Here is a 71,212-nt window from a genome sequence, read left to right on the forward strand (position 1 = left end):
GTTTGAACAAGAAATATTTGCCGCTTGTATGAACACCTTCTTTGGAATCCATGAAGGATCCATGAGGCATAGCATTTTGAAGTTTTTAGTTGTTATGGTACCTGATTTTACTAGGCACGATGTATTAAATTTTAAAGTCTTATTTTTTGTATGATGAACAGTTGTAACGACTTCTAAGAAGATTTAGCAATTCTCTATCATATCTCTTTCCTGGGAACATGAAAAAAGACTTTTGAGTGAGCAAAAGAGATTTATTGAATTCACTTTCTCGCTCTGACTTCAACAATTTTAAAGTTACGGCTATCCAGAAACATGATGTCATTATTTAAAGAATGGAATCAGTAAATTCACTATATAACTCCATCAAGCAAGATTCAACTATAATTTTTCAGTATGAGAATGGGAATTTGCATTTGAAATGGAAATAGCTTCTTCTGAAGTGATAATTTTGTTCATGAAAGTTCTAGGCTTTCCAGACAATTCTATTCTAATGGTAATATATATTTAATTTTATCATGTGGTTATCTATTATTCATATAAGTGTTGAGGAATTAGTTACCTGTTGAAATGATAATTAAAGTTTCAAAATTACTGAATACACTTATCAAGTCAGAAAATTGGACGGGCTTATTTTTTATTTCAAAGCTAATGTTCTTTAAGATACAAATATAAGACCATCAAGGATATTCTTTTACGTGTCTGATGCAAGTAATAGGATCACTAGAAACATTAAAAGCAACTGGAAATTCGTCAAGGTAAGTAGAGGCTGGTATTTGTGCAGATTGATTGATTGGTGGAAAACCTAGTAACAAATAAAGCCTCTCAATTGAAATATAAAATTAGTATTAATACATAAATTAGAGTCAATTTACACACAACCAAGGCCCCGAAAAAGTTCACATTTGTATCTTTTAAAAATATCATTGGGTGGGAAAATGACTTATTGCAAGTCACTCGCTAATTAGTCTTCCTTCTAAAGACATGCTAGGTTATAATCTCATCATTTTATTAGATTCAATATAACAATTATCATTGAGTTGTTGACCAGTAGAATTTTTTCATTTTATCGCCAGTTACATATCAATTGAATTAGGTTATCCTACTTCATGTCTTGTATTTTTATTGCGTAGTCAATTGATGGGTTTTAGATAGTGATCTTTTGATCTGTTTGATGAGTAATTTGGAAAAAAAATATGCATTGTGCCTGTATCACCAATATCCACAAACTTGTGCCATGACAATTTTGTTAAAAACCTCATTAACCATAATGAACATGGCTATTATCACTTCTATGTTTTTCCTTCTGATCTGCTCTTTTTCTTTAGATGTCAGTTGATGAACCATTTTGTGGATTCAAAATTTGACCAATTTGGTGGTTTTGGCTTCGTAAAGAGAAATATATATGAATAATATTTGGGTCTTCATAAATAATGTCTTCTTGGTTTCATAAAATTAGAGCAATAAAACATATATGAATAGTATTTGGGTCTTCATAAATAATGTCTTCTTGGTTTCATTTTTTAATTTTTCTAAGCAATTGCTGTGCTTACCTTTTGAAGGGATTATACTTGTTGTGCTTATTATATGTGCTTATTGCAACTGATGATTTACATAGGAAATTTGCTCTACCTCATCTATCCAATAAGTACTTTTCTCCACATATGAAATATGGTAGCTGTTGGTTTGAGTTTTCTCAAGTGAGCTAAATTCCCTATTTTGTGATCTATCCTTTTGAGCAAATCTGTAATCTATTCCTAAAAGGATATATAGATGGAAAAAGATCTCTCTGACAAAGGAAAAGCACAGGGAAAGGACTAGAGATGTGTATTTGAAGTGTTATGACTTCAATGGAGAAGTTAAAAAATCTCAGAGCATGGATATATTTGATCAACCTTATTGTGTGGAACGGAATGTTTTTCTGAGTATAAGGCCGTTAGGTATGAAGCGAGTTTACTATAATTGGAATCTGGGTGAATTCATGATAGAATAGGAAAGTTGAATTTGGTATATCAAAGGATGACAAAAGTCAAATCCATGAGAAGAAGAGGGGAAATTGATGCTTGGGATGAATACATTAAGTGAATGTTACGGGTGGTAGTGATGAGGGGAAAAGTATTTTGGAATTTAGATAATGTGGACTTGTGTAGATCCTTGCGTTGCCACAGCAAGTAGGATGATTGAATACATATTGAAGGTTTGTGCAAGTGAGAATTTAGAGGAGATTAAATATAGCACAATTTGGATCATGCATGAATATTGACTATTTTTTCCCTTCAGAATTTAAGAAAGAGACAAGAGAGTACTATAGATCTCTCCTTCAAGTGTTATGACTTCGGTAGAGAAGTTAAAAATCTTGATGGTTTGTAGACCTGTTTGAGCCAAGTAGCCTACCTGGCTTGCTTGAGCCCGAAGCTTTTTATGTAGTCTCGGGCCAAAGATTTTGGCCCAACGAGTTGGGCCGAGCTTCAAAAATATTTCTATTTAGCACCCAAACCTAGCTTAGGCTAGGGGATTAAAGCTCAGTCCGAGCTCGGTCCAACTCGAATTTTTTTTTGTTTTTCTTTTGTTATTTGCTTATGTTTGCTGTATTTGTAGACTTAATTGACAGTTGTTGTGATATATGAATTTAATGGGATAATAAACATGTTGTATGTAGTTAGCAACATTTAATTATTTACATTTGCATTTTAAAATATTTTAAGCATTTTTATTATTTAAAAAAAATAAAAATAACTATGACTCGGCCCAAAGCTCGAAGGGCCGAGCATAGGCCTAGAAGGTAGGCTCAAAGGCCAGGCTAGGCAGGGCATGCCGAAGTTTTTTTCTTTTCAACCTTTGGGTAAAGCCTGGTTTGAGCCCAACCAGGCTGAGCCTATGAACAAGTCTAGTGGTTGGTTTTGATCAACCATTTTTTTGGTATAGAATGTTTTTTATAAGATCATTGGACATGAAGTCCGTTTACAAAAATGGAAGCTGTGGTGAAGTTATGGTATAATAGGGGAGTTAAGTTTGGAATTAGTATATGAAAGGATTAATAGGAGTGCATCAATGACAAAAATCAAATCCATGATAAGAATTGTGGAAATTAATGCTTGGGATGAGTATATAAGTGAATGTTAGGGTTGTAGTGATGAGGGAAAAGGATTTTAGATAATGTGGACATGTTTAGATCCTTGTGATGCCATGGCAAGCAGGGTCATTGAATTCATATTCAAGGATTGTGCCAATGGATATTTAGAAAGGGAGATTAAAGATAATGTATCACAGTTTAGATCATGCATGAACACTATCTTTTTTTCTGTTTATATTTTAAGAAAGAGAAGGGACAGGAGAAAAAAGAGAGCTTGATCTAGTCTCTAATCAAGAATTTGATCTAATATTCTTAAATCAATAGGATTAAGTTGATTTTCTGAAAAGTAAATTAAAGATGACATTCGTCTGGAGAATTTGGTTTTAGATGGAACTAAGAGCGAATTATGTGTGCCTGGCTCCTTGCTCGCAAGTTGGTTTTTTTGTTATTGTTTATCTATTGTGTTATTTTTATTAGTATTACCTTCTCTACTTCTGTCGTTTCATGCTTAATTTAAACTTTAGTATAACCTTTTGAATCTTTAAGACAGCAATTTAGCAGAAAGTGCTGCATCTTTAATTACTTAATGTTGGATATCTTATTAAAGGTGAATTCCATATATGATTTACTTTCGCACTACTTGATCTCAGGTGTAGTTTTTTCTTTACATCTTTTACCAGGTCATTGGTGGAATACTCCTTTCTAGCCATAGATATCTTTTTTTTTACCCTGTATATCTTTTGATTGGTATTGTTAGTTGTGGCGATGGAAGGTGCATATTTGAGCCCTAGAGATATTGGTGTTTTTATGATATGGTTGGTTGTGCTTTATGTGGTGGTGTCTGTTGCATGTTTGAGATTTAGTGTTAAGTGCTCTCTTATGGAGGGCGGCCTTCTAGTTAGAACTATTGCCTACCATGTTATTGCTCGCTATGTAAATTTCTCACATGGTTTGTTGGTAGTGCTGAGGGGTGAATTGTTGTTTTCCTGTAGGACATCCTAGAGTTCTAAAATATCAGATTGTGATGTAGAAGATGATGGATATGACAGTGGTTAGCTTTGAGAGCTCTGCCTTTGTGGTATATATGACAATGTTAAGCCTGTTTGGTACTTTGTGCCTATACTTCTGTTGAATAATTAACATATATTTCCAAGTATCACTTTTTATATGTCTACTTGGAACAAATTCACTGTTCCTTTATTGTCTTATCTAAGGGCTGCAGACACCAGCAAGCATATTTTCTTTCTAGAAATTTAAGTATGAAACTGTGTTCATGTGCTCTCTTGGTGCATTTTGCTGGTATGTTTATATTAGAGGCATGTTATGGTGAATCATCGGTCTCAAGTTATTTAGCATAAATAGGTTGAGCGGTAGAGGTTACAGTTGTTTCTTGTCCAATACTTTGTCCGATATGAGTTCTTGATTAGCATAGATTGCATGGTACTAATCTTCTATTTCAATAAAAAAAAGCAGTTAAGTAAATAGTCGGAAGCCAAATAGGATTTCTGGACTAGCTGAAATGTCTATTAGTAGTTTTCCCTAAGATAAGAACAGCACTTATAAAAGTTAAATAACGTAGAATTCATGATTACAATTTTCTTCTTCCTACTCCAGTCCTCTGCCACCTCCTTTCTAACAATGTACAGCCTCTTTTTATTCTGAAATATTTTCTGCTATTTGTTCTAGACCCATGGTTTTTAACAGTCAATAGCAATCTTTATATATTTTCTTGTTTCTTTGATGTTTCAGTATATGCGAATATGAATAAAAGATTTAGAGCACCTGTAATTAGAATTTCTATATGCAGTATTGTTCCAAGATACTAGATATTTTTTGGTGCTCATACCTTTAGGATTTTAGATGAGGTGATTTTGTGTATCAGATGTTTACCAATAGCTCATAGAATCTCATAGAATCTTAATCTAGTTTCATGGTCCAAGTATTACAATCCTGAGCATTCCTAGACTGTAAACCTTATCAAATAAAGGACTTTGGGTAGAATACAGATTTGAAGATGCGTGTTTTCTTCTTCATATTTTTCTTGCGCAAGCAAGATGCATATTCCTTTTTTTTCTGATGCGTATTCCCATTTGTCTCAAAGATATTACTTACTTATCTGCATAAAGGCATAGAATTTGCAGCTTTTACATTGTTCTTTGATAATTAATCCGAGCAAAAGGAAATAATAATCTTATAAACCGAGTGTGCTCTAGTTACTTGCCAAATTGCAAATCTGCTTTAATTTTCCAACTCAAAGGGTCATAATGTCGTGCAAATTGGGTAGCTAAAGCCTGATATTCTATTCACAAAGCATGAAAAAAAATGTCGTTAGCCCGGCAATGTCTTTATCGCATCCTCTTTTGCCAATATTTGTTTTTCTATATTTACTTTTTTTAGATATTTTTTCTTAAGTTTATAACTTCTCATTTCTCACGTTTCTTTATGTATACTTTTAGTTATTTCTCGTAGCGATAGCAATGGTTATAATGTTGACCATAAAATTTCTTTTCTGAAATAATTTGTGCGGGCAGGGCAATATATTTCCTCGGCTGATGGATAAAATCTCTCCTGCCACCAAACCTATCGTCCCATTTGTTTCATCATTCTGAGAATCATTAGGAGCAGCGTGACAGGTGTAATAAATGCTTGTGCTAAAAATCTCAATGCATGCTCGTAGAAGATAATATTGCCAGCTTGGAAAATGACATTTGAGAGATGACCCCGAATTGCATTTATGTTGCAGGGCATATATTCTTGGCTGCCGCCGAACAAGGGGGATGTGTGAGAGAAGACAACGATAGCTGTCATCTTCATATGATGGATTATTTTCTATTATGCTTTATATAACTTGATAAGCTACTTATTTTTATATAGATATTTTTCTTATTTTTTCCTTCCTAGGTCTAAAGAGGGTGATAAAAGATAAAGATGTCGGCCTTTCATGTATACAATTAAGGACTCATTTATTTGGTTCGTGGAACAAAAAAATTTTGCTACAATATTTTTTTTGGAAACATAATTTTTGAAAATATAATATTTGAAAAAGTGGTTTTAGCATATGAAAAAGTGGCATTCTAAAGTGATTTATATTTTATGGAGCACCTATTTTTTTAAAAAAGTTGTATGAAATATCTATTATACATTTACAATCTTCATAGATTTTGATGGCTTAAAAGTATTTTTGGAAAAAAAAGGATTTCAGTTTTCAATTAGTAAAAAAGTAGCTTTTTCATGTCTTCTATAAATTTATGAAATATAAAAATTTTATTTGTATGAAAAATTTTTAACTAAATAAAAAGTATTTTTTGTTTTTCTGTCAATTACATTTTTTTTTTGTTTTTCTTTTTCTCGGGAACCAAATGAGTTCTAAACACTTTTGCATTTAAGTTAGGAACTTTTGAACCAGAACTAGTTCAAATTTCAAGATTTATATTATATTAGGTATAACATAGTTACATAGCAATATTAAGAACGTCCCAATAAATTTTGGCTCTTGCAAGGCCAAGTCGTGAAATGAAGATTTATACAATCACCACAGTTGGTGTGCCGAGACTAATTCAAAATTGATGCAGAGAGCTAAAGAATTGCACGTAAAATTCGTTCGATAAGGAGATTTTCATGTAAAACTTTTTATGTTAATCTTGAACTAGTCCCGGCATCCGGCCGGCCGAGAGGCCCGAGACTGGTTCAAAACTGACGTGAGAAGTTTTCATCTCCTCTCTCGCTCAAGCGGTACAACGCGGAGTACTGGCTGCGGGGGATTCTGAAGACAACCGAGGGGTCGAGGTGGCCCCATTCATTAGGAGGCAAGAGGGAGGTGGTATCCTGGAGCAGGGGCTCGGACGCCTGAAGGAAATCCTCTGAGCGAGATCATGTGGTAGTCTTGACTGAAATCAATCTGCTTCTCAAATAATTTGACGTTCGAATCTCGCAAAGCATGCAGCATTGAAGTACTTTCCTTCCAAGTACTAGTAGATTTATTTCGGTCAAGAAAATGTCTACTTGCCACCAAAGTCTATCAAACATAAAAGAACGGGAACCTTAGATTATGCCACAACATGCCTAGATCAGATACTACTGATAATCTGGGGTTTACGACATGAAGAAGTGACAGTAGCATTCATTTCTTCTGCCTGATTACCAATCAGATTATAGAAAATATCAGGTTGTTGCTTACATGGATTAAGGAATCATGCACATTATAGTATTGAGTTAGAGACTTTGCAGGGTAGGATATATTGAAGGAGATTACTGGTTGTCTCAGACAATGTTAAGAAAGTAAATGGAGGCCAAGAAAATGACCACTTCAGGATTATCCCTCACAAAAATAAGATGGCTCTGTTGAAGGATATTGACAAAACTAGAATCTGGATGTTACTTAGAAACATCTGCATTGGAACCATCAAAGTAATTCTGATAAGAGGTTTTCAGCTGCAACAATGGGAGGTAGTTTATCATATGCTTACAACAATTCAATTATCTGCGTCATAGGAAGAGCAACTGTTTCATAAGCAAGTTTCTGAACTTAATAAGTTCCTTCTTGACTGTCATCAAGCTCTAAAGTAATTATTTCAAATGCCTCTTAAAGAGGAGAAACATGTGCAGCCCAAAAAAAATGGGAACAAATGTAGATGAAGGGAGCGATGCCTGATTTGCTAAGATTTCAAGTTCTCTATATATCAATTTTTAAATGAAACATCTGCAAAAACCTTTCACATACTAAAATTTGAGGTACGAGAAGAGTTTGCTTATAATTGATCTTTGGTAGGAAATCAGCTATTTGGATAGCAGAGCCTCCTACTGTTGCATATTTAAGTTATCTCCTTCCTAAGAAATCTTATCAGGAGATGGCTTGCTATGAACTCTAATTATAACATCATACCCTTTCACTTGTTGAAGCAGGCAGAGATTGGCCTTCGCTATGCCCGGTGCGTTTTACGGACTAGGTCTATCATCCTTGAGGGTGATTCAGCCACCGTTATTAGTTGGATCCAAGAGGTTCAAGGGGTGGCGGGTGTGACCATCCCTTGCTCCGTGACATTTGGACCATGGCGAGGGATGGATGGGCCTTTCAGGCCACGCATATTTACCGTAAAGGTAACGGTGCTGCGGATTGGGTAGCTGCGTTTGTAGCTTGTCACTCCGGAGGTACCTTATGGTATGGTGTTGGGGAGCTGCCCTTGGCACTCCAAGGTATTCTATTTTTTGACTTTATTGGGTCTATCCGCTCACGCCGGGTATGATCGACCTGTACTAGCCAAAAAAAAAGAAAAAAAAAAGAAAAAAGCAGGCAGAGATTGCAGGGGTTAAGAAGCACTTAGAAAACAGAATATGCTTCAGCACATGAATCTGAAAAATTCTAGATAAATACTGATACTTTTATGGTAAAAATAAACTTAGGTAGCGTAAAAGTAAATTCAGTGGGAATCCTATCAGCTTCCAGAGGAGATGACACTTGATCCTCTTCCTGAAAGATTGAAATATCTTTTCTTCTTCACTGGCTTTTAATGGGGATGCAAGGGCTTTAGATCTACATGGATGCCGAACTAAAGTATCCAGTAAAAGTCATTCTTAACAGTAAACGAAGATAGTGCTTGAAATTGGAAGACTCCATAAATTCGAGATGTTGGAATTTTTCCAGTTTAACCTTCTAGTGATTCTTTCTGATGAACTTTATATTCCTCATCCAAGGTCTCAACCCTCTCTCCTCTCAGAACTAATTGAACTTGTGGAGAAAAAAGTCATCCTTGATAACAAGGAACAGCATGTTCAACGTTTGCTCCTTGATTGTCCCTTCTCCCAAATGTCGTGCTGCTTATAGATTTGTACTGTCCCCAGGGTAATTGTACTTTGTGAAGAAGATTTTCATCATTGCTGCTCATAACTGGAGCTTAAGAATATGAAATGAAAGGAGCAATCAAGCAGCTTCAAATCAACAGGAATTTGGATATATTGTATTGTTTTCAACACACTATAATATCTTCTTTAAACCACCTTGGTTTGTTACGGGTTTCATATGTTCTTGCTCTATAAAGCTTTTCTTTTCCCTCCAAATGATTTTGGCTTCTAGATCACTTGCCTTTTTCTTTAGCAAATGAAAATCTAGACACTGTTGCATACGTTTAAAACAAATATATGGTTGCCGCATCTTATGCATACTTATAATCGCTAGAATTGCAATCTCTTCATATATATGAAGAAAAATTCAAGAGCTTATATCCTATGAGCATGCAAGACCTGCAAATCATCATTGTTATCCAGCCACAAGAATATGTTCTTTCGCTATAATCAATAATTTCAACATGGGTGCTAATTGACATTGATCAAGTATGATGTCTACAAGATGCTATGAGACTTCTGAGTTACCTTTTCGCAATATAAATGTCCAGAATGTTTTGCTCTCTAACCCCACCATAAGATTAATCCTTCTCTGTTTGGTTAATGTATTGATAGTGCCAAAACAACAATTTTCTTTTCGATACTTTGAAAACTGGTATTAACAAATTTAAGAGCATGCTAAGTGAAGCTTGGTAAAAAGAAAATTATGTCTCCCTTTCTACAACAGCTGATGATCCTCACAGCGGATGCAATATTATTCAAGTAGTTCCAATATGAGACTGGAGTTGAAAAGGGCGAAGAATGTGCTTGAACAAGTGTGACCATGTAGAGAAATCAAGAAATTGAAGCAACAGCTCTGTTAGTACAGCTAATGATCCTCGCATCAGATGCGATATTATTCGTGTAGGTCCAAGATGAGATTGGAGTTGAAAAGGCATAGAATGTGCTCGGATCAAAGCGACCATGTAAAGAAATCAAGAAATTGAAGCAAGAGGTCTGCTAGTTTGATAAATCCAATTTGCTAAACATCATACATTTCATTCTTGCAAAGGAAAAACATGGTATGCACAAAATCAGACGCAAATTTGCAGCAAGTAAACCATAACTCCGGCGGGATTTCAATTCAAAAGAATCTAGAGTGACCACACAAGTTTTATCAAATTAACAAAAAGAAGCAACAAATAACTACAACAAAACTAGGCCTCTATCGGTGCTATTTTTTTTCTCTTTTTCATGTTGCTACTTCAGTTTTCTTTCCATCAGTATGGTGGTGGATAATATCCCGGGTAAGGTCCTGCAAAAGAGTCTCTCACACACAGTCAATATCATGCTCATGCATCCTCATATAATGATACAAAGCAAGGTACATTGCTTGTTCGAAGCTTACCTGGTGGATAGTAAGGCTGTGTTGGTGGTGGAGGGGGATACTGCTGCACGTATGGCTGCGGCGGATACATGGCAGGCGGGCACGGCTGCTGTGGGTAAGCCGAAGCCTGATACAGAGAAGGATCAGGAGGAGGATACGAACCGTAAGCGCCAGCTCCGGGATAAGTCCCAGCCGGTGGGTACGAAGGAGCATAGGGAGGAACATGTGGTGCTGCAGGGATGTTGTAATGTGGGGCAGATGGAGTGCTGCTTTCTGCAGTCTTCTTCTACTTGTTGCAATGTCAGTAGAAGATCAGAGGTTATGTTAGATCTCTCTCTCTTTTTCTCTCTCTCTAGATGTCATTATAATCACAGGCATCAATCAAGAAAGGTAGCACGGAGATATCGTAAACTTACTGATGCATTCGGGAAATGCATTATGAGTTTCACTTCTCCAGCATACCTGGATATCGGTCATGGAGAAATTTCACTGATGAATCTTAGACTGAAGATAATCTGTTGAATGAATGAGCGAGGGTGCACGCACCTGGGACTTCGCGTCTGGATTGGCCAAGAAGAGTCGTCGTAGCCTTGAGAGAGGACTTTCTGCAACTGAACCCTGAACAGGAATCGAAATAGATCAGCGGCAACATAGATAGCGTTAAAAATGGCAATTTCCTCAAGGTGAACTTCGCGTGGGTGGTTGGTGCGGTGTCGGCTTTATCATCAGAGATCAGCAGACCAAACTAGTGGCAGCTGGGAGTCGGCGCATCTTCAACCAGACTGTCGACAGTACTGAGTTGAGAGCAGCATGGGAGGGAGTATACTATGCAAGACGGGTGCTGAGGGTCGACCGCCTTATCATTGAGGGAGATTCTACCACAGTAATCCAGAAGATCTAGGGGACCAGAGGTGCTGATAGGGGACTGCGACTGCTCCACGACATTCACCGTCTGCTAGGTAAATACATCTTCCATCGGGCCTCTCATGTCTACAGAAAAGGCAATAGTACAGTAGATTGGATGGTCTCCTATGCAGCTTATCATCCAGACGACTTCATCAGGATGGATTAGACTTCTGTCCCGTTTTCCTTGCAGCCTATTTTACTTTTTGACTTTTTGGGCACTGCTCAGTGTGAGCAGTCGATGTACCAAAAAACAACAACAACAAAAAAAAAAAAGAGCATGAATGCCGAAAGGCGGACCTGCCGCTGCCAATGAAGTCATCGGCGGTGAAGGTGTTGCTGTTCCAGACGATGATGCTGATCTCGCGGAGGCCTTCGATGAGGGGAATCCGGAACTTGTCTTGGAAGGTGGGGTTTCTGCCTCCATCTGGCCATTAATTTTCCATGATCAGCGGAGCCAAGAGATAAAAAGATAGGAACTTTGGAGATAATGGGTACCGGTGCAGGTGCGGGTGCGGAACTTGGAATTGGCGTACTCGAGGCAGACGTAGGGATCCTGCCGGGAGAAGAGCTCGGTGTCCCTCAACTTGCTGCACCCTACCACTGCGGGCGCCCACAAGTTCATTAGCAGTAGAAATTTGAGAATTCTACAGGCACAAAAGAAAAGGGAAAACTTTGGTCATTGTTTGGTTGAGTTGAGTACCTGTGATCTCGAGGATCTGGCCTTGGATCCCAGAGACGGTAGACATGGGAGAGTGGGAAGGAAGGCGTTCGACGGTAGAGCCGAGACAAACAAACAAAAGAGAAAAGGCTATATGACAAGGGAGGGACGGAGAGACTGCGGCGTGGAGTCGACCTAGCCGGAGTCGAGGATTTTATTAATCCAGCAGGATTTTATTTTTCTTTATAACGAAACTTCCGCAGGAATCGTTAGACGGCCGTGTCGGAAGTGAATAAATATAGCAAACTGAGAGGAGCGGGCTCATATTTTATTAATTATTTTTAAAATTTATTAGAATTTTTTAATAAAATTAGATTAAAAAATTTATAAATTGAGTTGCTAATCGAATTAGGCCTCCATGCATAAAATATCCAAATATAGCTTTGAATATGGCCGCCCGAATTCCATGAGAAGCACACAAAAAAAAAAAAAAATCAGCTGAAAATTTATGGCGCTGCATCATATTTGTTATTTATTGTCACAATAGTAACTGTTGCTGGAAATTGGACCCGGGGGCCGCCGCGAAGCCGGAGAAGGAGGAGCTCCGCCGCGGGGAGGGCGGATGGCGGTGCGCCGGCCGGCTGCGTCCTCCTGTGCCCTCTTGTGGGGTGTGAGAGAGCGGAGAGGAGAGTGCGTCCTGTCCCGTCCTGCAAAAAAGCCGGTGGCCGGGCTCCCCGGCGCCGGCCCTCCGATGCTTAAGTCAGAGGGGGCAAATATGTGGAGAGAGCAAGCCAGAGGGTGAAGAAGATGAAGAGGATATTGTGCTTAATTGTGTCTGTGCTGTTTTCTTGTGTTCCGGTCCCCCTCTTCCTTCCTCCCAGGCTCCCTTTTATAGAGGGATTTTATGTTGCCCGGGAGGTGACAGGGAGTTTGTCCTCTTTTGTAATAATTGGGCACGATTTGGCCCATTAATGGCGTAGTGGAATATGAGGCCGAATCAGACCGGAACCAGGGAGTTGTCACGGTCGATCGGACCTGTTGGAGTGGTTGAACCGCCGGCCGTGGTAGGCCCGGGGTCCATGGATGGTAAGTGCATTTATTACCGAGTGAACCGGCGGTCAGGGAGAGCCATACGCTTTGATGGTTCAGTGATCCGGAGATCGTCTTGAGCCGTGTTCATTAAATGACTGAGTGCATCGGAGACTTGAGGGGGTCTCATGCATTAATGGCAGGTCGTGCCAAATACCTGCGGAGATCTTATGCCTTGATGGCTTGGAGATAGCGGCAGGTTGCAGTGGAGTTGTCAGGTCCCTCAGGGGGTTAGGCAGGAGTTGAACATTTGGTCAAGGCAATCGGCTCGGCAGGGGTGCCGAGCCGAGCTGGTCGCCCAATGGGGCGCCCTGTGGCGGGGTCGCTTCTAATGCTCCTGGTCGGCGCCCTTTGGTCGAGCGCCTTCTAGTTGAGCGCCTTTATTTCGCGCTCTTTCCTCTCTGGTCAGCGCCTTCTAATCAAGCGCTTTTCTGGTCGGCGTCCTCTGGTCGGCTCTCTTGGGCCGAGCATCTTTTCGGATCGGCGCTCTCTAGCCGAGCACCCCTCTGGTTGGTGCTCTCTGGTCGGCACTCTTTGGCCGAGCGCCTTTCCGGTCGGCGCTTTTTGGCCGAGCGCCTCCGTGGCGGTATGACTTGGGGTTTTTCCCCCAACACTACCCTCCGACTTCCGAGTTCCAGTTGGCTACCAGCTGGAGCGCGGGAAGTAGCTTTAGTTGGGCCGTTACGAATTCCGAAAATCTTAATTTATTGCGCATTTTGAATTATCGGACGCTTCGAGATGCCTTTAATAGGCGGCGTCTCTTCTTTCCCGAAAAGCCTTATTATTGGGACACCTTTTGCGAGGCGTCCTCGCGCCATGGGCTCATGATGGGGCCGCACGATCCGATGGGGCGCTTCGGCGTTCGAAGCGTTAGCCCTAATTAAATGCATCGTACTGTCTTTTGGACCGACACGTGTGGTCATCTCAACGGGGTGCGGCTTTTCTTTTGCCGATCGGGGCCGTTGGGGAGGTTTATATAAACTCTCCCCTGGCCCTCCGTCCCCTTCCTATTGCCTTCTGCTTCTAGCTTTTCTTCCCCCAGCTTTTCACAGTCCGAAGTTCTTTTCTCCGGCGTCTTCCCCAGGTCGTCCTTTTTTCTTTCTTGATCCCTTTCTTCCCTTACAATGGGTTCTCTCCCCAGTGAGGTCGAGTCTACCATGAGCGTCCTGGAGGTCGAAATGACCGAAGAGTGGTTTTTCCCTCTTCACGGGTTCCGCTTAGAACCCGCCAGGCGTGGGGATCGGGTAACCGATCCTCCGGTAGGCCAGATTGGAGTGTACCTAGAGTCACTCTGGGCCGGTCTCCGATTTCCTCTTTACGGCTTCGTGAATGAGTTGCTGATGGTATGCCGGCTGGTTCCGGCGCAACTCGCTCCGAATGCCTGGAGGACAGTGATCGGTTTCCTGTCACTATGCTTACTGCACGGGATTCCGACCTCTGTCAACGTTTTCCGGCGGCTTTTTATTTTTAAGTCGAATCCGGGAGACGGTGAGTGGCTCTACATCGCCCTTCGGGCGGGTCGGCCACTTTTTCATGGTGCCCCCTCGTCCATTCATGACTGGAAGAAGAAATTCTTCTTCCTAGGTTCTGAACGGTCCTGGGGGTTTGACCCCAGGTGGGGGCCGGCCCAGCTCAGGTCCATCAACAAACACCCCACTTTCTCCACGTGAGCAGGGGATCCTTGACGCCATCCGCAGCCTCGGGGACGGCATCTTACTGAACGGCCTCATATGTGAGGACGCTTTGGTGAACGTGGGCTTGAGCTCGGCACGTCCCCATGGTAAGGATAGTTACAGTGTCTCTTTTTATTTCCTTACTGTTCTAATGTTCTAATCCTGTTCGCCTTTGCAGATATCGCAAAGATGGTGACTAAAAGCGAAGTCCTCTATGTTCGCTTCCAGAAGAGGGCAGCCGAGCTCTCGGGCGAGCCCGCCGAGCCGAGGAAGAAGCAGAAGGTCTCGGCGACCTCAGCGACCCCGGCGACAGCAGTGGCCGAGGCGGGTCCTTCTCGCCCTGCGCACTCCGAGGTGGGGCCTTCTCGCCCCGCGCACCCCGATGCTGGTCAGAGGGAGGGTGCGGATTCCAGGGGCTCGGGCTCCCGGGGAGCTTCGGTGGTGCTCCCATGCCCGGTGCCCTTGGCACAAATCCCTGGTCGGCAGGATGCTTCAGTTGCCGACCAGGGGAGGAGTTCCGCGGGTCCCGCGCTTACGCGCCCCGCCTCAATCGTGCGGCAGTCAGATCGGCCGCTTGTCCGACCCCAGCCCCCTAGCTCCGAGCCGGGGAGCAGTCACGGAGCCTCGGGGTCGGCTCCGCCTAGGCCAGCCGATGCTGGCCTTCCGGGCCCATCCGGCTCGGGGGAGCGAGTGCCTCTTGCACTCACCTGGTCGGTATTCGAGGGCGATTCAGCCCTCGAAAACCCTCGAGTGGCGCGCGAAGTATCTCGGGTCGCGCTGCTCCCGGCCGACCGGGCCATGATGCAGTCCATGAGTTACAATGCCTTCATGGACGCTACCCGCTGCAACGCCGTCCGGGTAAGTAAAAATTTCCATCTGTGTAATTTGTAAAAAGTTTACTCGCAGCGCCTTATGTTTTTCTTTTCGTCTCTTTTACAGCACTTGCACGAGACGGAAATGCTGATGCACATAGTCCAAGACTACCGGGAGCGGGCCCGGAGGTGCCAGCGCGGTTACGAGGAGGCCGAGGCGAGGTACCTGGCCGCCGAGGCGAGGTACCAGGCCTCCGAGGCCGAACGTCAGGTGCTCCAAGAGAGAATTGGAGCATCCGAGGAAAGAATTCGAGCTCTGACCGCCGAGCTCGATGAAGAGAAGGGCACGCACACACTAACAAGGTCCGAAGTGCGCGCCGCCGAGGCTCGTTTGGCCGCGGCCGAGCTGGCGTCGGCCTCCCGCGAGCAGGAGATAGGGAATGCCCGCCTCCGACACTTAGAGCTCGAGCGGGAAATAAAAACCCTCGAGCGGAAGGCCGCGTACCACGAGGCTCGGGAGCTCGAGGCTCGGGAGCAAGCCCAGAACGCGGTGAGGCTCTTCCGCGAGTCGGAGGAATTTCACGACCTCCTAGCAGAGGAGGGCGTGAACGGGCTAATTCAGGGCTTCCGGGACTTCCGCAACCAACTGCGGCGGCTTCTCCCGGATTTCGATGTAAACCTGCTCCAACCGGGAGCAGGGGTCGAGAGGCCGGAGGCGGAGGCAGAAACTCCGGGGGCCGACCAGGGAGGTCCAGCCGAGGCGACCGAAGCCGCCCCCGAAGCCGCCCCTGAGGCTACTCCCATTGCTGCCGAGGCTACTGAAGCCCCGACTGCTGAGCCTACCGCTCCCGATACTGCCGAAACCGAAGTGGTCGAGCTCGAGCCTTAGTGTAATTTTTGTTATTTTGTAAAGTCGGGATGGCCCCCCATACTTGTAAGGGCCGAACCCGAATTTTTGTACTCAGCCTACGGGCTTTTTGAAATGAATATACTTTTTTGGAAACTCGTCTGTTATAGTCCAAGTTTCTCTGCTCGGATCCATTTTAGGTTCCGAGGACATGGGCTCTAGGGCCTCAGCTTTACCCGCCACAGGGTTTGGTTTTAGGTTTGGCTAGCCGAGCTCCATTGCTCGGTCCTTCGACTAGTGGTATAGCGACGCTTATGCTTATACCAAGGGGATTCGGGCTCGGAGAATTTTTCCGAGCCTAGTCCAGAATTCGACCAAGCCCTGGGGCGGCCGCTAGGACAGATTTTTTTAGCGTAGTGAACTTCGAATCCGAGCCTCGGGTTGCCGGGGCGAACCGGATTCTTTTCCAACGAATGGGTCGAATGCTCGTCAGCTCGTGACGGGGATTCAACAGACTGTTTATACCAAGTTTGTTGGTATCGTGAGTGTTTCACGCCGAGGCGACTAAAACATTCTGCTCGGAGTCCACTCTTTGAGGACGTCGGCAGAGAAATCCAAAACAGATAAGATAATGTAGAAACATTAAGTAAATGGGTACCTTGTACCGTGTGCGTCCTTGCACCGAGGCGACTGAAGACGCTCCTCTGCTCGGGGTCCGTTCTTTGAGGACGTCAGCAGAGATCCAAGAATAGATAAGATAATGTGAAAACATTAAATAAATGGGTACCTTGTACCGTGTGCGTCCTTGCGCCGAGGCGACTGAAGACGCTCCTCTGCTCGGGGTCCGTTCTTTGAGGACGTCGGCAGAGATCCAAGAATAGATAAGATAATGTGAAAACATTAAATAAATGGGTACCTTGTACCGTGTGCGTCCTTGCGCCGAGGCGACTGAAGACGCTTCCTCTGCTCGGGGTCCACTCTTTAAGGACGTCGGCAGAGATCCAAGAATAGATAAGATAATGTGAAAACATTAAATAAATGGGTACCTTGTACCGTGTGCGTCCTTGCGCCGAGGCGACTGAAGACGCTTCCTCTGCTCGGGGTCCGCTCTTTGAGGACGTCGGCAGAGATCCAAGAATAGATAAGATAATGTGAAAACATTAAATAAATGGGTACCTTGTACCGTGTGCGTCCTTGCGCCGAGGCGACTGAAGACGCTCCTCTGCTCGGGGTCCGTTCTTTGAGGACGTCGGCAGAGATCCAAGAATAGATAAGATAATGTGAAAACATTAAATAAATGGGTACCTTGTACCGTGTGCGTCCTTGCGCCGAGGCGACTGAAGACGATCCTTTGCTCGGGGTCCGTTCTTTGAGGACGTCGGCAGAGATCCAAGAATAGATAAGATAATGTGAAAACATTAAATAAATGGGTACCTTATACCGTGTGCGTCCTTGCGCCGAGGCGACTGAAGACGCTTCCTCTGCTCGGGGTCCGCTCTTTAAGGACGTCGGCAGAGATCCAAGAATAGATAAGATAATGTGAAAATATTAAATAAATGGGTACCTTGTACCGTGTGCGTCCTTGCGCCGAGGCGACTGAAGACGCTCCTCTTGTACCGTGTGCGTCCTTGCGCCGAGGCGACTGAAGACGCTTCCTCTGCTCGGGGTCCGCTCTTGTACCGTATGCGTCCTTGCGCCGAGGCAACTGAAGATGCTTCCTCCGCTCGGGGTCCGCTCTTTAAGGACGTCGGCAGAGAAGTCCGGTGATGGAGAACGAGCCGAGCTTGTTGGTTGAAGCCGGTGGAGAACGAGCCGAGCTCGTTTTGGTCAGTGAAGACCGCATCCCAACATATCGGGGCATCCCGAAGAATCGGGGCATCTCGAAGAATCGGGGCATCTCGACGTCTCGAGGCATCCCGGCCGAGGTCGGGGTAGGAGAACGAGCCGAGCTCATTGGCCGATGGAGCACGAGCCGAGCTCGTCGGTGGAAGTCGATGGAGGACGAGCCGAGCTCGTCGGTCACTTAAGACCGTATCTCGACGTCTCGAGCCATCCCGACGGATCGGGGCATCCCGACGTCTCGGGGCATCCTGACCGTGGTCAGGGTAGGAGAACGAGCCGAGCTCGTTGGCCGATGGAGCACGAGCCGAGCTCGTCGGTGGAAGTCGATGGAGGACGAGCCGAGCTCGTCGGTCACTTAAGACCGTATCTCGACATCTCAAGCCATCCCGACGGATCGGGGCATCCCGTTGTGGCAGGGCATCCCAATATATTGGGGCATCCTGACGTATCAGGGTATCCCGACGGATCGGGGCATCCCGACGTCTCGGGGCATCCTGACCGTGGTCAGGGTAGGAGAACGAGCCGAGCTCGTTGGCCGATGGAGCACGAGCCGAGCTCGTCGGTGGAAGTCGATGGAGGACGAGCCGAGCTCGTCGGTCACTTAAGACCGTATCTCGACGTCTCGAGCCATCCCGACGGATCGGGGCATCCCGTTGTGACAGGGCATCCTGACCGTGGTCAGGGTAGGAGAACGAGCCGAGCTCGTTGGCCGATGGAGAGCACATCACGAACTCACGAACCGTCTTCAGGGAGTCCACGTGGGTACTCTATCATCCCGAGATATCGGGGCATCCCAACCGTGGTCAGGGGAGGAGAAATAAACCTGGGATCATGAGATAACGAGGAAAATCGGTGAGCTTGAAATGAGTATGCAGATCATAAGTTTATTATGAAATGAAATCCACAGAATGAAATTCAATAGTGGAATAATGAGGGACCCCTTGGGGTTCTACTGGTGGTACACGCGGAGGTTTTCAGAGCTCCAGCTCCGCGGAATGGGAGTCCCATCTAGAGACTCCAATTTGTAAGTTCCGGGTCGGCGGATGCGCGTGACTCGGTATGGTCCTTCCCAGTTTGGGGCCAGCTTCCCTTGCTCAGTTGGTCGGGAGGCCTCAGCTCTTCTGAGGACAAGGTCCCCTGGTCTGAAAGATTTGACTTTGACCCTGGCGTTGTAGTACTGAGCTGTCTTTTGCTGGTACCTCGCCATACGAACTCGGGCGGCCTTCCTCGTTTCCTCGACTAGGTCAAGGTTGTTTCTGAGCTATAAAGAGTTGGAGCTGGCGTCGTGATGCTCGACTCTTGGAGAAGGAATTCCAATCTCCAGTGGGATGACAGCCTCCGTCCCGTATGTCAGGTTGAAGGGAGTCTCGCCGGTGGGGACGCGGAACGTGGTCCGGTAAGCCCATAGGACATTGTATAGGTATTCGACCCATTGTCCTTTGGATTTGTCGAGCCTGGCTTTGAGACCCTGCAAAATAGTACGGTTTGTTATCTCGGTTTCTCCGTTCGTCTGAGGGTGCGCGACCGAGGTGAAGCGGTGGTCAATGCCAAGCTCGGAGCAGAATTCTCTGAAGTGAATGTTGTCAAACTGGCGACCGTTGTCAGAGATGAGGATGCGGGGAAGCCCGAATCTGCAGATTATGGACTTCCAAATGAAATCCCGCATCTTCTGCTCGGTGATCCGGGCGAGGGGCTCAGCTTCCACCCACTTTGTGAAATAGTCGATGGAGACGACCAGGAACTTCTTTTGCCCGGTGGCCAGTGGAAGTGGCCCTAGAATGTCAATTCCCCACTGGGCAAAAGGCCAAGGGGAACTGATTGAAGTCAAGGGAGCCGAAGGTCGGCGTTGAATATTGGCGTTCCTCTGGCACCGGTCACATCTTTGGACGAAGTTCATAGCGTCCTTCTGGAGTGTCGGCCAATAATATCCTTGGCGTAAAATTTTGTGGGCCAATGCTCGCCCTCCCAGATGATTTCCACAGATTCCTTCATGGACTTCGCGCATGGCGTAATCAGCCTCCGTTGGGCGGAGGCATCTGAGGAGGGGAGATGTGAAAGATCTCCGATAGAGCCTTCCCTCATATAGTATGTATCGGGTGGCGGAGCGCTTGATTCGGCGAGCCTCTCGTTCATCGGTGGGGAGGACTTCGTCTTGCAGGTAGCTGGTGAGTTCATCCATCCAGCTTGGCTCGAACTCAGTGCAGAGGGTCTGCTCAGGCTCGTCAGTACTGGGCTTTTGGAGATACTCCAGTACTACCGTTTTGGGAAGCTCGCTCATGCGAGAGGACGCCAGCTTTGATAGCTGGTCGGCCCTGAGATTCTCCGACCTGGTAACATGTTGAATGTGAAAAGAATCCAGGGTCGAGGTGAGATCCCGTACCTTCTGAGATACTTCTGCATGGTCGGGTCTCTGGCTTCAAAGTCGCCCATAATTTGGTTGACAACGAGCTGAGAATCACTGAAGGCCTTTAAGTCCTTCACTCCTAGCTCTTTGGTTAGCTTGAGCCCGGCGACAAGCGCTTCGTACTCCGCCATATTATTGAAAGCGGGAAACTCGAGGCGCAAGGCTTGCTCGGCGACCACCCCCTCCGGGCTGGTGAGGATAAGTCCCACTCCACTACCCCCCGAGTTTGAAGAGCCATCGACATGCAGAGTCCATGTCAAACTCGGGGTCGGCTCCGTTGGTGGCTCAGGCACGGGCTCGGCCTCGTCCGGTATGATGCACTCGACTATAAAGTCTGCGAGCGCTTGTGCTTTGATCGCCGGTCTGGATCGGTACTCGAGGTCGAATTTTTCGAGCTCGATGGCCCATTTAGTGATTCGGCCCGCACGGTCTAATCTCTGCAAGATCTGCTTGACCGGCTGATCGGTCAGTACGGCCACTGTGTGGGCTTAGAAGTAGGGTCGGAGCCTTCGAGCTGAGATGACCAGAGCATAGACAGTCTTCTCCAGCTTGGAGTATCGGGTCTCGGCGTCCCTCAAGACCCGGCTGGTGTAATATACTAGCTTTTGGAGTTTACCCTCCTCTCGGACCAAGACCGAGCTTACTGCTACAGGGGAGACAGCTAGATATAGATAGAGAAGCTCTCCCTGTTGAGGCTTTGTGAGCAGGGGAGGGGAAGCCAGTAGATGCTTGAGCTCCTCAAAAGATTGCTGGCACTCGTCCGACCACAAAAAGTTCTTCGGCTTCTTGAGGGCTGCAAAGAATGGAAGGCAGCGCTCGGCCGAGCGGGAGATGAATCTCCCGAGGGCTGCGACTCGGCCTGTGAGCCGTTGTACCTCCTTGACCGTCCTGGGAGGCGCCATCTCTTGGAGGGCTCGGATCTTCTCTGGATTGGCCTCAATTCCTCGTTGTGTAATGATGAAGCCGAGGAATTTGCCGGAGGTGACCCCGAATGCACATTTAGCTGGATTGAGCTTCATCTGGTACTTTCGGAGTGTGGAGAATGCTTCATTGAGGTCGGCTATGTGGTCTTGCGCCACCTTGCTTTTCACCAGCATGTCATCCACGTAGACCTCCATGTTTCGGCCTATTTGGTCTTTGAAGATTCGGCTGACCAGCCTTTGATAAGTTGCCCCGGCATTTTTCAAGCCGAATGGCATTACCTTGTAGCAGTAAGTTCCCCCGTCGGTGATGAAGGCTGTCTTTTCCTCATCTTATAGTGCCATGCGGATCTGGTTGTATCCGAAAAAGGCGTCCATGAATGCCAGCAGCTCGTGGCCCGAGGTGGAGTCCACGAGCTGGTCGATGCTGGGGAGTGGAAAGCTGTCCTTTGGGCAGGCTTTATTCAGGTCGGTGTAGTCTACGCACATACGCCACTTCCCGCTGGCTTTCTTGACGAGGACCACGTTGGCGAGCCATTCCGGGTAGGATATCTCCCGGATAAAGCCGGCTTCAAGGAGCTTGCCGACCTCCTCGGCTGCTGCTCGTTGTCGTTCAGGGGCGGCGCCTCGCTTCTTTTGTCGCACGGGCTTGTAGGTCGGCTTCACCTGAAGCCGGTGGACCGTGACCTCCGGATCTATCCCCGGCATGTCTGCAGGCGACCATGCGAAGACATCCATATTGTCCCGTAGGAAGTTGACGAGGCGACTCCTCTCGTGTTCGCCAAGGCCAGAGCCGACCTGCACGGTTAGCTCGGGAAAGTTCTCTCGTAAGGGAATTTGAATTAACAACTCACCAGGCTCTACCCGCTCTTTCTGGGGGTTGACCCATGCCTCCATAACTTCAGTTGAGGGCTGGTCAGTTGTTGGGGCAGGTACCTCGGCTGGTCGTCTTGCCTCGTGGGTCGCTAGGTAGCATCGCCTTGCCACCATTTGGTCCCCTCGAACTTCACCGATTCCCTGGCTGGTGGGGAATCGCATCAGCAGGTGGTGAGTCGAGACCACTGCTCGGAGGGCGTTGAGTCCTGGCCTTCCGAGGATGGCGTTGTAAACCGAGGGCAGGCGTATTACAAGGAAGCTCATACCCACGGTACTTTCACGAGGGGGGAGCCCGGCTGTGACCAGAAGGTCGATCTCGCCCTCTACTGGGACTGAATCCCCAGTGAATCCAACCAACGGAGCATTCATCCTCCGTAGTTGCTCTTTTGTCATCCCCATTTTACAATAAGCACCAAAATACAAAACATTCGTCGAGCTTCCATTATCAACCAGGATGCGTTTTACATCGAATTTATTTATGATCATGGAGATGACCACGGCATCATCATGGGGAGTTTCGACTTCCTCTAGATCATCATCTGAAAAGGAGATGGCTTCAGAGGCGCGCAGGCGCTTCGAGGAGATTCCTTCCCCTGAAGTTTCTCCAACCGAGGCCCCGCCTCGGATGGTGTTGATGACGCCGGCGATGGGCCTGTTGGCATTTGAACCTTCAGGCCGTGTGGCTCCTTCGGCTGGCTTCTTCTCTTCATGCCGGCCTTGCACAAACCGATCGAGCACCCCTCGGCGGATGAGTGCTTCGATCTCGTTTCGGAGCTGATAACAATCCTCAGTATCATGGCCGTGATCCCGGTGGAAACGGCAATACTTCCGGGAATCACGACGGATTCTGGTTTCTTGTTTCGGAGGTGGGAGCCGGATGTGATCCCGACCCTCGATCTCCATGAGGATTTCAGCCCGAGGAGCATTGAGGGGAGTGTATTTTTCATACCTCTCCTCGGGTGCATGGGCCCGCAGTTGGAACCTTGAGCGGAGTGGTGACCTCTGCTGTGGCGGTCCCCTCAGTCGGGGTGGACTCTTCGGGCGGGGCGGATTCTTAGCTTGTCGCGGAGACGGGCTTCTGGGCTGGCCGCGCTCCTTGCGGCGTCGCTTCTTGGGGTTCTGCTCGGTCCCGCCCCGCCTAACTGCCACGGCCTCTTCCGCCTTGGCGTACTTCCGCGCCCGAGCGAACATTTCGGTGAGGTCCGAGGGGAAACTCTTCTCGATTGAGAAGAGGAACCTGTAAGACCGGGATCCAGTCTTTAGCGCTGACATAGCGATTGACTGGTCAAGCTCCCGGACCTCCCATGTTGCGGTGGTAAACCGGTCCAAATACTCCCTGAAGGACTCTCCCTCCTTTTGCTTAATGTCTAGGAGGGAGTCGGACGTCCGTCGCTGGGGCTGGCTGGCGGCAAAGTTGCCGGCAAACTGTCTGCCGAGCTGCTCAAAGGAGGAGACAGTACTCGGCTTCAGCCCGGTAAACCACAGCCGGGCTGGTCCTCGGAGTGTCGCCGGAAAAGCCTTGCACATCATGGCCTCCGAGGCTCCTTGTAGGGCCATTAAGACCCGGTAGCTTTCCAGGTGGTCAAGGGGATCAGCCTTGTCGTTGTAGGGCTCCACCTGGGGCATCTTGAACCGTAGCGGAACCGGTTCATCTTCGATCTCCGGGGAGAAGGGAGACTTCGTAGTGAACTCGAAATCGCCGTCACGTCCTGATTTTCTCCCGTGGAGTGCCTGGATTTGGCGCTCCAGCTTCTCGACCTTCTTGTCGAGTTCGTCATTCTGGAAGATCGCTGCAGCGGTTCGTTCGAGCGCAGGTTGCCCTGGAACCGACTCAGCTTCTGAAGGCTGTGGCCAGCCTCCGTAGCCTCTGGCTGGGTGCTCTCTCCAGAGGGAGGCCTGGACTTGGGAGTCCTGACCTTGAAGGGAAAGTCCGCTTGTAGGGGGCTCCGGTTGAACTGGAGCCGGAGGAGGCGGTGCCGTTGGGATGCCCCTGGGCTGCAGGCTTTGGACAGCGGTAGCCAGGGCCTGCACCTGTTGCACCAGGGCATCAAACTGCTCCGGCCGAACTTGATGAACTGGCTCAGCCGGAGGTGGTGATTTTCGGACGGAATGCTCAGGGCTGGGTGGAGGACGTCGAGAGGCATTGGAAGCCCCTTTGCTTCTTAGCTTCATGGCAGCGAACTCGGGCCCTTTCTCTAGCGCCAACTGTTGCTGGAAATTGGACCCGGGGGCCGCCGCGAAGCCGGGGAAGGAGGAGCTCCGCTGCGGGGAGGGCGGACGGCGGTGCGCCGGCCGGCTGCGTCCTCCTGTGCCCTCCTGGGGGGTGTGAGAGAGCGGAGAGGAGAGTGCGTCCTGTCCTGTCCCGTCCTGCAAAAAAGCCGGTGGCCGGGCTCCCCGGCGCCGGCCCTCCGATGCTTAAGTCAGAGGGGGCAAATATGTGGAGAGAGCAAGCCAGAGGGTGAAGAAGATGAAGAGGATATTGTGCTTAATTGTGTCTGTGCTGTTTTCTTGTGTTCCGGTCCCCCTCTTCCTTCCTCCCAGGCTCCCTTTTATAGAGGGATTTTATGTTGCCCGGGAGGTGACAGGGAGTTTGTCCTCTTTTGTAATAATTGGGCACGATTTGGCCCATTAATGGCGTAGTGGAATATGAGGCCGAATCAGACCGGAACCAGGGAGTTGTCACGGTCGATCGGACCTGTTGGAGTGGTTGAACCGCCGGCCGTGGTAGGCCCGAGGTCCATGGATGGTAAGTGCATTTATTACCGAGTGAACCGGCGGTCAGGGAGAGCCATACGCTTTGATGGTTCAGTGATCCGGAGATCGTCTTGAGCCGTGTTCATTAAATGACTGAGTGCATCGGAGACTTGAGGGGGTCTCATGCATTAATGGCAGGTCGTGCCAAATACCTGCGGAGATCTTATGCCTTGATGGCTTGGAGATAGCGGCAGGTTGCAGTGGAGTTGTCAGGTCCCTCAGGGGGTTAGGCAGGAGTTGAACATTTGGTCAAGGCAATCGGCTCGGCAGGGGTGCCGAGCCGAGCTGGTCGCCCAATGGGGCGCCCTGTGGCGGGGTCGCTTCTAATGCTCCTGGTCGGCGCCCTTTGGTCGAGCGCCTTCTAGCCGAGCGCCTTTATTTCGCGCTCTTTCCTCTCTGGTCAGCGCCTTCTAATCGAGCGCTTTTCTGGTCGGCGTCCTCTGGTCGGCTCTCTTGGGCCGAGCATCTTTTCGGATCGGCGCTCTCTAGCCGAGCACCCCTCTGGTTGGTGCTCTCTGGTCGGCACTCTTTGGCCAAGCGCCTTTCCGGTCGGCGCTTTTTGGCCGAGCGCCTCCGTGGCGGTATGACTTGGGATTTTTCCCCCAACAGTAACTTTCAGAACATTAATGTTCTTTTTAGAAAAATATTTTTTTAAATAACTATATATAGGAAGAGAACTTTCATAAGAAAAATAATCTTTCCAAAAAAAGCTTTAGGTGCCATTTGGCATCATTTTCTTTTTCCTATTCTCAAAAATAAAAAGATAATAAAATTCTACTCTATGTAATTTTTATGGAGATATCGTTCCATTTGGCATCTTCAAAGAAACAATCGAACTATTAAATGTCTATGAAAACATTCTGATAGCCGTACCATGGCGATGGCAATTTTATGGATGCTGAAATTTCTTTTGGACTGGGGCCAAGCGGGAGATGGTGACAAATCTTCCGCCTTTGAGCCGGATTCTTGTCGCTTAGCTCTCCATGGTGGATGACGCCCCATCGATGCTTTCGGCAGAAATGAAGCGACGCCGTCGTTTGAGACCAGGCCTATACACGGTTGCTTCTCCGGGGAAGCCGATATTTTGATGGATACATGACCTCAGCAATGCAATCCGATTTCGTGCTTGCATACGCAATTGATTGATCATTTAATTTGATGAAAGGTTCTCATAAACTGATGCGAATATTTACCACCACTTGATTTCCTTATGTTGAAACTGGGAATTCATATGTTGGATGCGAATTTTTCCAAAGACAGGACTTCCTTAGCGTACAATATTTGGCACTGCTTGATCTTCAAATCGCAAGATTCATAGTTATTTTTGCAATAAACTAAAGGGATGGGAATGCGGGATTTTTTTTCTTTTTTTTTTTTTGGAGGAATACAAGTTCAATTAATTGAAAGCAGGAAAACCATAAGATGTTGCGTTCCGTTAGAAACGGTCTCCTCTCTTTATCCAATATTCCATTCCCTTGGTTTATGCTGATCATATATACAAAAATCCTGTACTTATATTGAGATGAGACCCAATTGCCCTTAACAGTCATCAAGGATCATAACTTTTATTTCTTGCGTTCTCTCTTTCGAGAAGGCGCGAGGGATTCAGTAGGGAATTGTCCATTCCCGAAGGAAAAAGAATATGTCATCTTCTTTTTGAAGGACATTTGCTCCAGAGACCAGCCGGATCCGCGAGGATAGAGTTGTCGTTTTATCTTTACCACAACTGTACCGACCGCGTATTGTCGCCTTGAAGGGTAAAGAGTAGGTAACAATTCAAACTCTAACAACTTCGAGTTCTCTCTCTCTTCGCGTTTCCAGGTAGGGGGTTTTCAGTTGGGTGGTAGGTTCTCGCTAGTCACCACATGAGCCTGTGTCCTCACCAGAACTACTGCCAAAACCAAAGGCTTAACCCAGACGCCCATCAAATTGCCTGCCAATACGTGCATGCACGCAAGCAGGCACCTCTCAGGCCTGCAGCCGCATGCAACTGGCATTACGTAGCTGATTAAAGCACTGCATCCTATGTGCCAAATACATACTGAAATGCAATACTCACAAGAAAGATGGGGTCGCTCATCGAATCCAGAAGTAGCATCTCCCATTGAACGTTAAGCCTTTTTTTGGAGCAGAGATCATAATTTTCCAACCTTTTCTTCTTCTTGCTCACTTTTGCAACCAACTTTAGAAATTTAAAAATGACCTCATGTGCAAGAAGCTGCAGTTTTTGCCAATAGAGCATTACCAATTGCAAAATGCACTGCCCACGCACGAATGCAACTTATCTTGTAACTGAATAATAATTAAAACGAGGAGGCAGAAAACCACCTGTTTCACCAAGCATTGCCCTTCTGCCAGGGTCAAATCATTTCATAAATTTAACATCAGGATTCCTTCTGGTCTGCCAAAGGGAGACCAGGGAAATACAATAGGAAGAAATAATGCATCTTTTACCCCTGGGAATGCATTGATAGATTAATTCATTATCGTCAGCATCTGAAGATAAAGATGCATCAAGTTGTTCCACTGCTGGGAACGCTTTCGTCCTCCTCCGAAGAAGCTGCTCTCTTCCCATTGTAACGCTGAAATGAGCAACCAATGGTCAAGAATAGCATATCAGCACGAAGTAGATAGCCATTCAACACGTATGAAGCTCAAGTTACCTGTTTTCCCGACGAGAAGGGAACATATTTGTATTTTATCATGTGAAGTATCTGCCGCTTCATTGTCACTGTGAATAGGACCAACCAGTAGAAGAGTAGAATAGGCCAAAACACAGGAACATCGAACATACTGAAGAATGTCAATATGAAAGCAATACAGAATGCTTTTGTAATGGAATACCTGCACATGGAGAGAAAAGAGGGATTGAATGCTTATTACCACATCTGCCAACCACCGAGTGGCATTAGGAGAAACTAGAATGCAGACTGCATAAACAAAACAGACATATCTTTTCCACTGGTTTTCTTGGAAAGACAGTATCTCCAATGATCATACAATCCCAACATTTCTGCAATTAGTATTGAACCTCAACTCCAAATGGCTTGCAAATGATTTTTTTTTTTTTAAGGATAAAAGTGAAAATGGATCTCTCCGTTTGGGGACAATTTAGTGTCTTCTATCAGATGCATAGTATATTTATAACAAATAACTTTTGTTTTTACAATGATGATTTAGACAGGATGACAAGAATAGGCAACATTCACTCCCAACAAGGAAACAAAATGCAAAATAAACAATTCTGCAACCAAACTTTACCAATGAACATATCTTTCTGGCCGCAAGTTTGCACCATAATCAGTATACTACTCCTTTAACAAATAAGAAACTTGTAATACAAACTGAGATAATGAATCTCTCTGAGTTACCGTTCACAATCTAGGCTGAACCATCTCTTCAGCCACCAAAAAAGTTTAGGGGAAAAAATAGAAGCACAAAAGTCGATAATCTCCTATAAAGAAACAAAATGTGAGTCCAAAATTGTGGTCTTCTTATTAATGTTCGCATTCTAAAGAAAAACCAAACTTTAACAATGAATATTTGTCTATCTTACAAAATATGATTCCAGAGTTTTATATCGGTCTTATTAATGTTTGTGTTCAATAGAAAAACGAAACTTTAACAATGAATACAAATCAATCTTTAATGTCAAACTATGATCGGTGCACTATTACTCATGCATATATGCATGCATACATGAGACTAATAATTTAATCGAATTTTGGTTGGTTAACTTTTCTTTCAAAGAAATCCATGAAAGCTGAATGGCATGCAGAAGACAATCTTTTCAAATGACCATATACTTGCACAACACCACACAAGTTCGGTGCTCTGGGACTGCCCTAATCCAACAGAATGCACAAGGTAGTGGCACAAGGTTCAAGCGTGTTGCTCACAAACTTTTTCATCTTGAGCATGAAATTTGTCCATTTATTATCAACTGAGAGCATTATGGATGCACCTAAACCATACTTGCTGTAAACCTCCTATTTTGGTAATGGATCTGATATCATGTAGCTCCAGGAATCCAGGAATTACTATCTCTATTAACAGTGGCTGACCATTGCTGAAAGAGTGTGTGCACACTGTGTCACCACAAATAACACAGTATGGTCCAGTAATACTGATTGGCATGTTTAGCATAATACTAGGTACACCACCATCTAATTCTGCCACAGGATCTAAGCCTTTATCTAATAAATCTTGCTATGACAAAGAAAGTCATACACACTCTAAGAAATAGAGAACTCCACTTAGGATCCTATAGCAACTTTCATAAGGTGAATCTTGAATTGCCTACTCAGTCCTTAGCCACTTAGGCAGCATCTGTATGCAGCGTGCTGCCCAGCAAGCACCTAAGCAACATGCAAGGGCTTGGACAACACAGGTGGGTCAAGTTTGGACAATCTTTAGAGATTAGGAGGCAAAACTTAGAAAATTAGGCAAACCAAATGGACAGATCGTAACCAATTCGATCTCTTTAATTGGTGCTCTAATAACTTACCTTAGTTACAACACACAAGTTAAAATAATTTATCATAAGTAATTTATTTATTATCAATTATTCCTCATTTGTAGAGTTGTTTGCTGCAAAAACATGGCTCATTGGAAATGTCTTTCAGATGATTAACCACATCGCATGACCTGCAGTTGAAATATGTTACCTTACTAGTTAAAATGTATGTTTCACTGATAGGTTATAAATATTTTCCTTCCGTGCATCTTTCACAACATTTTGTTAAAAGAACAAACTGAAGTCTGTATAGGATCCAAATCTGCAATCAAAGGCAAACGGCTCCTACATGACAACACCCAAGAAAAGTGATGTTGAGGCGTGATGCTGCATGTTCTGGGAGGAACTATGAATGGAAAATCCACGACTAGATACTTCTATGCTCAGTGCCTAGAAGATATCATTTCCCTAACTAATTTATATTGACTATTGTTAGAATCTTGTGATCCACAATTTAGACCGATGAACAGGACCAAATGGCTTTACATCACCCAGATTTGATCCTTGGATCAATGTCAAATTGGATCTTGCAATTTCCATCATAGATTGTACGACCTCATGGATTATAAGATCAAACCAGTATATATTTTATACATTCTAAACTTGGGAAGTCTATCCATTTACGATCCACTAAACTTCCTTGACTTTCACAATGACTAACCAACCAAGACATACATCTGGGAATTTGTGGTTTTAAACTTTCAAGAGTAGAGGAAATGATAGGAAGCTAGAAAGTCCCAGAAGTAAAATTTCATGTCCTTGCAAGTATCATAATGGGCGGTCATTTGAGTACCTATACAACAGAATTGCCTCATGACATCTAGGTGACCTTCGGTTGATCATCATATATACATAAACACAAATATACATATATATAATTATATATATATGTAAGTATCTATAATATATAGTCCACACGTGTGCATGGATGCATGCACACACACATATATATACAGACATACATATGAGTGGATGCATGTATTTCCTCGTAATTTCTTTTCATGAATGACAAGTGGATGCTAATGAGTGAATGGATTAGATCATCAAGAAATATCACTTGCATTAAAAAAAGTTAAACAACTTAAGCGTTAAGACTTAACAAGTTCCCCCAAAAGTTCATTTGAATCCTTGTACTCTTAATGTTTATGTATAAGTAGCACAAAATTTACAAACTAGAACATGGAAGAATTTCTAGCTGTTTATATTCAGCATGTAATGTCTTATGGAGTGTTCAATATTCTTATTGTAACAATATTACAATCTCGTAACATAAATGTAGTAGTTGAATATATGAGTTATGCAAATTTGTATTAAGCCCATGCCTAGTTGATAGTCGAGGCACCAAGGTGATATGGTAGGCACATCGCTTGGGGCCACCTAGGCTATTTGACAACCACGGAGACTATATTATATTTTCCAAATTCTGGCTTCCCTTTTCCCTACGATCTTTGATTTAAAAGGAAAATTGACTTGATGCAATTGGAGGGATGAAACATGTTTTCTTGGAAGACATAGTAATAAGATAACTCTTATATGTAAAGAAAAGAAAACATACAGCTAGAATGTTGTATAAGACTTAACTAGTGGATGACAAAAACAAAGTTCTATTCCTAAAGAAACAAGCAGAAGCAAAGGAAGCAATTTTATATATCATATCCTACGATCATGATAGTGATGGTGATGACACATTTATCATTTTAATTTGCTCTGCATGCCTATATCAGCAAACATTTTTCAACACACTGAGATATCCTATAATATCATGGATATAATTTTTTTGGACCTGCCATATGTTGACTATATGGATGTTGGAAAGAAGACTCCTTATGTCCCTATATGATGGCATCATTCTCTGTCCATCCAAGTTACAAGTTATTCAAGTTTCTTAATTTTCACTTTTAATTTCCATTTTTCAATGTTTAAAAGAAATTAGAAAGAATTTTAAGCTTCGCAATCTGATCCATGGTCCAATCTATAATGACGCTATAAACTTTAGCATGTGATCTCAATATTGACAATATTGCTTACATTTAGGAAATACCAACTAGTAAGCCCATATATGGCAAAGCCAATACCAATTAGGTGGGGCCATTTTGTACTTGGAAGTTCTGGATGCTGGATGCTCCCCCAACAACATGATTACTGAGTGACACTATACAAAGTAAAGTTGTCTTCATTCACCACAAAGCATAAATTTCTTCATGGCAAGAAAGTTGAGATATGAAGGTGAAATCATAAGGTGAGGGAAGCAAACACTAAATCAAATATGACTTCATTTCCAACAATTCCTACTCAAAACTGCACAAAAGTCCCTCCCTTACCCTTACCAATTTGAGCTGCTTGTGGGCTCATAGCCCTACTTTAAAAAAACAAAAAGTTACAATTAGCAATTGACAAACCAAAACCCTTTTTGGAACCAAACTTATATTTTGGTAATGGCATAAGAGGACAATACCTCTGACACAGTCACCTACAAATTTGCACATTGGGATACACTTAAACAATAAACTAGATAAGCAAAAGAAGAGGTCAAAACCATTGCCTCAATTGGAAATTCATGGAGATGGAGGCTTACCAACCACCATAACACAATTTTGTGATGATTGATTTTCAAGATGTGGGTTAAGAACATTGAATTTCTTCCGATTCACTAACATGTCGAAGGTGGCATCTTCATAACTTGATTAGATCGATGCCATTTAATGCGAGCTCTATATAAGGACTCATTGGTTTAGGGCAAAGGGTGATGCAAGTTAAAGAGAATGGGGTTTTGATATCCAGAAATATAGGATATGAGAGGCATCCCAATGCATGAAACTCCCGCCATTGCAAGATTTCGGGAGGGTTAATTGTACACAGCCCTCCCCTCATGTACAGAGAGGCTATTTCCGCATTTCAAATCCATGACACTCCTATCACAATGAAGCAACATTACTATTGCGCTAAGGCCTGCCATTAGAAGTTACAGGATATAGCAAATCTAGAATTGAAACTTCAGGGTAAAAAAATCAAGACTAAAGATTTGGGCTTCTAGATTTGTTTTATAGAATAGGTTTTAAGGAATTGAAAGAATTTCAGTTCTAGACAGACAGGTTTTCATGAATGTTGCATGAACTCTCATGCCTATCTAAAGGAATTGGAATCTTTTCACAAGTCACAAGGTCAAGGCTGGTCAACTTCTTGATAACCACTATAACTAAGAAAGATGAAGCGAATTTTAGAAGTGATATTCATGAAAAAACAAACGTGATGTCTGGTATTCTGGTTACATCAGCATGATCTCTAATCTAATAAAGAATCAAAGAAAGACGAGTAGATGAAAAATTGGAATTTTAATATCAAAGCTAGTGATAGCTTTGAGTTTAAATAAGTACACATTTACAAGTTTAATTAGCAATTTACTGCAGGGAAAGTGAAATGTTCTCAAATCAGACCTGTCACAGATCTGGGCAATACTGAAAGCAAGTGCTTCATGGTGGAGGAAGAAAAAAGAAGAATGAAGAAGAAGAACTGGAAAGAGAAAAAGTGAAAGAGGAAGAAAAAACATGGTAGCAGACCTTCCTACCGATTCTTCTGCTAAATAATTGCATCTACATTGCAGAGAGCCCCTTCTTTTATCATAGATCCAATCAGTGCTCAAATATAGAGATGATATCCAACTAGAACTAAAAAAAGAAATAAAATTAATTACATCTTAGTCCTGGGTAAACCACGTGGATTCTCTTGGAAGTATAGGAAGCAGACAAACAATTGTAAATCTCTAGGATAGTCGGCAGGCCATTCTATCTCCACTTCAAATCCCAAGACATGCTAGAAAGGCTTATTTGTCATTTTAACATACATGAATTAGCAATTACCTTCCAAGATCCTAACAGGCCTCCTATTTTAGTTTTCAACTTATCAAGTGACTTAGAATTCAATTTTCTATCAAGCATTGCCTTCTCCATGATCATCTGAATTTTTTCCAAAACTAAAGGTACCATAGATAGTTGCTTCCCAATTGCACAGGCTAATTTAAGTAGCATGGCCTCTAATTTCCAACCGACCTTTAAGTTTTCATGGTAGGCCTCTCTCTCGCTTAAAATTACCTTGATTAGCAACTATTATTGGGAATGAATGTCAAATTGAGGACCAGCCATAAAACATTATCAAAACTTAATAAATTATAATGCCTATTCCAAAGAGCTGACTCCATATAAATGGAATAAAAGCTAGTTTCTAAATTATAAACCGACATGCCAATTGTCTTTTTTAGGATCCATTCTTTTTTGTGAAACTTATGTCACACTTTCTTGCCCACAAAATGTCCTTTAAAATTTCTTTAAAGACTATCCTTGATCTGTTAAACATCATTCCCAAACCCAAACCCATCTTCCACTCCATAATATGTTTTGCATGCTCTTATTTGCACGTTTAGACATAATGAGAACCAAAATATATCAATCAGTTCTTTCCATCTTCCAGTCCATTATTAAACAAACTTTTTTATCACAAAGCATCTACCATGCTTATATGTGATCCTCCCAAGTGGTAGACTTGTTGTGCCATCAACATCATATCACTGTCCTGCTAATCTTTCTTTGAACCCTATCATCATCTCCCTTCATGATTCTTCACTCCAACTTCATAAAATCTGATGCATTCCCATAAATTTTCAGTTTGTGATCTTATTACAAGCCCTCATGTTAAATGCAATGCATCCAAGTATACCCTTGACTAGCTGTAGGCCTTCTCTATCGTTTAGATTGATAATCCATTTTGATTTTGTGCTTTCCTACTCTCTTTATTCAAAACTCCGCTTGCTGATTGTCGATTATTATTTACTGGATTCATGCTTTAAACATGATCAAGATCCACTAATATGTTCTAGTAAATGAATTTGATAAGAGTTTCATCTTTGCTGCTGGATTTCATACGTCTCCAGCTAAGTTATCAGATTGGGGCTGACATGTTACTGATCTTAAAGTTAAGATATTAGTATTAGAGGTTTTCTAGTTTAACATCAGGATTCTAAGAAACCCTAGGATTCCTTGAACAATCAAATGTTCTGTAATCATACCATCCCCCCTGTTTGGCATGGGACGGGACTAGGTTAGAGTTAGAAAGCTAAATAGGGCATACTGTAGACAAGAAATTGTATGTTTAGTTGGATTTTCTATGATAGTATAAGAGTTTTCAGAATACAACTTGTAATTCACATCAGGAGATTATCTAAATATTTTGTCATCTGCCATCAAATCTCCTTTTATGCTTCCCTCTTTGCATCTTATCTTCTTCTACGAAGAGGAAAAGAAAACGAAACTACAAAACGATGCTGGAAGAAAGAAAAGAAGATCACCGACAGCTAAGGAGTTTCCATCCTGGTTACAAAAGCTACACTAATTGTGTAGCTAGCAGCTCTGTGAAGTTCTTGCTTATCTATTTCAGCCTCTTCGTATGAGTTTTTTTTTCTTCAAGTCAACTCAAATAATTTGCAAAAGAGACACCCTTATTTTCTTTTTCTACTGCAATCTTTGGGTGTTCATTCCATTAAATAGCTCGACCTAGAAATTTCATCCACGCATCATCAAGATGATTCCCACATCAACATTCCATATCTTATATGCAAACATTCTCATTTCCCTAATTGGATTGAAGAGGATCAATAGAACATGGGTACTGCGAGCAATAGATCAGAAGAAATCAAATTCCAGATTAGCCCGATAAAGAGGGGACAGCGAGAGAGAGAAAAAAGATAGGAAAAAAAAAAAGTGAGAGAGCCCACCAGAACTTGAACTCGGGGAGGCGGCGGACGAAGGGGCGGAACTCGTCGGAGGAGCGGGTGGGGAGGGAGGGGCCGGAGCCGTCGACGAGCTCCTGGATCTCGGGGTCGACCTGCGGGGAGAGGAAGGCGATGAAGAGGTTGAGGACGTAGATGCCCAGGGCGTAGGAGACGATGTAGAAGCCCTGGACGAACCAGACGCGGAGGGCGTAAGCGGCGGCCACCGCCCCGAACCCCAGCCACCGCCGGAACACGTGCGGCGTCGCCTTGTCCAGCAAGTGCTGGTACCGCCGGGAAGCGGCCGCGGCCCACGCCGACAGCACCGGCACGCCGCCGCCGGAGGAAGAATCCATCGTCGTCTCAATCCGCCCTCTTTCGCCTTATCGGTTTCCTTGTTCGCCCCCGATTGCTATTCTTGTCCTAAACAAATAAGAGGGCTCGCACTATAAAACGGGGTCGGATTGGAAGCTAAGGGAGCATTTGGTTCGTGGCCGGAACGGAAATTGAAATAACCGTACCTTCTGATATTTCTGGTTCCATCGCAATCTGAATCGAAATAAAATTTAAATATTAGAAAAAATAGAGTAGACTTTGGAGGATTAGAATATTTCTATTTCTTTCTAAAATCACAATAGAAAATAGGCTCCCCCAACCAAACATTCCATTCGGAAGTCCAACTCTCCAATCAAACATAATCTAAATTGGTAGCCAAAAAAAACTTTGGAGACGGATGGAAGCTTGTGATTCGTAAAAACTAGTCAACAAGGTCGGTACCTTTTATTTAGTATTTTGAAAATTTAAAAATTATTTTTTAACAATTATAGTAAATTTAGAATTATTATAACACTGGCATGTAACATGCTTTTCTCTTTTTTTTCTTCTTTGACTATTCTTAAAATATAATATAATAATTAATAAATTATAATAAATAGAAAAATTTAATGACCAAATTGTTGCTGTATATTAAGTAATGAATTTTAATAGTAGTCGAATACAAAACTCGTCATTAATATCAGTATCATTAGTACTAACATTCACATAACTAATGTAGAAGTTTGCACAGTAACCCTAATACATTAACTTTCATTAGTATTATTAATACCAACATCTATATGACAATTAGAGAGCTCTACATGATAGCCTCTATGCATAAATTTCATCATTAATGCCCGTCCTCTGCCAGGATACCTTTTTTTTTACATCATCCAACTATTTTTGCAATGTAATATATAACAAATTATAATAAATAAAAGACTTTATTAAATAAATTTTTATTATGTATTAAGCAATTGATAGTCTGAGTATATTAATAACAATGTCATTAATATCTGTTTTTACTAGGCAAATAGAGACCTCTGCACAAGATGAGCCTTTATTTGAGATTTATATAATAGATTGGTTTTCAGTTTTATATGATCATTTTAGATGGCATCTTGGAATTTATCAATTATATCATTCATTACCATAAAAATATAAAAAGTTTTATATATCATATTTGGGTATGCTCAAGTAAAGATCTCAGCCAAAAGGAAAATATTGATCTCCATGCAAGTGGAATATTCGTTGAAATTGGAATAACAAGTGAAAATGGATGACTTGTGATCACAAGATATATAAGCACAAGTACAATAGACGTCATAAGTCAATAGCAAGGAACAATTGATAAAGGGCTGAATATATGCTCACTCCGGTTGATGTACTTCTGTATCTTTGTACAAATATTACACGATAGTGGATGAAGATTAAATGGCTTAGAGGATCAATATACGAGGAATATCCAACAAAAAGGTTGTAGACGGATACTTTTCCCCCTCCTTTCAAGACACTGGAAAAAATCAGGTTTGCGCTTAGAGATAAGGGGTTTAGTTAAGAGGGACTAATTTATAAAACTATATCATGTAGTAAAATGAGAGAAAAATACTACATAGTGGGCAAGTAATATATATGGAGCTTGACTGAACTTCCATTGGATAGATCTTGATTGTAGATTGAGGAATCGAGATTTCAATGCATTGGATTTGTTTATTGGAATTCATATTGTTGCTGCCAATCTATAGATCATTGACGTGGATTGCTCTCGTCGATCTGAAAGAAAACAAAAAGCCCAATGAACTCGCAAGGGCTTTAGTCGGTTACTTTTTTTTTTTATATAGCTTTAACATGAGTACATCCAATCAAATCAGAAGAAAGTAAAGAGTACAGAGTAGTAGGAATGTCAGCAACTGATGTCCAAAAGAAATCCCCGGAATGCCGAGCGACGTAGGAGGCGACCTAATCAGTTGCTTTGTTCGCCTTCCGATACACGTATGCTGCCTAAAAAACTTCCATCTCCTGAGCCAATCTATGGATCTCTAGGATGAGAGGATGACCGTCACCGTACATATCCATACCCCGGATCCAATCGATCACCACAGATGAGTCCCCCTTGAGATACACCCGCTCGACGCCGAGCACCCTCCTCACATAGGATAAACCCTCCCAAGCAGCCCGCAACTTTGCCCCAACAACAGTGAGCCCTGATATGCGACGACCACCAGCTGCCACCAGCCTGCGAAAAGAGTCTCTGATTACAAATTCCACACCTCCAAAAATACCGTCCACCGTCAAAGTTCACTTTGAGATAACCAAGAAGTGGGGGCACTCATGAAACAAGGGCATCCTGGAATGCCGGTCACCTATCATGGAAGGTCTTTAAGTCTATTTATAGCTAAAGGATATAGAATTCCTAGAAGTTGCATTCTAATGGCCTAGGATTGTGTTATAACCATCGGAGATGCTGATGTAACCGTATGCGATCCGATTACAACCGCTTGGGATCATATTATAACAATCAATGATTATATCATAACTATAGCGCAATGTGCTGTAACCGTCTGGATGAATGGGCGCTAGCTGTGACTTGCACCTTTGGCCATGGTCCGAGATGAGAGAGCCCTAGTTGGCTTAGTGCTAAGCTAAGCGATTGTCTAGCCAAACTAGTGAGCTTGACCTCAAAGGTTGGTTGCTTCTACTCTGCCCAGCTTGATCGTCTGGCTGGTTGAATCTGATAGTGCCGCATCATCATACTTATTCGATGTCATGTCACAAATCACCCATGATCAGAAAATCTGTCAACTATCATCCATTCTCAAATTCATACGTTCCCAAACAACAGGGGTATTTGTCAATTTTTCTCTGCATTTAGTGGAATGCATGTGCAAATGTATGGACGCTTGCAATGAAGAGAACTGCACGGTATATAAACACGCGTGGGTTGGGAAGTTAAAAGGATTGCAATATAAGAGGACTCTAATCCAAAGTCCTCCATGTACTCCTCTTGTCCTGTGGACATGCTTAATAAAAAAGAGGTAGTTCAAAAGGTCTCTAGAATTGTAATTCGAGGTGGAAATGGTTTAATTTGAACGGTGGTGACGACTCGAGCTAAATCCTAGGATTACAATGGCTTGTCGGCACAAAGTATTGGTGCTTTTATAATATTTAAGATTAAGACAGGATTTGGATGACTACGATATGCAAACAGATGACTTAACAGCATGAGAAACAAACGCAGAAAGTGATCGATGACTCCGATTGCTTGACTGAGAGGTCTGGATGAAAAGACCGGAAACCAAATTTGCTTAATAACTATATATAGAAGAAAACATATCCAGGGATCAAGTAAATAAAATGCCACGGTCATCATTACATTTATCACAACAAACATAAGAAATACGGCACAATCCAAGATCGTAGAAGAAAACTCTTCCAAAGTGAAACATCAGCATGACGCTCCAATTCAATCTATTAACCTTAAGTACAACAAGAGCCAATAGCAGGCACATGTTTTTAAATTCTGTTTCTGAAACTAATTTCCATTGCAACAACCAAAATGGTTGAATGAACCAACCCCCCCACCATCAACAAAAAACAGAAAAGAAAAAGAAAAAGAAAAAGAAAACACCAGTATGCATGAAACTTAGTTCGCATCAAATACTTCATGATAGAACTAGCAAATTAAAACCACTGGCATCATCATTCTTTTAGATCTCCAGAATTTACTGCGCCCGTCGAAATGTTAACAGTTTCCATATCAACTTCACATGGAACCATGGACCTCCAGCGAATTCTGAAGGATTTATGTTCTCTCATCTCCAACTGATAGAAATAACAAGCTATGGAATGCTGAACCCCAGTTGGATGCTTATCTTCTGGTGAAGCTATTCCCAAAATAATGTAGACATATCCTGGTTGAGGATAAAGAAAAAAAAAAGTCTAGATGCAAAGGATCTAACACTTGGCAACAAGCACATCTATTGGTGGGAATTTTTTTTTTTTTTTTTGGGTACAAGTGAGAAATGAAAACTCTAGCTGTACAGACCTGTTGTGAACGTGAGGCCTCTCATTTTGCTTGCCTCTGAGATACCACAGAAGTGCGCGCATCCACTTGTGCTTCCCGCTTCCTTTTATTACGAGAGCTGTGCCTCGATCTCGAAGATCTACCTGTCTTCGGGGAACGTTTCTCCATGTGATCTTGATTGGCAGCCATCTTATCCGATGGAAGTTCAGGAGGAGCATCAGGCCATGGGGTTCGTTTTGCAGGAACAGTAATATCCAAAGGTGGATATATTACCCATCTGCATGCACAGAAAAGCATAATGGCAATGGTAAAAAAAATAATAGAATGTCTCACTTTACATCTAGCATCTAAACCTTTGAAAGTATTCCTGCTAAAAATGGTCAAGAACTAAACCATGGAATTTTTCCAGGCTCAGTGATATAAAGAATAGAGCAACCAATGAGACCCATTACCAGACTGGCACGTTCATTATAATTCTGAAGCACATCAATGATACATCTTCAAAAATTAAAATATGCATCATTACCATAAAAATCGTGATTCCAAAGTGTTATTTAGGAAATTATCTAAAAGTAATACATCATCAAAGGCGAGGTTAATTGTAAAGTTAAGGTATTGGGCTAGTCAAATAGATGCAATTTATCATAAAGAGTATGTTAATATCAAGCTATGTTAAGAATGAAGCAGTTTCCTGATAGTATTTGTCTCTGTGCACAGAGAGAGATTTGCTACCAACAAAGAAATCTGCGAATAAGTCCCAAGAGAAAATTTGACAAGGCAATCAATATTCTGTTACAATACATGTTATAGACTAATGCAAATATTTTAGCTCATACATGTTTAATGCATTTTATATGTTATACACTTTCATCCATCATATGAACCAGTATATATGGTTTGAATATATAGTCTCTACACGCATGAAAGAAATTCTTAATGGTCTTGCTTAAAAGATCAAGTTTTCTGTAGCCTAGTGTTTTTATCTCTACCCCTAATGTAACTGCAAATTTCAAGATTTATAAGCTCAAATCTTTGTCTAAGACTTGAAACTTTTCACATGTATATCTAGTAGGAACCAACCATCACAAAAAAAAAAAATCCAACTCCACAGTTTCATCGCCCTTGGTCCGTGCGACCTTTCTTTATTTGAAAAGCATCATTAAGGCAACTATTGAATCCTTCTACTCAGTTCACATATGTGATTTTCCATTTTTTCGCGACAACTGGATACATTTTCACTTTTGAACACTGATTTGTTTCACATCAGGTTGAAAGAATGGAGGTCTCTGTGAATTTCATATCCCTAATTTATATATTTCCTAGATTCTAGAGTATGTAGTCCGCCTCTTTTCTCTCCTATCTTCACCTAAAGTGTTGATAGCTTTAAGTCTTAAATGATCTATCCTTAGCCTTCCTCTCTGCGACACTGGCATGTCCAAATGGAAAAATTTAAGTACTCATTAATCATCTCTAGTTTGCAATATGTTCAAAAAAGTGATCTTTAGATTTAAAAGCTTCATTTTCTCATCCAATGTTCTTTCATTGATTCCTACTACAAAATTAGAGATCCCCGGGTTCTAAATTATAAGTACTTGGACATTCTATTTGTTGATAATGTCCAATTATTAGATGGTTTCTTGGAATTCTTGTTAACCATACATTTGTTGGCTCCATATTTCCTTACTAGTCTTTAGGTCATATCTTGCAATCCAGCATTTTTGTGAATTGATTTTGACATTGCTTCTTCAAGCTAGCTGACAACACTTGTAAGTCATTATATAGTTACACATCTCAAACATACTCTAAACACCTGGTGTTCATCTGCTTATCAGAGCTAGCGTTTCCAGCCCTGAGGCTGACAATTTCTTCATATAATTTTCCAACCATCTGATTTCAGCCCTTGATTCACAGTCTTGATTGTTGTCCACTACTCTTTGAATTGGTAGCCTTGGAATGTATTTCTGGCTACAAATTATTGCTATTAAACTAAATTCTTGTTTCCCTTCAATGTTTCATCAGATGTTACAGAAAAAACTGTCATATTCCAATATGCAAATTGAACTTCAAATTTAACTCCATCCTATTCCAGAAATCTGAATAGACAATGGTTGATTTTACGGTAAACTAAAAACTTTCTAGTGATAAAATATGCACCCATGATCATGTTTCATAAGAATAAAAGTTGGTGCCAGGATACCCATTGTAGCTATTTAATATGATCGCGATGATGTATATATGCTTAAGGCACATAATTTCACAATTACTATTTCTTCATCAACATATTCAAGATTTTAAATACCGTAGGATGGGCTATCCCGGAATGCCCATGGAATAGGGCATGCCGCCGTCCTACTCGTCACGACATTTGGGGCACGGGATGTCCTAAGATAAGCCGATCGGGATGCTGGAACAATGGTGGGACGGTCATGTCCCAACACTCGAGATGGTATTCACACCCGACCCACAAAACAAAAAAATGGAAAAAAGGAAATCACACCCACCACTCTAACACGCATATACATATACAAATTAGTGCGAATATTGCAAAAATGGAGTTGCGTGTGTGCCTATGCTGGAAGTGAGAAACACAATATCACTAAATTACCCTTACACAAAGTGATGATGACATTGTAAGTTCATGCTATCATGTTGCAATACAAGGTATAATCATATACTCATTATGTGCATATAAATCTCAATCTCATGATCAAAAAGCTGGCCCAACAACTAAGGTTGGTCATGATGCATTTAAGCACAACTCTAGAATTCCATCTTTGTGTGTCAATGTGGCTATGGTTTATAATACGTAAAATTAAAAAAGGCTCTCGATTACAGAACATATGCTTTCTAAAGCTTATATGTTCTAAAGGGAATCTCGATTCATCATGTTTGAGACTATATCTTTTTAAGTAATACTTTGCATTTGGACATGTCTGGAAATATACAAACCGTGAAGAAAGGAAAGAAGCAGCAAGAAAAAATAGCAAGCATTGAAAAGCTAAAGACATATGCAAAACGAACTAGAAAAACCAACATGGACCAAATTCTTTCTCCTCTTTTTTTTTTTTGGCTTAAAAAAAGAAGAAGGGGGGAGGAAGGGACAAGCCCACCCCTGCGTAGCAGCCCCCACTGGGCCCTCACCCCGCCAGGAGAATGTTCGATGCGGGCAGAAATGGCCGTGTGTTGGGCATCTCGGCCAGTTTTACTCATACCCTCCCCACCCGTGGGCTCGGCTCGGTGATCCCTCGGGGCTCCGGCACGAACCCTCCATGTGAGTACATCACACCTGGCACCACCGAGGCTACCAGCGGACCAATAAGCCCTCCCAAACCCCATGTCCGAGCAGGGAGCATCCGGTCTCCTCAATTTAATCGACGCCTGCGTGATTTGAACTCGGAACCACTTAGTTGGAAGTAAGGCCCAGTTCCACTGAGCTACCACCTCAATAGCTCTTTCTCCTCTTTAGTGCCTTAATAGCCAGTCTATATAAGCAAACAAGAATTTCTTCTCCTTTTTTCTCTTTGGGGCATGCGTTCATCTTTGTCCGCATGATTTGGTTAAGAAGACAAAATGTCTCTATAGTCTCTTTGTTAACTTTATGCATATTTTTTGGCAATGTCAACCATGCTTGGCTGTTACCAAATTTCAACTTCAGTTCAAAACTAAAATGGCTAACTATGCAGCTTTTGAATAAATTCCCAAATGTTGTAACTTCCCAACCTGGACACTGTTACCCAAATGTTGTCAACCCATTTCTAATACACAGACACAATACTATATGTAAAAGCTGTCGAAATATCATATACCATAATGTATCAAACTAATTTCCGTACCATCCATAAATATCAGAATGAGTTGGCCCATCATAAAACACATAATCTATATGTCAATAGAGGAGGTCTTGATAACAAACAATGAGCAAAACCAAAAAAGATAAATGAAAATAAGATTCTACATTGATAGGCAAGTTAAGTGCCTGTAATTATCCTACAACCTTTCATGTACTTACAATCAATACAACCCTATCATCAGATGGGTCAGCATATATGGTGAAGCCACCAGCAATGCTATAAGCAGCCTCTGATTCCCAACTACTTGATAGGCCTATCTACACTAGAGATCAAACATGGCAGCAACTTCATCATCATGCTCATGATCCTCAATATCATTATGGTCCACTGTTCGGTATGCTGGCCAGGTTAAACCAATCTGATCATACCACTCAGACCATTATTCCTAACTTGATAAATCAACCAAGCTTAGTCCAAGCCCAACTACCATGTCCTTGGTCTAAATTAGTGATGCATCAGCGTCGTCAGTAAAATACTAGTCCATTACTATCCATTCTCTTCTTCAGAAAGTACAAGTAGTCATCCTATTTGATGTCAAGTATCCATCCTATCACATCTTTTCTCTTTTTTTTTTGTAATATTTCCATTTTATAAGCTCAAGCCAAGTTCAAATACCCTCTTGATATGACCAGGCTAAGCCTGATAGTCACAAAGCTTGGGTTGCCCAATCCTTTTGAAGTCATGCAGAATATAAACATGCATTATTATATGAACCCGATGCTTGCTAGATTCACTACATCAAACGATCTTTTGATGTATAATCCAAAGCTGTAGATGGCATTCTTAACCTTCCCATAACTTTGCATTGGGTTTTTGGTATAAGAATTTATTTCAGAAACCCATTTACGATAGTTTGCATTTCAATATATATTTCGTTCTGAAATCTATCAGATGATGATGTGTCTAAAGTGGCACCTTATGCAGATGATGTCATTATGGTCAATGTTTCTCCTTATCCTCTAATGATGAAAACTTAATGTGTCCAACGCACGAGACCATAAGAACTTTCAAGAAGTTATTATGATAGTGAATTTCTTGGAATGTTCAACGGCATAATACAAGATTTAATTTCCAAAAAAAAAAACTCATAAATTACAACACTTCTAGCTCCGGAAACTAATGCTGGCAATGAAAAGAGCTATCGAATCAAAAAAATACATCAAAACCCATGGCAATTATCAGTAATGCAACGAGGAAAGAAAATTAAGTTAGGATGCAAAGACTAATCAAAGAATAACAGCAAACAACATCAAGAAAGGATTGCAAAGACTCACCCTGGGGGAAACTTGCTATCATAACGGGCATCAACACGCAGCCACCAGAGTAGAACCTTCTTCCCACAGCTCCCAAGAGGCTCAACAAATGATGCATCCTTCAACAGATCCAATGGGCTCTCAATCTCCTCTCCGTTCCTGCCCACCTCATCAAGATCCCGAACCCAATCAGGCTTCTGCTCCGCTTCCTTCCACAGCAACTTCGAGTTCAAAACAAACCCAGCCCACTCGAGATTCCGCGGCAGCACCGTCCCTCCATCGCCAACAAAGGTGGCACTTTTATTCACGTACGGCAGCGAATTGAAGGTATGCCAGCCGGCCAATTGGTCCGAGGAGTTGCAAGCCGGGCCTTGGATCGGCACCGGCGAGTTCTCTTCCTCCACCTCCTTGCTCAGCTGCCGCTGGGCCACCGTCTCCAGATTCCCAGAGTGCGCGAGAATCCCAACCGAGGCCGCCCCCACCCACTTCACCTTCTGGATCTCGTCGAACAGCTCCATGCTGTGGATGTTGCTGTCGTCCGCGAACACGACGATGCCGTCCAATCGCCGCTCTTTAATGACTCTGCTTCCAAAATCCAACCAAAATCCATCAGATCTGACAAGAAAGAAGAGCTCGGAGAAAGAGAACAAGCGCAAGAGCAATTAAATGGATATAAAGGCGAGACCTGAGGGCGTGGAGGCGCATCCGGGACTCGAAGCGGTGGCGGTCGGACCAGCGGAGGGGCATGCGGCCAGGGAAGGGGAGGTGGAGGACGGGCAGGCGGGAGCGGGCGAGAAGGTTGGCGGTCTCGTTGGAGGCGGCGCCACGGCCGGCGGCCTCGACGACGAGCCAGGTGAGGGGATAAGGGATAAGCTGGAGGGAGTGGAGGAGGCCGGTGAGGTGGAGGGCCTGGAAGGTGCGGGAATAGGTCGGGGTGACGACGAGGAGGGGGTGGGGGTTCCTGACGCCATACTGGAGGCGCTGCTCGCGCTGGACGCGGCCGAGGATGCGGTGGGCGCTTATGACCTCGGCGGGGTCCGGGTGGGGCCAGGCACGGACGCGGATGCCGTGGCGGCCTACGACGACGCGGCTGGCGGTGGCATTGGGGGGCGGCGGCTGGGGGAGGGAGAGGGGAAGGTCTGGCCGGCGGTGGAGGAGGAGGAGGCCTGGAGAAGAAAGGGGGAAGGAGGGGGAGAAGAGGAAGAGGAAGACGAGGAAGCGGGCGAAGCGGTAGCCGAGGGCGAGGCTGAGGAGGCAGCAGATGGCGTGGAGGAGGAGCCAGAAGAGGCCGGCGGGGGAGCGGATGAGTGGATCGTCTGAGGGGGCGGCGCCGCCGTCAAGTGGGGCAGCGGTGGGGGATCGGAAGCTGATGACCCGGCGATTGGGGTGCAGCGCCGATAGCTTCATCGTGCAGTCGTCGTTCGCCGTATCTTCCGATCCTTTCTCTTGTCGTGGACTCGGCGTTCAGTAGAACGAGAGACGGTGGAATTTCTAGGAAGATTATCAAAAAGTTTCTCTTTCTAAATCGAAGACACGGAGAGGGGGGGGGGGCGAATAGATTGCGGAATTCCCGAGGGCAGAGGGCAATGGGGGCCCGAATTCGGACAAGAAATAGGATTAAGCCGCTTTGCACCAAGTTCGGATGTCATCGCCGTCAAGTATGTTTTCTGTCAAACATCGCAACGGTAATGCGACGTGGCAAGAGGATTGGCTGCGCTCGGAAGCGCCACAGCAGTCCGAATTCTGGACGAACTTCTGGTGCGGCCGCTGGGCGTCCCATTCCCACTTTTGTTCCTCAGAACCGTAACGGATTGGACGGCAAGGTAATTTTACTGTTGAAGGTACGCTTAAAAAGAAAAAAAATAGTTGATAGATGTTGTAATCACAATTGCTAATGAGGGATTAAAACTTGGACAGATGGATTGTTGCTGTCATGAGGTTCCAACTATATTAAGATCTCGTATACACAGTTGATCCATTCCCAGATAATTTTAGGGCTCGTTTGGTTCGCAGATTTTCAGAGTGCTTATGTTTGGTTGATCATGAAAAAGTGACAGATTTTTAGAGTGCTTATGTTTGGTTGATCATCCACTTTCCTGAAAAGTTACGTATAATTTTTATTATACTTTTAATAAAAATTAGATTTTTAATGTCTCTTTAATGCTTTTTTAATACTGAATGGCCTTTTTTAAAAAATATAAAAATAGAGTGATTTCCACCTCATGGAAAAGTAACTTTCTCATGTTTCTTATGGAAAAAACTTTTTCATGAAATGTAGAAATTATATTTTCATGGAAATACAATTTTTCTATTTCTCTCCTTTGAAAACTCTAACCAAATAAAAGGCATCTCATTACTTTTCCATTGACCACACTTTCCTCCCTTCTTTTTCCGCGAACCAAACGAGCCCTTAAGCTTTTTGGCCCCAGTAATTAGTTAACATGATATGAGAGATCAACATCATGGATCCAAATTCCCATCCAAGCCAGTTTATTTTATGTCATCCATTTGTTGAGTTTTATTCTATTAACTTACTTTAGATGTTACTTGAAGGCTGAAGCATTCGTAACTCATTGTTATGAGTTGTTCATGACTTGTTTATCCTTCATGTGCATTGTTGGAGCCGCACGTGATTAGAAATGCATACTAGGTCAGATCAAGTTAGGTTTTAACAATTCGAGACCAAGACCGATTACGGGTTTTCATGTCTAAATTGAAGGATTTGGTCGGATGTAAGTTCGAATAAGAAAAATATCATAGAACCTACTGAGCTTTCAGGTCTATGAAGTTTAAATCATGACAGGCAAATACTTCACAGTTAATCATAGATGCACTTTATTTAAAGTCCAGTATAAACACCTAAATATATTTTAATATGTAATTATTTTTAGACTTCCTACCCCATGGATTTATAGAATAAGATTTCATGTGCCAAGAGGTCAAAATATATAATTAAACTAGGTTATTAGTCAAAACCAAGTTAAGTCGAGCCTTAAAAATAATGAACCTACATCCAACCTAAAATTTTTAGCAGATCCGGCTTTAGATCCATACCCAACCTATTCATTGATGGGTTGAGATTGATTACCGAGTCGAAATTAGGTCCCAAACTAGGTTTGAAGGGTGGATTGACAACCTCATACAAGAAGAGGTGTTCAGGTCCGATTTGCATTACTGGCTCGTTTACTAATGACTTAAACTTTAGGCTACATTTGGCTTGGATATAGGAAAAATGAGAACAGTAAAAGTAATACCTACAAGTATAGATGTGCCATGAGCTAGGCAATTTTTGCTTGCCTAAAGCACACCTTTCTTGGAATAACTTTTGAATCATGACTCTTTTATCAATAAAAAATTAAAAGTAGCCATAAAAAGATACTTTTATGCTAAGGAATAACTTATAACTAGTTGTTTTGGAATAATTATACCTATCATAAACAAGTTCAACCAGTATAACTATTCTTTTACTAGCCTCATTTTAAGCCTTATACCTACTTTTCTTTTCTTCTTCTTTTTTTTTTTTTTTGTTGTTAGTACAACAGCCTTATACCTACTTTATGCACGAACTGAATAAAGCTTTAGAGTCCAACAGTTAATTAACCATCACTTATAATTTTGCACAAAGATATCATATTTCATATCATATATCTTTGATCTAATTTGTAAAAAAAAAATCTAGTTTTTAAATTTTGTGAATACAGGCCAGACAGTTCATTCAGACAAGAAATAAAGCAAAGGGCTTGAATTAAACACTTAATTTTAAACAAGAACGTGATATCTTCTTTAATCGAGATAAACAAGAATCCATTCCTTCAAAAAGATAATATGTACCTTTTTCATTTTTTATAATAGGAAGATATATCTACCATATGTTTCTTCCCAATAACAGTTTTTTTTTTAAAAAAAAAATTGTACACCTTCTCTTCCTTTCGAGAATATTAAAAAACAATGGCGTGCAAGTTGTAACTACCAAACATCTAGTTTTTTATTTGGTTGAACATATATCTAGACAACCGTGCACTAGTTCAAGCAATTTATGACAAATAAAGGAAATTTTTGGAGTCCTTAGCTCTTCCTTGGACAATATTCCATGAATAGTTGAGAAAATTATTTCTCTAATTAAAACAGACTTGGTGGGAAGTTCAAGGCTTCAATCATTCTTGTTGATAAAATTATTACTTCAAGTGTTTGCAATAATTTGGACTGAATGACAAAGGTCAGACTTTAAAGAATTATTTCTCTTATTTTGAAGCCCTTGCCTTTGTTAATGGACTCGCATTATTTCATTCATTTGAATATTGTCTAGGCCAAGGGAGAAAAATAAACCAATATGTAGTTTTTTTTTCTAGGGTAAGAACAATTAATTTGTATTTTTGCATAAATTGTACAATTCATCAATGCCAAGTACCCAAAATGAAGCATCACATCTATATCTATCATGAACGTAATGAGAGTATAAGATGCAGACCTTTTCTTGGAAATTAGAACATCGGTCCATCTAGCGACCACCATTTTCACTTCCTAACAAGTTGATGAAATGTGCAGCACTGGTCCCCATTAATCAAGTTGTACATGAAAGATCATTATTCTCCTCCTTTTTCCTTCTTATTTGGAGTGTGGGGTGGTGGCTTGGTTTTTGGTTAAGCTTTTATGCTTTTCCCCCCTTTTTTTTTTCATTTTCTTCGGTAAGAGACTCTGCACTTATTCAGATTAATCACATAGTGAAGGGGCTCTAGCTCTAAGTTGAACACAAAGCATTCATGATAAAGCTTGAGATGTGGAATTCAAATTGTCAGTGATAGAGCCTTGCCTCAATTGCATCGTTTATTAACACATTGTTACAAAAGACCTTATCTTAGGTTTATCTTAAGGCGTCTTCATTGTCATAGCCATGCCAAGGGCCATTGCAGGTATCTTTAGCAGCCATAATCATAAGTAACATGGTGCGCCACTTGGCCTTCTTCAATTTCTAGCAATTTGATGCGATTTGGCTTGCAATTGCATTTGCAAGCAACCATATTGCACAACATGTCACTGCTGGCATTAAGTCGCATGGGTTTATCAGCGAAGTTATCGGAGCAGAGAAAAACAATTGAAAATAAGTAATGCTACGCATCTCCTATGAAATGAATACGGTGGGTCGGTTGATTGTAAAGTTATCAAGTCAGCAGTTATGAATTTGATGAAGTTTTTTTGTGCGCTTTACTGGCACCCAGAATTATTTCATTGAAATTAGGAATACAGATTCTCTCCGGTGACAGCCGACCTAAATAGTCTCGAAAGATAAAGAAATGACACCGATTACTCCTCTAATTTGCCAATGGATTAGCTACAGCAGAAAATCTCTTTGTAGATTCTTTGTTTGCTATTTGATGCTCAAAAGTGTAAGTTGTTAGACATGGGCATAATTTATCTCTTCAGAGTCATCTGAATAACACCTGATGAATCTAAATCTGTACGGTCCTTGCGTAGGGATGACCCGAGCACAAGGTCTTGTCCATGATTTGGTTTAGAAGAAGGGAGCATAACCTGGATAGTCTAGAGCCCAAAATAGCTCACCATCTTTTCGGAAAGAACAGTTGACATGGGCTTAATGAGCCACGACATAGTTGAGAAATAGATATGGGCCTTAACTGGCCCAAAAACAACATGGCAGCTCTTTTTTGCAGGTATTGTGGTTTAGCATGTGTCCAGGCTCTGGTTTGGCTAGGGCTAGAAGCCATATGAGATCATCCTTGGAGATGGTGACATGAATCATATCAGGAGTTCGACTTGGAAAATGTCCGCCATCTTACCCCGGCTACATCCAATTGTCCCATTGCATTAGTTTCAATTGCTGACATGCATTTCTAACCGTTGTGCATCACTCTTTTCTTTTTTTTTTTGGTACATTGGCACCTCACACACAATGGGTATGAGTGTAGTTTAAAAAGTTAGAAAGAAGCAAAAACTGCAAGGAGCCTGGGACCGAGCCACGTCCGTCCCAGATAATATCTCGGAAATGATGGGCCGCATAAGAGGCCGCCCAGTCCGCAGTATAGTTGATCTTCCTGTACACATGAGTAGCCCGGAATACAATACATCACTCTTTTGGGTTGTAATAAATATGCCTTGATGATCTTCATAAATGTGCAGCTATCTTTAGTTAGTACTTAGAACATCAACTTGTTCACTTTTTTCCTCATATTCATCGTTGTTGCCCTTTCGATCCAATAATTCTTGCATTCTTACAGGGTCGGTTGAAAGCTTTCCAATGCCAGCATTTTGTATTCCTCTATCAGTCTCATCATCATGCAAATGCAGAGGTTACCTCACTTGCCAGAGCTCACTGCATACATCAAAACTTCTATAGTTAAGCATGGTTCTCCTTACCAAACTCTATCTTTAGGAGGGATTCAGGGTCATAGCGATCACACCATCGTCCTACCGTCTACTTAGCCTCCATGGAGATTGTAAAGCGGGAGTTACAAGCAGAGATAAAGAGCCATTCGAACCAAAAATCCTTTACTTGATTCATTTTTATTGCTTGCCCTCGACATATTTAATTTTCCATAAAAGAATTTAGCCATGAATTCATCAGACATTCTAGTTATATATATATATATATATATATATATATATATATATATATATATATATATATATATATATATATATATATATAGTAAAAACGGCTACTCATTCATATAAATCTAATAAGAGTACAACCAGCCAAATCACGGAAAAGTAATGACGATAAAGGAGAACGAGCATCTGTTGCAAATGTCCACAAAAAATTTTCAGAATGCCGGACAACAAAAGAGGCGACCCAGTCTGAGACCCTGTTTGCCTTCCTAAACACGTGATCTACCTGAAAGCCGCCCATCAACTGAGCCATCCTGCGATTCTCCCGGATCAGGGAATGGCCATCACCATACCTGTCCGCCCTCTGGATCCAGTCGATCACCACCGCTAAGTCCCCCTCGAGGTACATCCGTTCGACATTAAGCACCTGCCTGGTATAGGATAAACCCTCCCAGGCAGCCTGCAACTCTGCCCCAACTACCATAAGCCCTGGTGTACGTTGCCCTCCTGTAGCAAGCATTCTACCATAGTGGTCATTGATCACAAATCCAACCCCTCCAGTTACACCATCAACTGACCTACTGTCGTCGAAGTTTACTTTGAGATAGCCAAGAGATGGGGGTACTCAAGAAACAAGAACAAATCCCTTTTCCGCACTCGAAATGCGCCCGATTAACCTACGAGTGGTTTGGCATCCCGTGTTACCCATTTTTATTTTGATGTGCAAGTGGATAGTGACAGGAAAAGAGAAGAATGGAATAGTTATTGTGAGGCGAGGAATCGCTCAAGCCCGCTTAGCCGGTTGATATGGATGGATTTTGAAATTTGTTGTAGTGTTCCATTTCACTTGAGAATCCGTCTCTTATAGAAGTGCTATAACATTTGGATTCTGAAACATAATGAGTGTCGTGACAATTTTGTTCCATCCCTTCTCAATGATAAGATTGTTTGGGCCTAAGTAATTTGCTGCAATGGATTCCCAAGAATCACCATTTATTGGGGTTTCATGACTACAGCAGCCAACATCTCCCACTTGGGCATGAAAGTTTATAGTATCTTTGGATTTTGCATGCTTAGAATGATTTACCCTTTATAGCCACACTAGGCTTGAGGTTTAATCTTCAAGCATAAATTCCATATTAATCTCCAACTTAGATGCTTCCAAGACCTATCGTATCATTGTTGTTGCCACTAGAATCTGAGGTCGATAAAGGTCAACTTTGTCCCGAGGTGAAATTCTGGTCGGTTCTACTCCGAGGTGCGAAATTATGTTTTGGGTGGTCAATGAAACTATGGGTAGTATCTCGAGTGTGTGAAGTTAATTTGAAAGAAAGTCTATTTATTGGAGAATTTTTGGCGGAAACTCTCTGTCAAATTAGTCAAATTCTAGAAAAATAGTGAAAGTCGGGAGAGAATATGTATTTGAAGATTGGTTAAGGTAGAAAGCCACTTTCTATAGGTTCTCTAGCTTTTCCCATATATAAAAAGGGATTGATGTCCATTATTGGTCTATTACCGAAATTGGCAGTATACGTAATAACCAGTCAGCAATGGCTCACCACGTTATAATTGCACAGTAATAGTTCTCCACGTGGTGTAGACGGTGGTAATTGTGCCAATCATGCAATATAGCTGAGCTAGCGTAACCGTAGCTAAGATTGTAGGTGCGCAACTAATGGACTTCAATGGCTATGCAACATTACTTGCCCTGCGGAGGTAAGGCACCTCAGAAAACTCCAAAGGTAGACAGTTCGGTGTACCCAATGTCAAATTGGCGAAAACTCTCATCTTCATTAGCTAGGTAAGATAATTTTAGACTTTTAGCTTTTTTGATATATTTAAAAAAAAAATGCTGCTTACTAATGACATACGCATATGTTATTTGATATCTACTAACTAGGCTGATGGTATAACTTCTATCGTGCCTAGTGCAAAGCATAACATGCATCAAACTCTCCACTACTTGTGCGTAAGGAGCGTTTACTATTTTTTACCCTTCAGTTACGTAATCTTTTTTACTCGACTTTAAACTTTTTCACAACAGGAATGGATAATGGTTTATAATTATCTATTTTGAATCTTTTAAAAACATAATCAAGATATTGTTTTTGACTTAGGTAATAGTATTTAGATTTTCTATCTCTAATAATTTTGATACCTAAGACGTAGGATGCTTCTTCCATGTCCCTCATTTCAAATTAGGAGCTTAGCCATGATTTGGTTTTCTTATTCATTTTCAAGCTATTTCCAATGAGAAATATATCATCAACATCTTAATAAAGAATAGTAAAATAGCTCACTCTCCTCCTAATATACACAAGGGTCTACTTTGTTAATCATACTCTAAGATTACATTATGTAAAGTAAAATACCACTAACGACAAGATTGTTTCAATGTATATAATTTTTTTTAAGCAATGTGCCTTGAATTATTTGTCCTTTATTTCAAAGTTCTTGGGATGTTCCACATAGATTGTTTTATTCAATTCATTATTAGGAAAAGCATTTTTTAACATCATATTGTATAGAAAAATAACTTGGCTCCGATATCAATAATAATAATAAAAAAAGAGAGAAAAGAATGGGATCGTCGCCGGTGTCGTGAGACGACGAACCACTTTAAGCTCGCTTAGCTAAAATGTGAACATAGATGAATTTAGGATTTTGTTGTTGTATTCTATTCGATCTCAAAGTCCATCTTTTAGGGAAGTGCTCTAATGTTCAGATTTCGTAACATGAACGGCAAATTTGTTCCATCTCTTCTCTAACGGATAGGTTTGTTCGATTATTTGGGTTTTTTAGCCACAACAGCCAACGAAAGAATCTTCGAAAAATTGAGATAGATTCCTCGGTTTAGACCTGTCAATTGGTCAGGTTTGAACCGCCCCAGCCCGGAACCCGAGCGAACCCAAGATAGGAACACCAGTGCCCAAATGTGAACCCCGTCGGACCCGTCCTCTCTCCAGAAGTCAGAAGAGGAGTTCAGCGCGATTGGTGGCTTCGCGGGAGGTGGAGATGGCGGCGAGACGGGCGTGCCGCGGCGGAGGGAGAGAGTTCGGACAGCCCCAGAGAAGGGTCGGAAGATTTTTTCCCATCCATGCGATAAAAATAGCAGCGTCCATGCAACCATCGGCAAACATCCCACATATATTGGAAGATTTCTCCTTCATCCTTGGAAAGAATCTTCCGCCGTCTACAATATAAATTAGAACATGCTGTTAGATAAAAATATAATGAACATGATTGCTTGTGAAAAATCTTACTTAATTAATGTGTGGCGAGGGAACAGCTCTGCTTCTTTTTTTTTTTTTTTTTTTTTTAAATAGTGGATCGGCTGCTCATACTGCTTTTGCATGAGCACAGCTAACTACATTACTATCCAAAAGGCTACATAAAGCAGAAGGAACTAAAGATTTCTGGGTTTATAGAAATTCCTCGAAATGATGAGCAGGAAGTTTGACGACCCAATTAGCAGCTTGATTTGTCTCTCGAAGAACGTATCCGATCTAGATAGTTTGATCCGTTTTATGTCGCCCAGAAGCAGGTGCTCTAGCTTCTTCCGCCCTTTCATCTAAAGGCGCTCAATTAACGAGGCTGAGTCCTTGTCTAAAATAATCCCGCCAGCATCCAACACATATCTCGCATAGCCCACAAGCATTGGGAGGGAACAGCCCTGCTTTGGAAATAAGCAAGAGGAGGGGGCCTTCCTTCACATTATTGCCCGCAAGCACCGAAAGGTTTCTGACACCACCAGAGCAGCAAAGGGTGGTGGGAAGCTAGCGTCCGCATGAGGGTCTGATAATAGAATGGGTCCAGCGTATCAGTTGTCGGAACCAAAAGTCCCTCTCTATCACCGTGATTGATGAACTAGGAGATGAGATCGTGCTCCTGTTTTAGTAGCCACAGGGCTTAGTACATGTCGTGTGGATGGACTTGCTTTTTTTTTTTTTCCTCTTTTTATGTACTGAAAACAAATTTTCATACAATACGTATATAAATATATTTAATAAAATTAAAAAAATACTAATTCACGGAGTGCCAATGGTAATTCTTCCTCCTTCATCCAAAGAGTATACACTCTAAATGGTGAACCGCAGTGGATGGACCTGCTTTGATCACCAATGGCTTCAATAAGATGGTGAAATTTTCGAGATGTCGTTTGCTTCGAACGTGCAACATGTCATGTATCGCAAGTGCACGTAATTGTGGTAATATCTAGAGCTTTTACGCCCATGTGACATGGTCAGGCGTGAAAACATGGAGTTGGTCGCATGCGAGGACAAACACAAAATGATTCGGGAAATACACCAATCGGTGGCACTAAGCCCGGAGAATGGGTCCCCCACCGTGCGTGCAGGCAGCACCCCAGAGTGCTGCACAATTTTAATGAGCATCATCTAAAGAGAAACTATTATAAAATAAGACGATCTACAAGCACATGCTATTGGTAGTGGCTATGGAGGGACGCACAACACTCTATAGCGCGGTCCATGCATCATAGGGGATCTTAATTGCTAGGTTAGGTAGGTTTAACCATATTTAGATTTGATTGATACCCTAACATTGTCGTAAGAGTTGTATCTTTCGCACGAAATAAAGTATCATCTTTTTTCATATAGATCAACCATCGGTTCATCCACTAGTTGCTTTGAGAAGTATACAGATAGATGTATCGCATAATTCGTAGTGCTTTGAGATTTGTGCGATGAGTGATTCAATAGTATATTCATGTTCTTTTATGCGAAAAATACAAATTCTATCCGTATCCTAATCCTCGGGACAAGCCCTGTTGGCCTATCCATATCCTATTTCAAAACTACTTCTCCAAATTCTAACCTATATAAATCAGTTCACCAAGGCTGAATGTGTTTATTTAAACTTAGGTCATTTTGAACATCTTGGGCGGGGTGATCGATCACCCAACTCCAAAACTTCCAATAGATTTGAGATAGAGAGTCGCAAGCCTTGGACGATTCTTATCTTCACAGAAAATTTTGCCCTGAAAGAAAAAAAAATCAGGTCGAAATATGCCCTCAAATCCAAGGGGTAGACCAGTGTTAAGATGGTTTTGTGCTATAGGACTAATAAGAGAGCCGAGCGATTTGAAGTCTCATGGATGATGAACCACCCAATGTCCTTAATCTCCCAAGCACTGTAACTTAGGATAACTGCTAAAAAAATTTACCAACTTGTTAAGTCATTATTTTCATAGCTGAATAGTTTTTAAGAACAGACTAAAAGAGCTGAATGGAAAAAGAGGTTGCTGAGATATTGATGAAATCATCAACCGGGGGTGTTTGGATGTAGAATAATTTATCAAATAATTTGGTTTAAATGATTACCTCTAGAAATTAGTTAAATGGTGAGAGAAATAACCTTTAGTAGAGAAACTTAATATCACGAAATCCCATAAAAACTGGGATACTGAAGCCATCTTTTTGAAAGGAATCTGTTGCCCTATATTTTTGAGTTTGGAAGCTCTGCAGAATGCCACCTTCTGTAAGCTCCTCCACAATTTTTTTTTTTCTCTCCTTTCATTATTGCTCAGATGGAGAGCTTGCTGAGCCTGCATCCAAATAGACCAATATTTTTTTTTCTTCCCCATCTTCCGTCAATTAATGCAGTCTATTAAATTTTCTTAATGCATTAATTATTTTAGATGACAGAAACTGGATTTTGTTTGCTTTGAGCATTATAGCCGTTTGAAAATTTTAAATCATAAACCGCCTATCTGTAAAGGCCCAAACTACGCGGAGGCGAAGCTGGAATCGTTTGTTTCGGCTTGGAAAACGATAGCCCGTCCCACGTTCTTATCACCACCGCCCTGCGAGTTCTGACGAAGAAGCTCATAATGCCGACTTCCACTTTTCTAAAATATATAAAAAAATCAGCAAATATTATTTTCCACCAAGCTGAAGCTTTAGGCTTTTTGTTTTTTTTTGCTTTCAGTTTTTTTTTTGGTGATCGCTAAGTGGAGCTTTTCATTCAATCTATCCCTAAATTGAATGAGATAATTTTATCCAAAATTAAATAAGAATAGTTTCAATGATGAGTCTAAAAATTAAAAATTATTCAGTTTGAATTTTTGATAATTTTTTATAATTTTTCGATCAAGAGCGAAAATTTGATACTAAACTTGAAACCAAGCATATCTCACATTTAATATTTTTAATATTTTTTTATATTTAGTATAAATTTAAATTACTAACTCTAAGATTAGTTGCGTCATTATTTGTGAATGTATTTATTAGATAATTTAGTATGAATTACATTATAAAAATTACAGATGATATTTTTAATTTAGTTGTTTATATATAAAAAAAATTAAATATTTTTTTATTTGTGGGTTTTTTTGTGGTGGTTATAGTTTTTTATTTCATAAATTGTTTAATTTGTTTTCAAAGGATGATAGTTTATTTTAGTTTCAGTTTTTTTTGCTAACCATTCCGTTGACATCGCTAGCTTCTGGGTTTTGGACCTTTGATGTTGTGACGTTCACAAAATTAAGTTGTTTATACTTTCCTTCCTTTTAGTTCTATATGGATCAAGTTGGCCTAAGCACAACTTAAAACTGTGCCATGTAACATATAAAATCAAAACTTATGAATTGAGTGTGGGTCTTAATCTAAAAGTAATCTATTTTTTCGAGAAATAACTGGGCTGATCCGAGTTTAGACTTGTCCTGGCTTGGCCTTTTTGGCCCTTGAATTCCTTTTCAATGAAACTAGAATATAATTGTGCCGGTGGGGAGACTTCCCGTATAAGAAAAATAGTAAAATAATGATGGGTTCTGAGTATGTTTGTCTCTTCATTTACAAACTTTTTGTATGGATTGTGGAATTTTGGAAGCCATGGACCAGTTATGTAACCACTAAAATATCATTTTTATCATATTATTAGGATTAATGTGGCAATGCTCAGCCCTAGTTTGTAGGTCAGTTAGCAATCTATCTAGCATGTTTAAAATCAAAGGTTTTTTCTTTGATAATTCAGATATAATACCTCCATAAGCATCTAAAAATGAAATATCTTTTAATTGATGTATAGCAGGGGAGTTTTTTATACGACACATACCAGAGTGATCTACTGCATAAGTAGCCAAATATCAACAAGCAGTAGGTAGGCTCTAGTTTTTATTCTTGCTGCTAATCTACTTAATGGCAGTTAGGGAATCACCTCCAAGAATGGTTTCGTTAACTTGAAGAGCTGAAATTACATAAACATCTATTCCTTTGCCACTAAGGCTGATCATAGCCTGGGCCTCGGACCTAGACTATATTCATTTTTAGTCCAGCTTTTGATTGGACCTATTTCAAATTTAATACTTTCTATACCCAAGTCCGATTCATGATCAGCTCTACCCGCTACTTTCAATTTTGCCATTGACTTCACACAAACGTACAACCTAAACATGGGGCATCAAAATCAAGCTAATGTATATTGAAAATTTAACATTCAAATGGATTAAGTTGGTTGCCAGAAAAAATTTTAAATTTACCATTTAGTCAAGTTAGGATAAGATGTAGAGGATGGAGCATGTGAAAATATCGTGATGGTAGGTACATGGCAAAGGGAGAGTGTAGAGAGAATCAGGTTAGTTAAAGGAAATAATGAGGTTGAGGTAGAGGCATATTCGGAGATCCATAGAAGAGAGAAGATGGGTTAAAATAGAACTGGTTTTATCATTGTTGCTGGAAATTGGACCCGGGGGCAATCTTCGGCCGAGGAGAGGGAGCGACTGTTAGTCCTCACGGCGGGGCGGCGGTCTGTCGGCGGGCGGCGTCCTCCGTCCGGGGCGGTCGGAGAGAAGGAACAGCAGGTCCTCGCAGCGGGGCGGCGATCCGTTGGCTGGCGGCGTCCTCCGTCCGGGTGCCTGCACACGAACCGGTGGCCGGGTTCTCCGGCGCCGGCCCTCCGACGCTCAAGTCAGGGAGGGGGCAAATAGTGGGGAGCAGGAGATAAACAGTGATTTTTGGGTGTATGAATGTTCCCAATCCCCTCTTGAGAGGCCAAGGCTCCCTTTTTTATGCGGGGGTCGGTTTACCTGTGATGTAACAGGGCGAGGCCGTAGTACGGCTTGGCATGTTGTTCAGGTCGGCACTCGGTCAGGCGAATCATTGCACTGATGTCGGCGGTATGGCCGAGATCAGAGACTTATCATAGTCGACTAGACCCTGCTGGGTTGATTTGCCGTGGAGAGCTGGGGATCCGTAGATGTCAGGAGCCATGCGCATTTATTGTGGAGTAAGTCGGAGATCCGCATTTATTATGGAGTAAGCCGGAGATCCGCATTAATGGTGGAGTAAGCCGGAGATCCGCATTTATTGTTGAGTGTGCCGGAAGATTACAGCGGCCATACGCAATAAATGCCGGAGGGGTGTTAGAGTTCGGTCCTCGGACATCGGGGTTTCTCTTAGGTCGGAGGTTTCGGGGTCGGTCGTCTTGTGGCCGGGCGTTCCGAGGTCCGACGCTGACTTCGGCTGTCCGGGGTCGGAGGTTGTACGGCTTCTTAGGGGCATTTATGTCATTTGGGGGGAAACTTTATTCCCCCCAACACTACCCCCCGACTTCCGAGTTCGAGCGGCTTGTGGGGCTCGGACGTGGGAAGTAAAGTCTGTCACTAAGGTTGGGGGGAAGGTCTCGCCCGCCCCCTCGTGCTTTCCGGAGCTTTCATGGTGAGATGTGCGCCCTTTGGCGCCTCGAGGCTGCTTTATTCGGTGAGCTAATGATGGAGCTCGTATCATCATGCTTCTTGAATCGCCAGGATCATTTTACGGCAGATTAATGATGGGGGACCTCGAGCTCGTCGAGGCGGTGTCTCGATTCCGTAATCGACGTTTCTGGCTCATTAATGAGTGTGCCGTTACGGGGTTTGAAACGGACACGCGGCGCGACCCGAGGTCGGACGCTTTTGATTTCATGTTACTGGGTCATAATTCCGAAGAAGTGGAGGCCTCATCGAGGCTCCACGTGTCCCAGATCTTATTAAACGAGGGGAGCGGGGGTTACGTCCGCTCGTTCCTCAAGACGATTTGATTCTGTGGACCCATGATGAGGCCCCGAGATCCGATGGGACAACGCTTCGATTTCGTATCCGATTTATTAAACCGGAGTGAATACGGTGCCTCGGCTTCCGAGGTCGACACGTGGCGCAACCCGGTCGGGGGGATGGGAACCGACCCCGTCGATCTGGGCCGTCAGGGGGGTCTATATAAACCCCACGAGTCTGCCCTAAAGGTCTTGTTTGGCTGCCTCTTATTTTCGTCGTCTTTCCCCCCTGCTTCCTCCCTCAGCTGAATCTTGCTGGTGGTGCCCGGAGCGATTTCCGGCAATGTCCAGTAGGTTTTCTTCCTGTTTTCACTAGGGTTTCCTCTTTTCTCCTCCTCGTCAACTTCCATTTTCTACTCTTAACTTTTGCTCCACTCTTCCGTGAGAATGGGTTCCGGTCCCGAAGAGGTTGGGTCGAGTCTGTTGGAAGAGGAGCTGGAGTTAATCCGCTCCCGTTTCTTCTTCCAGCCCGGGTTTCGCCTTGAAACCGCAGGGCCGAAAGACAGGGTGACGCAGCCGCCTCCAGGTCGGATCGCGGTTTACCGCGAGACACTTTGGGCGGGCCTGCGTTTTCCCGCCCATGAGTTCGTGAGCAACTTGCTGGCCGAGTACCAGCTCGTCCCGGCGCAGTTGGCTCCGAACTCATGGAGGACCATAATCGGGTTTTTATCCCTGTGCCTCGGGCACGGGATCCCGATTTCGGTAGGCCTTTTTCGCCGGTGTTTTCTGTTAAAGAAAAACCCGGCGGACGTAGGGTGGTTATATTTCGCCTTTCGGGGCGGTATGTCACTCTTCCGGGGCGCCCCTTCCTCGATTCACGAGTGGAAGAGGAAGTTTTTCTTTCTGGCGTCTGCGGCGCCTTGGGGGTTCGAGCCAAGGTGGGGACACCCTCGGCTGAAGGCCCTCAACAAACTCTCCGAGCCCACGGAGAGGGAGCTGAGGACCCTGGACTCTTTGCGAGCCCTCGGGAGGGGCAACGACCTGACCGAGCTCCTGCGGGAGGACGCCCTGGCGAGCGTGGGTCTGAGCTCGGCGCGCCCCGAGGGTAAGGGCGGTTGCATTATTCTATTTATTTATTTCTTGTTCTCCGTCTTTACGGTCACTGGTCTGACTCTTAACAAAATTCTTGATTTCAGATATTCCACGCATGCCGACCAGCAACACATCACTTTTCTCTCGCCTGAGGAGGCGAGAGGCCGAGGCCGGGGGTGCTGCGCCCCAGCCTCGGAAGAGGGCGAGGACGGACGGCGCTTCTTCGTCGGCCGGGACGAGTCGCCCCGAGGCGGGGGCCCCTGCAGCCGACCCGAGGCGGGAGCGGGTTGTTGGTGATGCGGGCCCGTCGGCCCCTCCTTGCCCTACCCCCCTTGCCCAGCGGGGGGAGCCGTCCGTGGTCCGGCCGCAGCAGCCAGGACCCGGGCTTACCCGAGGCACCGAGGCGAGCGGCTCCGGGACCTCGGGTTCGATCGTGCCGAGCTCTTCCCGGGCTTTCCGAGAAGAGTCGGTCGAGCCGGATTCTTCTATTCCCGAGGGGCGCTCGGCCTTTCAAGATGCCGAGGTCGCATGCTCCATGTTGCGGCGTGCGGTGCTTCCAGCGGACCGGGCCGTGTTCCGGGGTATTTCGCTGGAGGAGGTCGTCGGCAGTGCTTACTGCAACACCGCCCGGATAAGCTTCCTTCTTAATTTTTCCGAGTTTTTAGCGTACATATGTGCTTTTCAACTCACAATACCCTCGTTTCTTTCTTTTCAGCATATTCTCGAGCTCGACACCATGGCGTTCATCGCCCATGGGTATCGGGAAGAAGTTCAACAGCTCGGCCAGCAACTGGAGCCGGCCAAGAAAAGAGTCGCCGAGCTGGAGGCGGCGTTGGCCGCGGCCGAGGCTCGGTGGACAGCCACCGAGGCCGAGCGCCTTGCCATGGTGGGGGCGCTCGAGGAGGAGAAGGCGGCTCATGCCCTGACCAGGGCAACCATGCGCGGCACGGAGGCGCGCTTAGGGGAGGTCCAGGCCAGGGTCGCGGCCCTCGAGTATGAGGCGGGGGTCTTCCGCCTCCGACTCGGGCAACTTGAGGCCCGGGAGAGGAGGGCCCTCGAACGAGCCGAGCATGCTGTGGAACTCTTCAAAGAGTCGCAAGAGTTCCGCGACATGTTGGAGGAGGAGACGGTCGACGGTTTCCTTCGAGGCTTCGAAAACTTCCGGGAGCAGGTGCGCCGGTACTGCCCTCAGTACGACTTCTCGACGGTCCGTCCGAGGGAGGACCGGGGCTGGGGGTCCGACGTGCAAGCCCTTCCTGCCATCCTGACGTCCGAGGCGGGAATATACGAGCAGGACCCCGCCGAGCCTTCGACGGGGGTAGCCGAGGCGGACGGTGTCATGGAGGCGGCTCCGGCGGCCGAGATCGACGCTGTCCCGGAGGCGGCGCCCGAAGCTCCTGCTCCCGGCCCCGAGCCTGTTCCGGAGGAAGATCATGAGGTCATCAATGTGCCGGATGACCCCCCGGATGTGGCTCCCGCCGCTTAGGACTTAGCATATTTTTCTTTTTCTTTTTCATTGTATCCGGGGTCGGCCCTTGAGTGGCCGACTTCCAATTTTGTAATTGGCCTTCCGGCCCTTTGTTAATGAAGAAATGTTTTTGTCATTCTGTGTTCATCTTTCCCTCTGTTGTCGTGGATGAGGCTAGAACCTTAGCTAACCGCCTCGACGACCTCTAACTTCGTATTTTAATCTTTGGGCTGCTTAACGAAGCTGCCCTTTTCCCTGGCTATATCTTAGCTGCCCTTCTCGGATTCCAGTCGTCTCGACCAAAGGGAGCTCCGAGCTTAGGTTTCTAGAAAATTTCTCTAAGTCCTATAACTCGGATCTTAGAGTCGTGGGAGTTGCCACGTTTGGCCTTTAGGAAAATCTTAAGGCACCGAGGTCGGGCCTTAGCCCTTCAAGTGGGACCGGAATAGGTCTATTCGTGCCGCTATTCGGGGAGTTTAGTCGGGTTTCCGAACTCAACTCCGAACCTCTCATAGGGAGCGCGGGCTAATAAACAAGTTATTGCCGAAGGTTTTCATAGTTATCGTTCTCGGACCCTGCCGAGATTTCGGTGAACAAGGCTGGGATTCCCAAAGATTGCCTTGGTACCTGTGCTTGGCTGGTACATTCGTGGCCGGGACCACTTTCTCAGCTGGACGTCGGAGTTTACTTAGAAGAGCCGAGTTGGGCCCTACTTTATGAAGCCTTAGTACGGATTGCGGAGACTTGACGAACAGAGCAGGCATAACGAAGTTGGGAGGTCGGTCTTAAGCCGACCCAGCGAAGAAGCCCGGCTTTGGGGCAAAATAAGACTTCAACATTGGACGAGATCCCGCTCGGCAATATGTAGATAAAATTTGACAAGGAGGGCGTCTAGTTGGGTGTACCTCTTGCATTCTCGGGGTCATGCTTCGCATGGTGGAGTAGGTCGCTTCCCTTCCTCGTCGACCTCCGGAGTCATTTTTGACTTGTAAAAGGGGCTCGGGCTTCCCATGGACCCGGCGACTCCTGCCGGAGTTGAGAGGATCTGGGGAGGCTCTGTTGATTTGTAGCCCTTTTTGAGGTCGAGGGGGCTTAAGACCCTATGGTCGGACCTCGGACGCCTCAACCTTGGTCGAGGGATCTCACGTCAGGTCGGCGGTTCGTGGACGCTTTGCTGACCTGTGATTCCTCCCGAGGTCGAGGGAGTCTGGTTCTCTACGGTCGACCCTCGGGGCATCCTGACCTTAGTCGAGGGATCGTTCGTCAGGTCGGCTGGTCTGGGCACGCTCTACCGACCGGCGACGCTTCCCGAGGTCGAGGGAGTCTGGTTCTCTACGGTCGACCCTCGGGGCATCCCAACCTTAGTCGAGGGATCGCTCGCTTCGGGGATCGGGGATCGTCGACCGCTCCCGGGGGTCCACTTTGTGGCGCCCCGGGTGGAGCCACCCTTTCCACCCCTCACGGCGCCTTCCCGAGGTCGAGGGAGTCTGGTTCTCTACGGTCGACCCTCGGGGCATCCCGACCTTAGTCGAGGGATCGTTCGTCAGGTCGGCTGGTCTGGGCACGCTCTACCGACCGGCGACGCTTCCCGAGGTCGAGGGAGTCTGGTTCTCTACGGTCGACCCTCGGGGCATCCCGACCTTAGTCGAGGGATCGCTCGCTTCGGGGATCGGGGATCGTCGACCGCTCCCGGGGGTCCACTTTGTGGCGCCCCGGGTGGAGCCACCCTTTCCACCCCTCACGGCGCCTTTCCGAGGTCGAGGGAGTCTGGTTCTCTACAGTCGACCCTCGGGGCATCCCGACCTTAGTCGAGGGATCGTTCGTCAGGTCGGCTGGTCTGGGCACGCTCTACCGACCGGCGACGCTTCCCGAGGTCGAGGGAGTCTGGTTCTCTACGGTCGACCCTCGAGGCATCCCGACCTTAGTCGAGGGATCGCTCGCTTCGGGGATCGGGGATCGTCGACCGCTCCCGGGGGTCCACTTTGTGGCGCCCCGGGTGGAGCCACCCTTTCCACCCCTCACGGCGCCTTTCCGAGGTCGAGGGAGTCTGGTTCTCTACGGTCGACCCTCGGGGCATCCCGACCTTAGTCGATGAGGCGCTACGGGGGGCCGCGAAGGTACTACCCCGTTGTTGGTGTCGAGCGCCACGGGGAACTGCGAAGGTACTACCCCGTCTTCCCGAAGTGTCGAGGGGTCTGGGCACGCACTGTCGACACTCGGGACATCTCGACCTTAGTCGAGGAATTTTGCACCAGTCGACGTTTCACTGTCCTGCGATTCTTCCCGAGGTCGAGGGAGTTTGGGACTCTACGGTCGAGCCTCGAGGCATCCCGATTTTGGCCGGAGAATCTGAGGATCACAGACGACCCAATATTAGAAGAGGATTACAGTCATCAAAATGAGAGAAATATTTGCAGAAAAAAGGAGCTGAGTCCATTATCCTGATTATCTTGAACCCCTTGGGGTTTCACTGGTAGTACATTCGTAAATTCTCGGAGTTCCAGCTTCGTGGGATCAGAGTCCCTTCCAGGGACTTCAATTTGTACGCCCCTGGCCGTTGTACCCGGGCGATTTGATACGGTCCTTCCCAGTTTGGGGCGAGCTTTCCTTGCTCGGTTGGTTGAGAAGCCTCGGCTTTCCTGAGGACGAGGTCCCCTACTTTGAAGAGCTTGGGCTTAACTCTGGAGTTGTAGTATTGGGCCGTTCGCTGTTGATATCTTGCCATGCGCACCCGGGCGACCTCTCTTGTCTCTTCGACGAGGTCCAAATTGCTCCTGAGCTGGGAGGAATTGGTATCGGGGTCGTAATGCTCCACCCTCGGAGAAGGCAAGCCGATCTCCAATGGGATGACGGCCTCAGTGCCGTATGCTAGGTTGAAGGGGGTCTCTCCCGTGGGCAGTCGGAACGTGGTCCGGTACGCCCAAAGGACATTGTACAAGTCCTCGACCCACTATCCTTTGGACCGATCAAGCCTAGCTTTGAGTCCCTGCAAAATAGTTCGGTTAGTTACCTCAGTTTTCCCGTTTGTCTGGGGATGGGCAACCGAGGTGAAGCGATGATCAATGCCGAGCTCAGAGCAAAACTCCCTGAAATGAACATTGTCAAATTATCGACCATTGTCAGATATAAGGATACGGGGTAGTCCGAATCGGCAGATTATAGACTTCCACACGAAGTCCCGCATCTTTTGCTCGGTGATCCGGGCAACAGGTTCGGCCTCGACCCATTTGGTGAAGTAGTCGATGGAGACGACCAGGAACTTTCTCTGTCCGGTGGCCAGGGGAAAGGGCCCCAGGATGTCGATCCCCCATTGGGCAAACGGCCAGGGGGCGATGATGGAGGTCAGCAGAGCTGAAGGTCGGCGCTGGATATTGGCGTTTCGTTGGCACCGATCGCACTTGCGGACGAAATCTGTTGCGTCCTTCTGGAGTGTGGGCCAGTAGTATCCCTGCCGCAGGATCTTATGGGCCAACGCTCGACCCCCCAGGTGATTTCCGCAGATTCCTTCATGGACCTCTCGGAGGGCGTAGTCCGCCTCGGAGGGGCGGAGGCATCTGAGAAGGGGAGAAGTAAATGATCGTCGATAGAGTTTATTCTCGTACAAGACATACCGGGGAGCCTGGCGCTTGATTCGGCGAGCCTCCGTCTCGTCATGAGGTAGAGTTCCGTCCTGAAGATAGCAGACGAGCCCGTCGATCCAGCTTGGCTCGGAGTCGATGCACATAGTGGGCTCGGGTTCCTCCGTGCTGGGGACCCGAAGATACTCGAGCGCTGTTCCCTTGGGAAGCTCGCTCATGTGGGAGGTGGCCAGTTTGGATAGCTGGTCTGCCCTGAGGTTTTCCGCTCTGGGAATATACTGAATATTGAAAGAATTCAGGGCAGATGTGAGTTCCCGCACCTTTTGGAGATACTTTTGCATGAATGGCTCTTTAGCTTCAAAATCTCCTTGGACCTGGTTCACCACCAGCTGGGAGTCGCTGAAGGCCGTCAGGTCTCCCACTTTTAGTTCTTTCGCCAGCTTGAGCCCGGCGATGAGAGCCTCATACTCGGCCTCATTGTTCGAGGCCGGGAACTCGAGGCGCAGGGCTTGCTCGGCCACCACTGCATCTGGACTGGTGAGGATAAGTCCGGCCCCGCTGCCCCCCGGGGTCGAAGACCCATCCGAGTGCAGGACCCATGGCTGCTTCGGGGTCTCCTCCACGGACTCAGATGGCGGCTCGGGGTCGTCCGGAAGGGTGCACTCCACGATGAAGTCGACGAGTATCTGAGCTTTGATAGCCGGCCTGGGCCGATATTCTAGGTCGGATTCTCCGAGCTCGACCGCCCATTTGGCGATCCTCCCCGCACGATCCGACCTCTGCAATATCTGCTTCATAGGCTGGTCGGTTAATATAGCTATCGTGTGGGCTTGGAAGTAAGGCCTGAGTCTCCGAGCCGAGATGATGAGAGCGAAGATGGTCTTCTCAAGTTTAGAATATCGGGTCTCAGCATCCCTGAGAACCCGGCTGGTGTAATAGACCGGCTTTTGGAGCTTGTCTTCTTCCCGGACGAGGACCGAGCTTACTGCAGCTGGGGAGACGGCCAGATATAAGTAAAGAATTTCGCCCTTCTGGGGCTTGGTGAGTAGCGGGGGAGAGGCCAGAAGGCTCCGAAGCTCTTCAAAGGCTTGCTGGCATTCTTCTGTCCACCGGAAGTCTTTCGGCCGTTTGAGGCTCTTGAAGAAGGGGAGGCAACGCTCGGCTGATCGAGAAACAAACCTTCCCAGGGCGGCTACCCGCCCCGCGAGCCGCTGCACCTCCTTAACTGTCTTTGGAGGCGACATCTCTTGCAGTGCCCGGATTTTCTCCGGGTTGGCTTCAATTCCGCGTTGGGTCACTATGAAACCCAGGAACTTGCCCGAGGTGACCCCGAACGCGCACTTCGCCGGATTGAGTTTCATTTGGTATTTTCTAAGCTTGGCGAATGTCTCGTTGAGATCGGCTATGTGGTGTTCCGCCGCTTGGCTACCGGCATGTCGTCCACATAGACTTCCATGTTCCGGCCGATCTGGTCTTTAAAGATTTGGCTGACCAGTCTCTGATAGGTGGCCCCAGCGTTTTTCAGGCCAAAGGGCATCACCTTGTAGCAGTAGGTGCCCTTGTCGGTGATGAAGGCCGTCTTCTCCTCGTCTTCCGGCGCCATTCGGATTTGGTTGTATCCTGAAAAGGCGTCCATAAAAGTTAGCAGTTGGTGTCCTGAAGTGGAGTCGACGAGCTGGTCGATGCTCGGAAGAGGGAAGCTGTCTTTTGGGCAGGCCTTGTTCAGGTCGGTGTAGTCCACGCACATACGCCATTTTCCGTTGGCCTTCTTTACGAGGACTACGTTGGCGAGCCAATCCGGGTAGGAGACCTCCCGGATGAAGCCGGCTCCGAGGAGTTTGTCCACCTCCTCGGCCGCAGCTCGTTGTCGCTCAGGGGCGGAGCCTCTTTTCTTCTGCTTTACAGGCCTGCTGGTTGGCCTCACCTGGAGTCGGTGGACCATGACCTCGGGGTCAATTCCTGGCACGTCCGCGGGCGACCAGGCGAAGACGTCAGCGTTGTCCCGCAGGAGGCTGACGAGGCGATTCCTCTCATGGGCGCCGAGGCCGGAGCCAACCTGCACGGTTAGCTCGGAAAAATTTTCTTGTAGTGGGATTTGAATAAGGAGCTCACCGGGCTCTACTTGCTTCTTCCAGAGAGTGTCCCTCGCATCGAGGGTTTCTATGGGCAGTGAAGGGCCCATCGGGCGGTTTGGTGCCTCGGTTGGTTGCTTTACTGTGTGGGCCGCCATGTAGCATTGCTTGGCGACCAGTTGGTCTCCGCGGATCTCGCCCGCTCCTTGGCCGGTGGGGAACCGCATGAGCAAATGGCGAGTTGAAACCACGGCTCGAAGGGCGTTTAACCCTGGGCGCCCAAGGATGGCGTTGTAGACCGAGGGCAGACGGACCACCAGGAAGTCCATCCTCACAGTGCTCTCCCGGGGGGCGAGGCCAACTGTGACAAGGAAGCTAGCCTCACCTTCAACCGGGACCGCATCTCCGGTAAACCCGACCAGCGGGGCATTGATTCTCCGGAGGTGTCCTTCTGTCAACCCCATTTTTTGGTAGGCATGGTAGTACAAAATGTTGGCTGAGCTTCCATTGTCAACTAGGACACGCTTTACATCAAACCTATTTACAATCATTGAGATGACCACAGCGTCATCGTGAGGGGTCTCGACCCCTTCTAAGTCCTCGTCCGAGAACGAGATGACTTCATCAGTGCGTGGGCGCTTCGGGGGTGCTCCCTGGGCGGCTGTTCCTGCCGAGGTCCGCTCAATCATGTTGATGGTGCCGGCGATAGGCCTGTTGCCGCCAGGATTTTCGGTTGGTGCGACATTCTCCGCCGGCCTCCTTTCCTCATGTCGGTTCCTCACGACCCGGTTGAGTACTCCCCGTCTGATGAGCGCTTCTATCTCGTCCCGGAGTTGGAAGCAGTCCTCCGTGTCGTGCCCGCGATCTCGGTGGAAGCGGCAGTACTTCCTGGAATTTCGGGGAAATCCCGTGTCTCGCATAGGAGGCGGGGGTCGGAAGAAGTCCCGGCCCTCAATTTCCATCAGGATCTCGGCCCGAGGAGCATTGACGGGTGTATAGTTCTCGTACCTCGCCTGGTACGTCCGGGGCCGTGGTGGAGACCTCGGACGAGGAGGTGTCCTCTGCTGAGGTCGCCCCTGCTGACGGGGCGGGCTCCTCAGTCTGGGGAGATTCTTCTCTCGGCGGGGAGACCGGCTCCTTTGTCGACCGCGCTCCTCGCGGCGCTTCTTCCGCTTCTTCGAGGTGGGCTCGATCGCCCCCCGCCTGGAGGCAACTGCCTCCTCGGCCTTGGCGTACTTCCGGGCTCGGGCCAGCATTTCGGTGAAGTCGGCCGGGAAGCTCTTCTCGATGGAGAAGAGGAATCGGTAGGAGCGGACCCCAGTCTTCAGAGCCGACATGGCTATCGATTGGTCTAGCTCGCGAACCTCCCATGTGGCGGCGGTAAAGCGGTCCAGGTACTCTTTGAGGGACTCCCCCTCCTTCTGCTTGATGTCCAGGAGGGAGTCTGATGTCCGTCGCTGGCGCCGGCTGGCAGCAAAGTTGGTGGCGAACTGCCTGCCGAGCTGCTCAAAAGAGGACACCGTGTTCGGCTTCAGACCAGAGAACCAAAGCCGAGCGGTCCCTCGGAGGTTTGCTGGGAAGGCCTTGCAGAGTATGGCCTCCGAGGACCCTTGTAGGGCCATGAGGGCCCGATAACTCTCCAAGTGGTCAAGGGGGTCGGTGATTCCACTGTAGGGCTCCACCTGAGGCATTTTGAACCTCGCGGGAACTGGCTCGTCCTCGATCTGGCGGGAGAAGGGGGACTTGGTAGTGAACTCAAAGCCCCCTTCCTGTCTTGCCTTCTTGCTGTGGAGCGCCGCAATCTGGCGCTCCAGATGCTCGACTTTTCGGTCGAGCTCCCCCACCCGTGGGATTGTCGCTGTGGTTTGCGCCAGCTCACGGTGATCCGGGGCTGACTCCGCCTCAGAAAGTTGGGGTCTCCGGTCGAAACCTTCTCCCGGTAACTCTCTCCGGGGAGAAGCTCGTTCTCCATTGTTGGCTCTGGAGGAGCCATGCAAATTTTGGCTGGGGAGAACCGGGCCGTTGGGGAGACACTCCGGCGGGGCCTGGGCCTGCGGGGGAAGTGCCGGTAAAGCCTCCACGCGCCGCAGGCCCTGAACGGCGGCGGCCAGGGCCTGGACTTGCTGTACCAGGGCATTGAACTGTTCCGGCTGGACCTGAGGAGCTGGGTCAGCCGGAGTTGGAGAATTCTGGACGGAGTGTCCAGGACTTTGCGGGGGACGCCGGGAGACGTTAGAGGCTCCCTTACTTCTCAACTTCATGATTGCTACTCGGGCCCTTCCTCTAGCGCCAACTGTTGCTGGAAATTGGACCCGGGGGCAATCTTCGGCCGAGGAGAGGGAGCGACTGTTAGTCCTCACGGCGGGGCGGCGGTCTGTCGGCGGGCGGCGTCCTCCGTCCGGGTGCCTGCACACGAACCGGTGGCCGGGTTCTCCGGCGCCGGCCCTCCGACGCTCAAGTCAGGGAGGGGGCAAATAGTGGGGAGCAGGAGATAAACAGTGATTTTTGGGTGTATGAATGTTCCCAATCCCCTCTTGAGAGGCCAAGGCTCCCTTTTTTATGCGGGGGTCGGTTTACCTGTGATGTAACAGGGCGAGGCCGTAGTACGGCTTGGCATGTTGTTCAGGTCGGCGCTCGGTCAGGCGAATCATTGCACTGATGTCGGCGGTATGGCCGAG

General features: G+C 45.1%; 3 protein-coding genes across 4 annotated transcripts; all 3 read right to left on the bottom strand.

The window, feature by feature from the left end:
- Nucleotides 1-9,911: 9,911 nt before the first annotated feature.
- Nucleotides 9,912-12,051, bottom strand: LOC103724362 (elicitor-responsive protein 3-like). Its single transcript, XM_008815591.5, has 7 exons — nt 11,881-12,051; nt 11,676-11,780; nt 11,478-11,604; nt 10,821-10,892; nt 10,691-10,736; nt 10,296-10,560; nt 9,912-10,202 (listed from the first exon to the last, which is right to left on the bottom strand). The coding sequence occupies exons 1-7, from the start codon at nt 11,924-11,926 to the stop codon at nt 10,168-10,170; spliced, it is 696 nt and encodes a 231-aa protein (XP_008813813.2). The 5' UTR covers nt 11,927-12,051; the 3' UTR covers nt 9,912-10,167.
- A 15,285-nt stretch (nt 12,052-27,336) lies between these two features.
- LOC103724363 (protein RER1A-like) lies at nt 27,337-35,825 on the bottom strand. Its single transcript, XM_008815592.6, has 3 exons — nt 35,336-35,825; nt 27,719-27,899; nt 27,337-27,637 (listed from the first exon to the last, which is right to left on the bottom strand). The coding sequence occupies exons 1-3, from the start codon at nt 35,683-35,685 to the stop codon at nt 27,569-27,571; spliced, it is 600 nt and encodes a 199-aa protein (XP_008813814.2). The 5' UTR covers nt 35,686-35,825; the 3' UTR covers nt 27,337-27,568.
- Nucleotides 35,826-39,074: 3,249 nt separating this feature from the next.
- On the bottom strand, nt 39,075-46,519 carry LOC103724364 (putative beta-1,4-xylosyltransferase IRX14). Of its 2 annotated transcripts, XM_039129899.3 has the most exons (4): nt 45,458-46,401; nt 44,794-45,354; nt 39,690-39,945; nt 39,075-39,555 (listed from the first exon to the last, which is right to left on the bottom strand). In XM_039129899.3, exons 1-3 carry the CDS (start codon nt 46,177-46,179, stop codon nt 39,711-39,713), a joined length of 1,518 nt encoding a protein of 505 aa, XP_038985827.2. In that variant the 5' UTR covers nt 46,180-46,401; the 3' UTR covers nt 39,075-39,555; nt 39,690-39,710. The 2 variants fall into 2 exon arrangements, with proteins under 2 accessions (XP_038985827.2, XP_038985823.2); XM_039129895.3 differs by having other exon boundaries at nt 39,075-39,945; nt 45,458-46,519.
- Between the last annotated feature and the right edge of the window lie 24,693 nt (nt 46,520-71,212).

This window comes from Phoenix dactylifera, chromosome 2, assembly GCF_051530095.1.
Source record: "Phoenix dactylifera cultivar Ajwa chromosome 2, Ajwa_hap1_PhDact_Kaust_v1.1, whole genome shotgun sequence".
NCBI classification, from domain to species: domain Eukaryota; kingdom Viridiplantae; phylum Streptophyta; class Magnoliopsida; order Arecales; family Arecaceae; genus Phoenix; species Phoenix dactylifera.

Coding starts and splice junctions, on each gene's coding strand:
- LOC103724362 (XM_008815591.5), bottom strand. CDS start 11,926: ATGTCTACCGTCTCTGGGATCCAAGGCCAGATCCTCGAGATCACAG. Junction 11,605..11,675: donor CCGCACCCGCACCTGCACCG/GTACCCATTATC, acceptor ATTAATGGCCAG/ATGGAGGCAGAAACCCCACC. Junction 10,737..10,820: donor ATCCAGACGCGAAGTCCCAG/GTGCGTGCACCC, acceptor ACCGATATCCAG/GTATGCTGGAGAAGTGAAAC.
- LOC103724364 (XM_039129895.3), bottom strand. CDS start 46,179: ATGAAGCTATCGGCGCTGCACCCCAATCGCCGGGTCATCAGCTTCCGA. Junction 45,355..45,457: donor ATGCGCCTCCACGCCCTCAG/GTCTCGCCTTTA, acceptor TTTTGGAAGCAG/AGTCATTAAAGAGCGGCGAT. Junction 39,946..44,793: donor GATAGCAAGTTTCCCCCAGG/GTGAGTCTTTGC, acceptor CTGTGCATGCAG/ATGGGTAATATATCCACCTT.
- LOC103724363 (XM_008815592.6), bottom strand. CDS start 35,685: ATGGATTCTTCCTCCGGCGGCGGCGTGCCGGTGCTGTCGGCGTGGGCC. Junction 27,900..35,335: donor CTCCCCGAGTTCAAGTTCTG/GTGGGCTCTCTC, acceptor CTCCATGTGCAG/GTATTCCATTACAAAAGCAT. Junction 27,638..27,718: donor CCTTCTCGTCGGGAAAACAG/GTAACTTGAGCT, acceptor TGCTCATTTCAG/CGTTACAATGGGAAGAGAGC.